The 72,089-nt window shown below is 37.8% G+C and overlaps 2 protein-coding genes across 3 annotated transcripts; one reads left to right on the top strand and one right to left on the bottom strand.

Moving 5' to 3' along the window:
- Positions 1–49,998: 49,998 nt before the first annotated feature.
- DNAJB9 (DnaJ heat shock protein family (Hsp40) member B9) lies at positions 49,999–62,191 on the bottom strand. The gene is made up of 3 exons (XM_015887603.3): positions 62,041–62,191; positions 57,181–57,407; positions 49,999–55,477 (listed from the first exon to the last, which is right to left on the bottom strand). Exons 2-3 carry the CDS (start codon positions 57,395–57,397, stop codon positions 55,047–55,049), a joined length of 648 nt encoding a protein of 215 aa, XP_015743089.1. The 5' UTR covers positions 57,398–57,407; positions 62,041–62,191; the 3' UTR covers positions 49,999–55,046.
- A 108-nt stretch (positions 62,192–62,299) lies between these two features.
- THAP5 (THAP domain containing 5) lies at positions 62,300–71,871 on the top strand. Of its 2 annotated transcripts, none has more exons than XM_007425421.4 (3): positions 62,300–62,488; positions 68,490–68,679; positions 70,824–71,868. In XM_007425421.4, exons 1-3 carry the CDS (start codon positions 62,310–62,312, stop codon positions 71,829–71,831), a joined length of 1,377 nt encoding a protein of 458 aa, XP_007425483.2. In that variant the 5' UTR covers positions 62,300–62,309; the 3' UTR covers positions 71,832–71,868. The 2 variants fall into 2 exon arrangements, with proteins under 2 accessions (XP_007425483.2, XP_015743088.2); XM_015887602.3 differs by lacking the exon at positions 62,300–62,488 and adding an exon at positions 62,495–62,792 and having other exon boundaries at positions 70,824–71,871.
- Positions 71,872–72,089: the final 218 nt, after the last annotated feature.

Raw genomic sequence — 72,089 nt, 5'->3', positions numbered from 1 at the left:
TGAAAAGTCCCAGCAGGCACATGTGAAGGGAATTGCTCTTCTTGCCTGCACAGAGGGCAAGAGCCAGCACTCTTGGCAATCGGGCTTCAATAATTACACAGAGAATCAAAGATTAAAAACCTTGTTACCAGGAACACTCACTCCCAACATTCCAGAAAAATCACATAGATCTCTTACCTTCCTAATGAGCCAAGCGCACAGATGAAATCCATCAGAAGTAAATATATTAACCAAAGAGCACAGTCTCCATGGTAGTAATGTAACCACCTTGATTCATTTCTCTTTTCCAGTAACCTTTCCATTTCTGTAAGCTTTTGAAGAATGGTTTTGGCTTATCAAAGGAGTTTACCATAGTTCAGAAAGTGGGCAGATAAGGAGAAAAGCCAAATTTGTCTCACTTAATACATTAATAGGACTACAGGTAGGTCGCAATTAGTGCGAGTTTAAATAGTGCGATATTCGATTTAGTGTGAATTATAAATCGATACCAGGTCACGTTTAATGCAAGCCAAAATTCAGTTAATGCAAGGCTAGCACTAGTGTGTAGTTGAGGCTAATGAGTGAACAGTTGCCATTGGGGTTTAGACGCTAATTGTCATGTGTGCCAAATGCAGAAAAGGAAGGTTCTGTTTGAGGAAAGCTCGAAACAGAAGACGTTCATTTTGAAGAACTACAGCAGATTACAGGAGATAGCAGATACATTTTGGATATGGGTTGATCCTCCACCTTGTCCTTTGTTCGCTTGATTTATTTATTTTAAATATTTATGAGATCTCTCTCTCTATCCAGAAGATAGATAGGAATGATATTTAGATTTTTAAAATTTTTATTTTGCTTTCTATAACTACTCTGTGAATTTGTTAAATTTCAGGTGTAGGCATATTCTTTTAATTTTTTACTGTTATATTTCATTAATAAATATATAATAATTTATGTTTGAAAAATTAATTGCCTATTTCCATCGAGCTGAAGCCAATTACCCTATTTTCCATAGAAATATCACTTCAAATAGTACAAATTCAAATAATGTGATCATTTTGTGGGATTCATAATCTGCACTAATCAAGACCTACCTGTACATGTATTTAATAATTTTGCATTATATCACATTCTAATTTCCAATTTGGCGGTAATTTGGGGAAGCGCTATGAAGGCCGTATTCAAGGATTTGGGGGTCTTTGCCATCAGGCAAAGTCATTATTTCTGCTGATCTTGAAGGACTACAGAATTATATGGACTCTGTACAATATAGTCTGAGCTTCTTGAAGAGAGGACCAAAATCCAAGATACCTTGGCAAAAAGGAAATGATACCTCTATAAAAATGTAAATTGGATTACATTTGATGCCTGGGACTGCGAGTTCTGTAATAGAGAGATTTGCTTTTCAGATGTTTTTTCCTTCCCACAAAATGGGAACAAAACAAAATGGGTCAACTGGCTGGCTTCCAGTAACACCACTGACTTCATGGACTTTGCCTAACTCTGTGCATGACTGAGGTGTTTGAATTATATTTAGTTCTTTAAAGCTTAGCTGACTAAATGAATTGATCCTTTAACCATGTTATGGGAACAGGGCCAACAGCTTTGGATCAGAGGGGGAAGGAAGAAATAATTACTGTACCCGTTTCCCTTCTCAGGAACAGAATTCCTCCTGAGGTCAGAATGGCTCTGACTGTGCTAGGATTTCAGAAGTCCACTGGGAATCTGGAGAAGGGTGTTTGAACTGATTGTAGCTAATTTGCCTTCAGTGCTATATTTTGTTATTTTTTTGGTTTGCTGGGCTGTGTTTTTCATCTGTTTAATGTAACTTGGAGCTGTAAGCTGCTCAGAGTTATTTTCAGTTGGAGCAGCTTATAAGGCTTAGTGAAGAAAATAAATAAATCAATAAGTCAATATTCCTGCCCAATATTGATCCATTTTATGCATGTCACCATATGAGGACTTGGCCCTAAATAGTAACTGTCAGCCCTACAAGATAGACCAGACCAAGAAAGAAACGCCATGTAGGCCTAAAACTCCTTTTATTAGAATGGCTATATTAACAGAATCTTGCAAGTCTGAATGTGCTTCCCCTCATCCCTCTTTTTTCTTCTTGTGATTAGCAGGGTGTCAGTTTGAGACGTTCTCATAAATCTCTCTCTTCATATGGGCTTAAGTCATGTTTACAGTATCTGTTCACTGCCTTAATAACAGATCTTCCCTTGCTCTGTCAAGGTCATCCTCTATACTCTCAACAGGAAGGAAGGAAGGAAGGAAGGAAGGAAGGAAGGAAGGAAGGAAGGAAGGAAGGAAGGAAGGAAGGAAGGAAGGAAGGAGAAAACTCTGTGCATATTGAAAACTAAAATGGAAAACAAAAGATTTGAACTCTTTAGCATTTTTTAAAAACTTTAAAGCACTGAAGATGTTACCTAGACAGGTAACGAAATGTCTGCAAGAAAACAACCAAGCTCAGAGAACCCCAAGGACTACACTTTTTAAACATTTAGTAACCTCATTTCACTGTTTCTATCCTATAATGGTTTAATCTCCAGAAACCTGTATCATCTGTTGTTGTTTTTCTAAATGTATATTATGCCTTCAATTCTTTGATTATTCTGCTTTGCCCATAAATGATCCATATCAAGAAAAGTATGGAAAGTCAAAACTGCCTTTTGCAATAAACCCAGTTTGGTAAAAACCAGCTTGCCATATTTGATTGAGTTTTATTACTCAGCATTTCACAAAGTGAAGATATATTTTATGAATGTCTTCAGGCATACTGACAGGGTTCTTGGATTGATAGCCCTGTAATGAAGACCAGCAGTTCAATTAATAATGTCTTTCAGAATTTACCAAAATGAAGACAATTTAAGTAATTACGTCAAGGTTTATATAATCCTTCTACACCCTCAGGACATGGATTGTAACCTTGGCTCATGCTACCTTTTGTTAGAAGCGGCATTCCTGTTTTATAGCTTCATAGCAGCTTTCTACTTGAGAAAAAAAAATTAACAAGAAAAAGAAAGTGGCTACCTTGAAACAATGCTAACTTAACCTAATGTCAGCTCTTTTAATATTACTTTGCAAGTTCCTACAGCCAAACCAACTCTGCAGGCCAGTCTCTGGAAAATTTATAGACAGCCTTTCTCTCGGTAGGTCAATAGGGGACCAGTTTGTTTCAAATGCTGTTAAGAAGTTAGCAATTGTATATTTCTGTGTTTGTAAAGAAGAACTCATTGATATGGTCCCAGACTTTCAAATTCAAGGTCTGGCCATTTGTTCAGAAAGCTGACACTGGAAATACATCATTTGCCAGAAGGTGTTTGTGGTGTTAAATATAAATTAGCACATTATCTTCACAACCCTACTTGATGTTAAGTTTTACTTGAAAAGTACTTTTCATTGGTTTTATAAAGCTTCTGTAAGTCTGCCCTTCATGCATGGAAATGTTGAGCCAGATTTTAGGTATGCCCTCCTTTTTGTCATTTAGAAAGGTACCGAAGGTGGAGCTTTTTTGCAGACTTTTAATTTGTACACGGTTACTGTTAATGGACTTGGAGAGTTTGAGTTTTTTTTTTTAATTGTATTGGCTTTATTGTTTTAAGAAAATATTGAAAAACACTGGAAGCCGTGCTGGAGAACAGAAGAATGGTTAAACAAATAGTAACTACCTAACAAAATGTGGGCTGAGCTTTTACAGCCCATTCTGTCTGCAATATTCTCCGTAGTTTGGAAAATATATTTATGGTGATTCCATTTAACTATGTTTTCTTTCTCATTAGTAGCATAAAGATTTTCTCTGCACCAGATGGCGTTCAGAAAGAGAAATGTCTCTCTGTCTCACGTGTTATTAGAATTCTGTGTTAATCTCAAGGCTGATGGGACAGTTTCAAAACCAAATGAGGGAATGTTTAAATCAGTACACAGCCATCATATGGAATTCATTCTCACAAGTTGGAACAATGGTCAATAGCTTGGGCTAGATGCCAAAAGCATATTGTGAAGGCACATGATGCAGCAACCTCGTTGAACATGGACAGGTCTAAATGCTGCCATATCATGTTCTCTTAGATCACATTCTTGGTGGCATGTACGTTCTTGGAATGAATGGGTCCCTTCCTGGGAACCCTGTGTATGCTCTCCTGAGATTCTCAGAAGAAAAGATAAGAAACAGATAAAATAAATGAAGCAATAATACAGGACTTCATGAGTCACTTATTTATGGCATAGTAGTAGGAATTAATGGGGGAAGCAGATGGATGGGATACATGCATCCTCTCTAATATTGTTGTCATATCTGGGCTGCATAAACTGGAAGACCATAATTTTGGCAGCAAAATTATATAGACATTTCTAGCTCTCTGCTGCCATCTACTGGGCATCTGTGTTTTGCAGTTTTGGTACGGAATACCTACCTTGTAACGTAACACGCTAAGAATGGGCAGCATTTGTGGGGGAAAAAGACATCACATAATTATGCCTCAAGCAATGGTTTCCTCCAATATTGTGGAAGCTGCGTTGATTGTATCCATATGGTGTAAGTTCAAACATATGAAGGGATACCTGACTATTTTAAAAAGTCCCCCCTTCAATTCTACATTGTTAGATATATTTTCACAAAGAAGGAAACATGAAAGAAAACCAGTACCAAGCTAGCTGCAGAAATGACTTTAAGTGAAGAAATGTACAGATAGTCCTTGACTTATGACCATTCGTTTAACAACCGTACAAAGTTATGACAGCGCTGAAAAAACTAACTTACAACTGATCCTTGCACTTACAACATGGTTGCAGTATCCCCATGGTCACGTGATCAAAATTCAGGTGCTTGGCAACCTTAATGTATTTACGATGGTTGTAGCAACCCGGGGTAATGTGATTGCCATTTGCGACTTTCCCAGGGGGCTTCTGACAAGCAAAGTCAATGGGGGAAGCCAGATTTGCTTAACGACCATGTGATTCACTTAACAACTGTGGCAAAAAAGGTCGTGAAATTGGGCATAACTCATTTAACAACTGCATTGCTTAGCAATGGAAGCTCTTACAATTGTGGTTGTAAGTCAAGGACTACCTATATTCCAAGGCAGTATATTTAGAGGCCCATAGTCTGGGTGGTAACTGTAAGCATTGTGTAATTCTTTACACCATTTTTCTTTTCCAGTGAGGGTGGAGGGTGGGATTCAAGCTGGGAGAGACAGAGGTTAGCAAGATAAGGTTAGTGGGAAATACAGTCAGAAAAGTTAAGGGTGCTTAATTTCTTTTCAGTGCTCCTTTATTCAATTATATAGTTTTACCTCTGTTCATATTTTCTGTTTTTGTCTTTTTTGTTGACTGTTTAATGATTGCCAGCCTATGGAGGCAAGAGCGAAGGAAGACAAATGAATTACAAATTATGTCATTTGTGCAATGACCTTGATGTGCATAGGACATCATCATGGCTTGTACTGGTTGCCTGTAGATAGCTCTTGTATGTAGATCTAACCTCGGATTATTTTGTCCAAGTGTCTTATTCCAAGTACTGATTCTGTTACTCTTCTTGAGATAAAAATCCTGCATGAGTTGTTACTCCAGCACTGGGTTTCTACTAGCACTACTTGATCCAAACTTATTGGACCTCATCCTTCTAGTTAAAATTAGTTGAAATAGTTAAAAAAAGAAAACAAGCCGTTTATTTAAATGCTGATTCCTGAGAAAGGAGAATCTTCTGCTCTGCCCCATCCAGATTTAAGGGGAATTAGAGCATCTCCATGTTTAACAACAAGCAGTAGCAACTTCACTTTCTCCCCCAGATGGAATTTTCAGGAACAGCTACACCCAGATACCCCATGTGGAACAAGAGGTTGGGGGTCCTGGGAAAGGATCTGGCAAGCCTGTGTCATCTGCTTGTGATAGATACCCTTTTATATCCAATTCAAAAGCTTTTTAAAATATGGAGATATAGGTACCCCTTAACACTTAATAATGGTATTTGGGACAGAATTTCCATTGCTAAGCAATGCAGTCATAAAATGTGATGTCACATGACTGTGACGCTTAGCGACAGCAGTTCCGGCAGTCCCCACTTACCATTGTTAAGTGAATCACCACAGGTTGCTAAGTGAGGACCTCATGTGTCTGTGATTTCTGACTTCCTGCCAGCTTCCCCATTGACTTTGCTTGTAGGAAGCCAGTAGGGAAGGTCGCACATCGTGATCACATGACTGCAGGTTGCTGCAATGGTCAGGAATCTGGGCTGGTTGTTGAACACCTGGATTGCGATCACGTGACTGTGGGGGCACTGCAATGGCTGGAACTCTGAGGAGCAGTTGTAACTATCACTCATTCAGTGCTGTTGTAAGTTTAAATGGTTGCTGAACTAGTGGTCATTAACCAAGGACCACCTGTATTAAAATGTTCTTTATTACTTAATCTCTCTTTTTCTCCTTCCCCTTCAATCCCTAGCAAACATAAGTGGCAAACGGCCCATGTTTGAATTTTCTGAAATTAAAATGGCTTATATGTGTCTACCTTTGGCTGATTTACATGTAGGCTTCTTAACCTAATATACCACAACAAGGATAAGTACATGCAGAATGTTTTAGTACAAAGATTTATTCAATGCAGTATGCCCAGAATGATTTACAATGTTGCTTATTCATGTGCCCAGAAGAAAGCAACTTACTTTAGTGCAGTCACTTCTTACTTAAGTAGCTGAATCTTTAGATTCTACTGTTAGGGAATAGCAAAAGTGCCCAGAAAATAAGTCAAGAAATGTTTTAAAAAGAAGAAAAAGGTTGCATTCAGAGATAAAAACAGAACCAAATGTGTCAAAGAGACAAAGGTTTAATAGATCCCCCCCAAAAGAGCCAGTGTGGCATAGCAGTTAAGATGTTGGACAAGGAGCGAGGAAACCCATGTTGGGAGATTCGTGGAAGTCACTGGGTGACTTTGGGTGACTTTGGGTCAGTCACTGTCTTTCAGACCAGCTGTAATGGCATGTGGGAAAGACCTTGGGAGACTGGGTGAAGAGATGCTGCCTAGGGAACGGTCAGATAAGAGACAGCATAGCCTGCAGCTGCACAGTGGGTGGGGAAAGAGGCTCAGAAGAGACCCTCCCTAAATTTTCAGGCTGTAAAGATGATGGGGAGAGAATTGTATTTTGAGACTTGCAAGATTCTGTCAATGTAGCATTACAATCAAGTAAAATTAGCTCATCTGGTTATGTTTCCTGTCTGGTCTACCTGCTAAGGCTGACACCAGCCTACTTCACAAGACTGTTGCTATGTGGAAAAGCTGGAGGATGGAGTGCTGTGTACACTGCCTTGACCTCTTGAAGGAAAGGAGGGATATAAATCTAGCAAATAAATAATAATAAAGATAGCAGTTTGCCATCATAATCCCACTTGGGGCTTCCAAGTTTTGTTTCTATGGTCTTTGAATTCTACTGTGGCAGCCACAGATCAGCAGCATGCTTTTTTGAGGAAGGCAACAGATAAAAACAGTAAAAAGCTTAACAACAACAAGATCCACCCCAACTCCTCTCCTTTTTAATGTGTCAATTAAAAAATTGACAATTCTAGCTCCTGTCAATCTGTGTGGTGCTTTCCATTCTACCCAGCAACCTCCTTCTACCTGCTAAGGCCCTCTTCCACCTCCCAAATTTTAACTGCAGCCCCTGGTAGGGTGTCCAAAAAGTCAAAGTGGGGACCACAACTGAGTGATCAAGATGCTGCCCCTTTTTTACATGTGTTGTTTGTATGGGTACACATTAAAAAAAAGAAAACAGGACTTTGCTTGTATGGTTGTGGATACATTTTTGACCTTCAGCCCTTGTCACCAAAAGATTGTCCAGTACTCAGTCCTACACAACTTTTCTCAGATGCTCCGTTGAGGTCAAAGGGACTTATTGCCAAAGAAGCGTGCATAAGTTTGTCATCTTTGAAGAAATCAAGGCAGTCCATTTCACAAGGCAAGATAGAATATTAAACACAATTATAACCTGACCTATTCCCTTGTGGTTTCCTGCTGTGGTATGAATTCATAATTCTTAATATAGAGTCTAAGAATATCTGACTTCCTTCTTGAGCATTAACATTCAAAATTGACCAAGATCTCTACAGCTTTGCCAGCACCGCTGCAGTATTGCCATGAAAAAATGTCAGGTATAGCATATGCTCTTAAGAAAAACCAGGCTACCTAATTATGTATCTAAAATTGCTTTCCCCATCTACACATCTCGTTGATTAAGCATACATGCTTCCCACAACACTCATACATATCTGCTTCTTAACAAAAATGTTTCTACTGGTCTTCTGTTATAATCCCTGCTTTCTGTTCCTTTTTATTCACACCACAGAAAATGCTATGAGCAATTGCTTTGTATTTTACAACCCAGAAAAACCAAGACAGTACATTGTAGCTCAGAGGGCAGGATGTGTTTTGGACTGAGGACTGCATCTCATCTGTGAGAGGGATCCCAAGGGCAATTCTGCAAAATGGAAGCAGAGTCAGGACAAAAAGTAAATCTGATTACATTTAAACTTATTTTAAATTAATTACATTCGTTCAATATGACCACTTCCCATAAATTTAATAATGACCCATTGCAAAGTATAATTTCATCAGCAACTTGAAGAGGACCTCTGAGTGCTCCCTCTACTGTTTTCAGAGACTACATTTATATATTTATTTTTTATATATCAAATTTGTCACTGGCCATCTTGTTAAAACAACTCTGGGTGGTTTACAAAGTGGTTAAAATCAATTAAAATTACAGTGTAAAATAATCCTAAATAAATAGAAAATAAATATAATCCAAGGGTAGATGTTAAAATTGGCAGTCACTCAGGGAGGGTCATCAAGGCACCAGCCACCCCAAGGATTGGGTAAGATTCTTGTCATCCCAGCCAAGCTGGCAGAGCCAGGTCTTTAATCCTTTCCGGAAAGCCCGGAGGGTAGGGGCCTGCCGCACCTCTGGGGGGAGAATATTCCAAAGGACGGAGGCAACGGGAGAGAAGGCTGTCCTCTTGGGCCCTGCCAGCTGACATTCTCTCACTGATGGGGTCTGCGACATGCCCTCTCTGCCTGACCAGGCAGGACGGGTTGATGCCACAGGGGTGAGATGGTCCCTCAGGGAACCATATAAGACAGGAGCCTCCGCTTATTAACACCCTGTTCCACCACTCATCACCCGCTGAAATTCTAGCATCTACTTGATATTTATTTATTAAATTTATCTGGCCGCCTGTCTCACACAAGGTGACTCTGGGTGGAGTACAAAAAAATCTTGATGCTAGATTTGTTTCTTGTTTGTTTCATTTATTAGCTTTGCACAAGCATCCAATGGAGACGAAGAAGGGGAAAGGCAGCAACAACAGCCAAAAACAACCTGCCTTGGCCAGGTCATCTAGTAAAAAGAGGGGGGGGGGAGAACCTTTTTCAGGTGCAAGCGTCTTATCTTAATGGCCACTTCCCCAGTGGAGAGAAATCTCCACAAATTCTTCTCCCTCTCCAGTTCACAATCTCCCTAGGCTACTTTGAGTTTTTTGTTTTTTGCTTTTTTGTTTTTTTCAACTGCCAAGAAAGGCAGTTCTGTCTAACATGGAAGTTAATACTCCTCCAATCATATCAACTGAATCCATTCTAACACAGGATAGGTCTACCTCCTTCCTCTGTGATATCTCTTTACTCTCAGTTACACATGGTGTAGTCTTCTTTCCTAGCTTGGGAGGTATTTAAAAATATGGCTTCAAGCATTTTTGAATTTTTCACTATCTTGTGTGTGTGTGTGTCTCTGTGTGTGTGTGTGAGAGAGAGAGAGAGAGAGAGAGAGAATTGCCCTTCTGCATCTCTCCTGAGTAACTTTCAAAAGCCTTTTCTACCTAATTGCTTAAAGTTGCTTGTCAAGGATCAGTAAGACATTAGGGATGGGAACTTTAAATTCTTTGACAAGAACACTAGCATCCTGTTTTCTCCACATTTTTTCCTTTCCAAAAGTCACTGTTTTCAGAGAAGAATAACATACCTGTGTGCAAGAACAAGTAGGAACTGGGACCCATGAAAAATGCTTCTGGAGGACACATGTTGTGATCCCAAGTTGGCTCAAAGGCAAACTTGCAGACAGCACCCCACCTTGCACCCTCCTGTGAAAGAGTGTGCCAGAGAAGCTCCTATCAGCTAGGCCTTCGAAGGAACTCACCCTTGATGTCCTGGGACATCTTAAATTTCTTCGTAATTTTTCTATAGTCTGGGAAAAAAGGAGAAAAAGACGGTTGATCTATCAACCTCTCCAAAATAACAAGCTGATTATTTTTCATCTGGAAATGATCAAAGAAGCCTTTCTTTCAGTATGAGTTTGAGTGTGTGTGTTTAGGTGTATGTGTGACATGGCAATAATAAAAAAAATGTTTTCTATTGTTTTAGAGTGTATATTTTAAGCCTGATTACAAAATTAACTAGTCTTCTTGGAGCCAAAGGTTCCACCCATGTGTGCAAACAAGGAAGAAGCTCCTGCCAAAATAGGCTTCCAGAAGCATTTCCTCCTTCCTCGCCAAGGCAGCTGCACTTCAGAGTAGCCATCCTCAGGGATGGAGGAATCTGTCAAGTTTTTATTTCTCTCAGGTTTTCAATTTCCTAGCCTGAAAATTGTTTAGTCCAATTTGTTTAAAAATTGTTTAGTCCAATTTGGGCATCTGTTTGTGAAAGCCCCTGCCCAATAAATAATTAAACAATGTATTTCTGATAATAGATAGGCTTTGTAATATGGGATTGACTGGTATGAGTAATTATGGCATCAGAATTTATCTAATGCAATATACTGAATCTTCATTTTCAAGAATACATACATTTTTGTCTGCATGTTCCACCATTTAAGCATTTCTGATTGGAGAACTACTTTGCAAAATTTGGAAAACTGCATACTTTGGAGGCTAATTATGTTTTAGTTTGCATATAGTTATAGGTGGATGGATAGATAGATATAGATATAGATATAGATATAGATATAGATATAGATATAGATATAGATATAGATATAGATATAGATATAGATATAGATATAGATATAGATATAGATATAGATATAGATAGATAACAGTTTGGTTCAGAAAGCACAAACCAAATAATTATGAATTTAAAAGCAGCATTTTTCTTCCATCCCTATTTCCCATAAGCAGTACAATTCTTATTCTCAGATGTCATATTGCAATAACAAATTTAATATCCATGAACAAATAAAACTGATGTCCCAAGTGACAAACTATAGAGTATGAAAACTGTTTATTAGTGTATATATACAAATAAATGGAACAGTTTATATACTGTTTAATAACACTCTCACTGTTTTACTGGTATGAATTAATGTCTTCTCTCCATGATAAAAGTGCTTTATTCTCTACCCTAACCAGGGTCCTAAGCATGTCAGAAGATGCTCTCCGCTGTCTTCTGCTGATTAAATAGAAAGGGACTGATTCAATGGCAAACATTCAACCCTCTGTAGGTCTCAGCCAGGACCCTTTCAAGGTGGTGGTCATCATCAGCGCCTGACATCCTTGAACAGCTAGCAGAGCGAAGCAAACATCTCAACTATTAGTTGTTGGGCGACAACAGTGGCAGCTTCCTCATTGTTCCTGCTGCACAACTCAGCTGATCCATATTTGGGAGCACAGAGTTGTATATGTCATAGCCCCTCAACTAGCCTGCTGCCTAAAATATAGCGGAGGATGCAAACCCCACACCAAAGCTGAAAGAAAATCTGATTCCTAGGCAGTTACTTTCTTTATACCGATTTGAAGAGATTTACACATCTTATCCTTTGCAGAGTCCATTAACGATGCTATCTCCACCTCCTATTATTGTTGTTGTTGTCATTAGGCAGCTGAAGCAAGCCATTATTTTAATTTCCCACATGGCTCCCAACTTTGCATCTTCCTGAATTATTTGTGGGAAAGAAACAAGGTAGTTTGAGACAGCTGCCTGATAGTATCGGAACACTGCCATGGCAGCCCTTTTAGCTAACCAGGACAAGCTGATAGATGAGAGGACCCAGCAGAGGAACCAGTCCTGTTCCTTAGGTCTCACACAGGAGACTCATTTTTAAGCTTTATTGTTCCTCACTTTGGAAGAACCATGTTTTCATTTCCTTCTTTTTCCTGCCTTTTTATTTTTCCTTCTGACTTTCTGAAAACCTAATGTGGAAGACAGTGATATTCTTGTAGCAAAAGGTAAAAGGCTGATAAGAGTCCAACTACCCATGGATACACCTAACTTGCTTTCTTGGCAACAATACCGAGGTCCAGGATGTTTTTCTTTTGTGATTGTGTATGTATCTCTGTGTATATTTTTTGGCTAGGCAACCACCTGGGAATTCCAGGGTTCTTGTCTAAGTTCAAATCTTGCTTAGCTTTTGGAGATCAACCAACAAGAAAGCCCATGGTTGATGTCAGCGGTGGATAGGTTATAAATTTCTGTGGCATTACTGCCAATACTTAAAACCCTACTATTTAAACAGCAGCAGCAGCACTAGCAGCATCTGCTATGGTCCCTGCAAGGGATTAACAAGGGTGTCTGCAATTAAGATATCAAGATGGTGGCCACAACCATGGTATCAAAGCCACACCTTTTTTACATGCATCATAAAGTGTCAGGGCTTTGATCACATGGTTGTGGCTGCCACCTTGATTTTATTGGCCCCTTTGTGGATACCCCTGGATGTATAGAATCAAAAAAATTATGATTACCTCCCCATTTAAGTCATGAGATGATTTAGGTCAGCCTGAGGTGGCCAGACGGTGTGTGGGCTAGATATTTTGGGCTCATTTTACTGAATACATTTTACTTCGATACAACAAACAAAGGGGACCTTTGCAGGATATGAGGGAAACAGACAAAAATAGTTTGCTTCTCCCTCTAAAACCGAGACCCTTCAGCAAACACTAAAGTGCTACTTCTGTGATGAAAAAATTAAAATGGACAAACAACCATTGATGTAGTGTGAGAATCTTGATTTAAGTAATCTGGGGAAGGTGCTTATTTCTTCAATAGGCAGGAATTTAACTAGCAAAGACTCATTGGTAAAATGGCTTGAGGAGACAGGCTTTTTGAATGGAGATTGTTTTATTTAAAAAAGATAGTGATTTTTGCTTTTGGAGATGGCTACAGAGGCGGCTTCCCCCTCCCCCCTTAAATGCCTCTGAAGTGTTTTGGTTTTGAAATTATTTTAAGACTTTAAATTATATAGAAACATCCCCTTATTATGAGTTTGTCAGACTGATCTGTTTATTCATAAGTTTGCCCAGTGGGTGGAAATTACCAGCCCATTTCTCCCACAGGTTGGGGGTACTTTGGGGAGTCAGTTACAATATTTTAGTTATTAAAATGAGCCATCTTGATTTGGTTAACTGTTTTATGGCTCAACATGGTGCTTTGCTCTTCAGCAAGAGTTAACTGTACTAAGCTCCTAATGGAAAAAATATATCTGAAAACATTATAGCTCCTTTCTAGGAGAAGAACATCTTAAGACCTTTGCTCTGTTCATCTTTTTCATATAATAGAGTTCATGCTTTATGTAGTGCAGTGAAGGATCCCAGAATTTAACAGCTTACTCCTCAACCCATTTATCTTTCTGATCAGTCCGTAAATAGATCTTACAAACACTCAACATTTATCATATCCGCCCATAAAACAGAGCAAACAGAGCTGATAACTGAACTCAGCTAATCTCCTTCTAACTCTGAAGATAAGGGTGCAATTTTTCCCTCCTTGCTTTTGCTTGACCGAGCAAAGGTTACAAGGAAGGAAAGGATCTGCCATAGACTATGTAACAGCTCTTAAACTATATCAGTCTCCTTTCAGACATTGTTTCCCTCAGAACATGGTACATATCAGGAATTGGCAACACACCCCCATGGGTGCCAGTGCATCTGTGACATCTCAAAAAATGTCTGTAGATCACCCGTATTAAGCATGCTAAATCACACATTAAATATAAGTTTTAAATCTTGTGAGATCTCCTATAAGATTGCTGAGATCTTGCGTGAGATTTTGAAGTGAATCCTGTGAGAATTGACATTCTTGAGTGATTGACAGTCTTTGACCATCCCTAAGGTTTTTTTTATAAAAAATGGAATGGGCAAGGGTATAATAATATCTCCTATCACTTCAAAAAGTCAGCTGCTAGTATATGTTTTTGCTCTCATGGCTGGAATGGATATTGTTGCCTTTTGGTGATGGACAAAGTACTGCTCCATCAGGTCTCTTCAGATTTGTTATTTTAGCCCTGCAGTACTGAACTTGGATTTAACCTCTACACTGGCTGTTTGGGTTTAGGGCCTGAGGGTGTTTTGCTGTATGTCACTATGTCGTATATTGAACCAAATTTATTAACATTATTGTTGGAATATCTATACTATTAACTTGATCATTTAAATTAATTTTGTACCAAACCTGAAGCAGCTGAACAGATTTATTTCTGACTCAATCAAGGTGTAGCCCAAATGACAGAACATCATCTTCTTCTTCTTCTTCTTCTTCTTCTTCTTCTTCTTCTTCTTCTTCTTCTTCTTCTTCTTCTTCTTCTTCTTCTTCTTCTTCTTCTTCTTCATCTTCATCATCATCATCATCATCATCATCATCATCATCATCCAGTTTGTAGTGCTAAAGCTTGCAGAATCTGTGGGTTATCTGTTTTTTCATGGCCTTACCTCACCTCCTGGCTTGAGCTGCATTAACATTTTGCTCACAAGTCTTGAAATTAATAAGATGGTTTGACAGATTTTTTGGTCCCCTTCACAGTAACTTCTCTGTTTGTTTGTTTTACGTGATCAGACAAATATCATGTTGAATCATAAAATGCATCTTTGATGGATCAGGGCTGCTCTAATTCTAAAATGCAACTTTTCTCGCCTGCACAGTGACCCATGCAAATAATGCTGGAGCAAAATCGACAAGAGTTCTGTCTGTTTTCTCTTTTTCTTCCACAGGGGACCATCTGATTGCACATTTTGCCCTACCAGTCTTGGTGGGTATTATTTGTTCTTAGATTGTTCTCCTTTATTTGGTGCTGGCTAATGGATGTGATGTAAGGGAGGATGTACTCAGAGCTGTTTGCCTCTTCCTTTGACCTTTGGTTGTTCTTTTTGAGTGGTTTATAAATGTGGTTTATTTCTATATGCCTGTGGATGGCTAATTTGTCAGAGTGCCAGTGCAGTTCTCTTGTACTCTTAGACCTGGCTTGATCTAAAATATGTAGTTTCCCAGGTGAAATTGTGTTTGAACTTATGTGTTGTGAAGGTAAAGAATGTTCAAGGTGTCTTTTAACTGCAGTTGATGTTCATGGATGCATTCTGCTAATCTTTCCCTAAGCAAACCCAAAGACCCACTAGTCAAAGAGGACCCCATGGGAGCCATTTGCAATATGTAATATAAGGATAAGAATGACAATATAAACCATTGTTTTCACAATCCTTATATTATATACTGCAAATGACTCCTCTTTGGTCATCTTTGACTACTGGGTCTTTGGGTTTGCTTAGGATCCTTTGGAGAGAATTTGTTGCTTAATGTTACCTAGTTGGGTAATGAAATGTCTGCAAGCAAACACCCAAGCTCAGAATGCACCAAGGACTCCACAGTTCAACCCTGAGCTGTATATATTCTCTTCTACTGTTGCTTAATGTGTTACAGAGATGCCAAGGGCTTGCAGTGACCTGTTGTGGTTTCAGAGCTGCTTTTGATGTATGGAAGAGTTATCCTTTTTGTGAGTGGTGATGCTCATGCTGTGATTGGCTGCGTGGGTAGAACTTTTTAATGAAGTTTGTGGGTATCTGTTGCATTGGGAAATGTTATATAGATACAGTGGTCTTTTTCTGCTTTCAGGAGGTCTGGATTATTGCAGACTGCCTTTTTGCTCGACTGAACAAGGTTTTTATACAGCTTCTTTTATGTGTTGTTGGACTGTTGTTATAGTAGTTGAGTACTTGGTTAGTGTGGATTGCTTTCTGATGCACTTGGATTTCCAGTTTGCCATTGTTTTCTCTGCTGATGAGGATGCCCAGGAAGGATAATCTTTTATTATTCTCTTCTTCTCTGGTCAGTTTGATTCCATTAAAGGCGTTGTTAAGCACTGCGTATTCTCCAGCAGTTTTTTTTTTTATTATTGAATGATGAAAATTACATCCACATAACAGATCCGTTTTTTGGGGTTGTCTATGCGGGAGCACCGCTGCTTCTGGTTGCTCGCACTTTACTTCAGATAAAATTATTGAGGTCATAGCAAAACACTGAGCAGGAATGTATGAGAAGATGTAATGTCATTTTTCATGGATTAAACAAAGATCAGGTCCTCTTATCACACTGTATAGGTTAATTAGCTATTAAAGACAAGAATGTCTACGCCATACCTAATTGCTTCTTTCCATTTTGTAACTTCTAAAGCAGTTCTGTCTCTCACATTTCCTTTCACTATTTTCCCTTTTTCCTTACACAATGATAGACGCATTAGTCTCCCAGGTGCCACCAGACTGTGCATTTTTCCTATAAGATCTAATGGATAGAGGATATAGTTAACATCAATGTTCCACATGTTTGTTTAGTCTGATTAAACACAACAGAGAGAAAATGGCAAAGCAAGATTTCAGATGTCAGTGCAAAAGGTTTGCTTTGCCTCATTGCTTTAGCAGCTAAAATACTTGTTCTGGAAATAATAGCATTTGTTTCTCCAAAGGACTTATTCATCTAGGTCTGTGTTTTTCAATCTGGGCAACCTTAAGACTTGTGGACTTCAACTCCCAGAATTCCCCAGCCAGCATGCTGGCTGGGGAATTCTGGGAGTTGAAGTCCACATGTCTTAAAGATGCCAAAGTTGAAAAACACTGATCTAGGTTATGTAAGCCACCAAGAGTAATTTTTGATTGCTGAGGGATAGAAATATGTTTATATATAAATCAAAGTGTTTTACCTCTCTTAGTTTTACCTCTCTTAGTTTTATGTACCTGTGAGACATTTATGTAACTTCTTTCTATAAAGCCTCTTAAGATTTCTGGCAAGTGATTAAAATATTTAAGAGACACCCAAAACACTTTTTAAACTGCTAAAGAAGCATCTGGAGGTGATTTGTTTCTCTTTTCATGGATTCTTGGAAGAGAATATACATTTACTTTCTTCCCCATCCTTATTAAGGTGGTAACAAAAGAAAGAAGATCATCCCTGTAAAAATGCTAAAATTGTAGAGCCCATATTTATTATTTAGATGTTAAAACATTCAGGAACAAATGGTGACATCCATAGGTATATTTGCATGTCCATTCTAGGTGTAATGGAAATTTCTAAGGGAAAACAAAGACATTGGAAAAGGGAAGTGATGGATGCAAAAAACTGCAGGAGAAACAGTGGATATTTAATGTCAGTGTTGATGAAGGATATTTCAGAGAGATATTCCTTTATTTTGCCATGGGAGTGTTTGATTCTGCCTTGCAGTTTAGAGTGGAATCAGACCAGGTCACTCCAATTTCATGCTCTCTAGATATTTGGGGTGTAGCCAAGAGAGGGGTCCTGTTTAGGGGTCCTAAGGACAGACAGAGTTATTTCTGTCAAAGACTCCTGCACAACAGAACAAGGCAGATCTAGTTACATCAGAAAATGAGATATTAAACCTTATTCTGAATATTCTTCGCAAAAATAATTTGCCTCATTTATAACTTCAGGAAGGAAGGGAAGGACAAGGGCAGGAAATGAAAACAGGGTTCATACACAGTGCTAAGCCAAATGAAACAAACCACATTATGGCTTTGTAAACCATGGTTTATGGCTTAACTGCTTGGAATAAGACAGATAGTTGTGCTTTTAACCAACCTTAATTAATAGGATCAGTATTACGTACCTTTCTTTTATCAAAAGTAGCAGGCTCTCTTGAACATTTCAAGAAGCTCCAGATACTTTTGAATGTGAAAAGTAGACTTCCTTTTAAGTACATTTTAGCAAGCCTTCAAGAGTTAACCATAAACATAATCCATAACATATCTCTGCACTACTAAAACTACATTGTATGAGTTGCAATCTTCCTAGACTGTGTTGGTGGCATTATCTGCAAATTTAGCACACATTATCATCCTTTCCACCAATGCCCAACCAGTCACTCATTATGGTCAAAGTTTTGGAAGAAATCAATAAAATCACCCAACAAACTTTGACAATAAATGCTGCTGTTGGTTTACTGTCTATTTTTCCTAAGACTTGTAAATCAATGCAATGTGAGAAATGGATTCAATTTGTTGTTGCAAAACACTGAAAAACTAAATACTATATATCATGGGTATTTAAAAGTGTAGGAAATTTCCAGCTGAAAAAAATCCAATCCACTTGTGATGCCTTTTTCACGGCAAACTAATCTCAGAAAGGATATGATGGCTGCTTGAATTCATTCCTTTTTCATTTAAGCTTTCCATCAATATCATCCAGGGAGGGAGGGAGGGAGGGAGGCAGGCAGGCAGGCAGGCAGGCAGGCAGGCAGGCAGGCAATTTCTAGATAGATAGATTTCTAGATAGATATAGATTTCTAAGGCCACCCAATTCATCTAAGACTTTGGGTGCAATGCAAGCTAGAAATAACTGTAGTGCCTGAAACTAAAAAGGAAATGAACATAATGGGGAGAACAAATATACACCATAGGAAGCCAACATAATACCACCAGATGGACACACCCCAGCCTATTCCAGGGCTTGGGTTTTCAGGGCCCATTTAAAGGATTGCAGGGTTGGGGCAGTTCCAATTTCAGGGAGATGCTATTCCAGAGGGCAGGTGCTGTGACAGAGAAGGCCAGATTCCTGGGACCCATCAGGTGGTACTGAGTAATAGTTAGAACCTATTATGAAGCAAACCTGCTCTATCAGAACTAACAGGACAGTTGGAAACAATACATGCCAGCCCTTTGACTTAGCCCAGGTCAAGACAGAATCAGGGAATGCTCCTTATTGTAGTAAGGGAGAGTAACAGAATCTTGAAAGCTTCTGCCCTGTTTTGTACTAAACCTAATGAGGTGGGGCTATTTTTGAGTTTCTTTGTCATGTTTTTCTCTTGCTCAGAACTGTGTAATCTTTTCTGCAAGAGTCCCCCTTCATGGCTTGCTCCTCAAGGATAGACCTATGTTCCTTCACAATTGGATAAAGGGAGTCCCTTAGTGTCTGTCCTGCAAGGTAGACCAGATCAGGAAAATGGCTCCACAAGATGTGTAAAACTATACTTTATTGAGATAGAGTATAACAACATACTCTTGCAAGCCTGATTGTGCTTTACCTCCCCTCCCTCTTATACCCCAATGAGTCAGGGAGGAACCAACTCTTCTTGTAATGGTCTGTGGGAATGACCTTGGGAGACAAGAGGAAGAGCCGCAGCCTAGCCAACAATTATGCAAAAGGTATCTCAGCCCACAGAAGGAAAAGGGGTGTGGGAACATCTCAGAAGGAACTCTCCCTAGTTTTTGGGAAAGTAAAGGTAAGGGAGGGGAGAAGTACTTCCAGACTTGCAAGATTCTGTTACTGTAACCTTACAATAAAGGTAGTGTTAGTACTCATGGTTTTGTTTTCCTGTCTGGGCTACCTCGAAGGGCTGACACTTCTCCTATCCCAGGACTTAAGAAATGTTTCTGTCCTTTTTATTTACATTACAGCTTCTGAATATTTGCTTCAACACCATCTCCCAGGCTTTCTATGCTTAGTTATTTTTTTCAGGAAGAATACATTATGATGATGATAATATATGCCTACATGTTGAACAGAAATAAACAAATAATAATACTTATGGGCAAAAGGCACTCTCGTTGGGAAAGGGATTTGTTTCTCCCCTTTCAAAAACCTCTCAAAAGTAAAGGGTGCCTCTTCCAAACAGCCTTCCTTAAAACTGGTGAAAAAAAAATCAGAGGAAATGCAAAAGGGTGTAGCAAAATACATTCATTATTTAGGATAGTATTGTACCTTCCCTAATCCCATTTTTGCTCATTTAGTCACAGAAAGTGTGCAATGTTTAGTACATTAAATAAATATATAGTATAAATAAATATATGTTTCTGAATTTGAGCATTTGTCAAGATACAACATTTAAATGAATGACTGGGGGGGGGGGCGGGTGGAAACTAGCAAGTTCAGATTTGGATTTCATGCACAGGATGAGTGGTTAGAGAGCCAGTTTGGTGTAGTGGTTAAGACACCAGGCTAGAAACCAGAAGACCATGAGTTCTAATCCCGCCTTAGGCACAAAGCCAGCTGGGTGACCTTGGGCCAGACACTCTCTCTCAGTCCTGGGAAGAAGGCCATGGCAATCCACATCCAAAATCTTGCCAAGAAAACTGCAGGGACTTGTCCAGGCAGTCACCAGAAATCAACAGTGACTTAAAGGCACACACACACACACACAAATGTGTGGCTAACTTACAGAACATTAGTGTTTTCTATTTAATAAATTTACGTTTAATGGCATGCTATGTTATTCTTTCTTTTCTTCATATCTAATTCACTAGGGACTGCTATATCAATATAATGAAAAGGCTTCAGCATTGCAGCCCTCAGGCTAATGAATTAGTCCTCACTCACACTTGTGACAATTTCAATTTGTGACCCCTGGTGTATAGCAACCAAGCTGCTAAAGTATCTTGATACATGAGCCAGAAAATCCTTCAAGTGTTTCTCCTCATCCAGGGCATTCATTCTGCCTAAGGCAGTTGTGTCTAGGCATGCTCAGTTTGAATGTGATATTTATTTTTTTAAATAATATTTTAATTGGTGCTAAAATGTCAGTTCAGTTGTATCTCTTTAAAATACTGATACTGAAATATGACTCAGTGACAGTGGTGATGCATGCCCCATCGGAAGACCTGAAGGACTATGTTAGGGACAGATCCTCCTGGAAAAAATCTATCTGTGTGGTTACTAAGCGTCAATACTGGCTTGATGCCATATAATTAATCTATCCGTTGAAATACGAATGCAATAAACAGAACTTTAAAAGAATTTTTCTCATATAGACTGATGAAAAACAATAATATGCTGCATTTCTCAAGTTTACAATTTTAGCACTCTGCCCTTCCTCCAAGTCCTAAAAATATTTGAAAAGATCTTTTAAATATTTTTGCAAAACACTTACTGCTTCTAATGCAAAAAATAAAAAAAGATCTAGTGAATGCCTATTCTCCATCCTGCCATGGTTACATAGTGACTGTCATGCAGATACAGGCTTGTAAATAAACAAGGATTACCCACTCCTTGCCAAAATGTAGAACTAAGTAGTTAGATGTGGCTTTCAGTAGAAGAGAAATGCTTAGGTAACATTTGAACTGCTAGTCTGCAGGCACCCCCATGCTTCTATGCCCTAACCTGACCTGCTCACCTCAGTATCCAGCAGCTTCAGAGAGGAATGAGCCTCTGATGTGACTTAGTTATATCACAGAGCTGTGAACTCCAGACCGCTTCCCATATCAATTTGCAGATCTAGAATTGCAAGTTCAGATTGAGTCAGATACTCTCCAGTCTTCACTTTTATTTAGTTGGGGGCTGATTCACAAGGGCCTATCATGCATCCTCTGATTCATATGTCTCTTGGTGGCTGTTGACCTCTGCTCCCCATCATGGTTAATTGAGGCTTTCATGTCAGGCTTTTAAATAGAAGGGAGAAAGATACAGACTAGGTTATCTACTTTACTCATATCAGTACAACACATGCAGCATTCCTGCTAGCCTTTTAAAATGAAAGATATTGGAATTATATTTGAATTTAATTAATTCCAGTGTCTGCCCTGGTCATACCTGCTTTTTGTAGAGCAGCTCTCTTCCACTATTAAAAAGACATACTGTATGTTGCCTTTGTCCTGAAAATAGTTGATTACAAAGCAGGCATGTTAGATACATATTTCTGTGGAATATGCTAGGTTCATACACCACAATAATTACCCACAAATTTCCCAGAAATTGATATTTCTTACTCAATTGATTTTTCTTACTCAAAAAAAAAAATATGGATGTTTCTTACTCAAGATGACATTCTCTGTTCCTAATCCCTTATTCATTCACACATTCACACATAGATCTGCCAGATGGGGTTGCAAAAATCAAGAGGACCACTAGGGAGAGAAAAGAGACACATTGCTGCCATCTAGTGGTTGGGATATGCAGTTCAGGTATGATAGCCCTGCTCATGCCCTGTTCTTCTACAGGGGATTGTACAGAGTTAGCAGGCTTCATGGAGTATTGAAAGGAAAAGAGATTGTGTATTTTTCCCCAGCTTAAAGGAGCCAGGAGAATAATAATGCTCTGTGGAAGAGCAGGCTGCTTAGAAAAATTGCAGGCATCTGTGTTGCCTTCTTCTTTTTCTCCTATTTGAGCCTTCTCCCCAGTGACAGCACGGCAGAGTTCCCAACAAAGCTGCAACCTTGAAATGGATGTGGGAGGATATGTGTGTTTTGGAAGCTCTGCAACCACCAGCAAACAGAGTAAAGCAGCCGAATAAAAAAGGGCATTTTTCTGTCAAAGGGAGCAGATGGTCCAGAGGAAAAAGAAGTGTAGAGCACAGCAAAGCAAAGCACAATGGGAAAAGGTGCAAGAACTCTAGATGCTGGCCATTAACAGAGAAGGAAAAAAGCAGAAGAAATCCCAGAGAGCGGAATTAAGGCAGAAGGCAGAACAGAATTTGTAAAAAGAAAACATTGCTATGTAATAGTAATTCTATAGAGTTTAGTATAGTAATAGTAAAAGGGAAATGTTGCAATAATAATAGACTAGCTATACTATAGAATAGAGGAAATATTGTAATAGTAATACAGTATAGTAATAATAATTAGCATAGTAATATAGAAATAGAAATCTAGAAATAATAGCAATAGAATAGAGGCAATAGAAAGCACTTATATATAGCTTTGTAAGTTTCACATTTCACTTTTATATCTTGTTTTTTTTTTCAAAATGAAACATCTCCCCAACCCTTATAGGGAGGGAGAGATAGAACCACCTGTCCAGAATCCAGTATTTTTGTGGCTCTTTTGAATCCGGGCCAATATAATTGGGTACAGTTTAAAAAAAGAACTCATGACATGCCCAAATAAAAATGTGATGGGAGCAGGAGACATAAACATTTCCAGTGGCACCCAGCACGGAAAGAATCCAGGCCCGCCAGGAAGCCAGAAGGGAAGGGAGGGGGGAGCCAGAAAATATTGTTGCTCTGTACCTCAAAAGCCCCAGCCAATACCTGAGTTATGAATTAACATTGATAAAATATAAATGTATACAAATTTACCAATTCTGACCATCAATCTGGTGATGGCATTTGAATGGCTTGGAATGTAAGAGCAGTAAACAGCAAGAATTAAGGAATGGATATAATGGGAGAAAAAGGTACATTGTGTGTCTGTGAAATTAAAGGAAGAGGATGCATTAGATCTGGGTGCTATTGAGAAACACACAGGGAATTGAAAATGTGGGTTTAGTTATGACTACAAGGACTAAATTGTCAGAAAGTATGAATTGGTGTCATCTAGGTTGTACAAATGAAAGCAGGAATCCACAGGTTGGTGATAATTGCATACCAAGCTCCAGTGAATGGTGACCATGAATTATATTAGGGGGAAAATATGCAACATTCTGAATGAATATTATCCAAAGAGCGAAAAATATTTTGCTAGATGTCATGAATAGATGGGTAGAAATTGGATGAGAGAGCATAGACATTTAAAGGACCATTCAGAGACATAAGAATGAATGAGAATTGTGACTGCTTGGTGAGCATCTGTTTACAAAAAGCGTTGTTTCTTTCAAATACATGTCTTTTATGTGTTCATTACACACATATATAGAGAAAAAGTAAATCCAAAAATGTGATTTATATGATAGTTGATAAATGAAGGAGACAAAGAGGTTGTATGTTCCTAGCATGGAAAAGACCACTATTTGATAATTGCAAAGAATGTAGTCAAAAGTTTAAAGGATGCAGAGAAATGTAGAACAATTCTGATGGAAAATAAACATTGTTTCTGAAACAAGTAAAGGGGGCTAAATAAGGAGCTTCTAGCAAAGCGAATGGAATCACACTAAAATAAAAGGGATGAAGTGATTTGGGATGAAAGTGAATTCAGAGAAATTCTGCTGGAAAGAGTATTGTAGAAACTAGTATGGGAATATGGCAATGACTGAAATGGAAACAAGTGCTGTAAATGTTAGCATTCAAGGGAAAATGATGGAAAATCATAAATGTTGTGAGATTGTTTAAAAACTGTAAGGCTGCAGGTGTAGATGGTATAACGAGACAAAATATGGCAGAGATCTACTTACGGAGTGGCTGTGTGACTTGTTAACATGGGTGTGAAAACTGGGTCTGTGACCAATGATTGGAAAAAGGTTATTATGGTTCCTTATATCAAGAGAAAGGTAATACAAAATCTACAGGGACATTAGTGCAGTTCTTTGTTTAAGAAGTTTAAGCAATCATTACTATTTCTCTGTTCTTCATTGAGAAAATGTACATGTTACATGTTAATGTTTCTCAGTGCAGTCCTGCCATGCCAAAATAGCTTGCTGGAGGCATAGACATCAACAAGCCAATGAAGTTTCTGTTGGTGGTAGTCCTCAAAATGGAATGTGCTCTAAGCATAACAGGGGAAGATCTTGGATCATTGGATCCAAAGCTACATGGTTCCCAAAGAGGCATTAGGATTGGCCCCATCAAATTTCTTAATTTAGTGAGTTAATCTCAGCCTGTTTGCCCACGCATTATTTTCACTGAGGGAATTCAAAACAAATACAATCTATTTTGCTGGATCCCACTGCCCATTTTCACCTCCTATTCCCTTTTTTTTCCCCCCTTAAAGGAGGAGGAAAAGGAGGAAGGTTTCTATCTTATCTAAGAGCCCTCAGGAGAATGGCATAAAAGGAACAGCTTGAGAAACAAAAATAGCAATAGGAATGTCCTTAGCTGCCCAAGGGATATCACATATTTGAATTCTGGGCCAATGCAAGTTCAGCAGGCCATAAAAGTCCTCCAGAAGGGAATATGGTGAATGAATCAAATCAGTGACTGTTTGCCTAATAAACTCTAAATGAAAGATCTCTCTGGAGGGCCCTGGGAAGTGTGCCTCTGTTATAACCTCAAATAAAATGGTCAAAATAAAGACCTTGATGCATGAATTGCTTTTTATCTTAAGCCTTCAAGTTTCCCAGCTGGTCATTAATTCTTAGGAAATACCCTTTGCCTTCATCTTTATTGCTGAAATAATCCACTCTGTTTTTAATTCTAATGACCGCTGACAGAGTGCATTGCCCTCTTAATACAACCAAAAGGAAAACCTTGAGAACAATAGTAAGTAGCAGGGCATATTTACTATTCAACATGGTGTCTCTTGTAGCTGCTGCAGTAATTTAAACCTTGACCGATCATTTTATGATCCTTAAACTTATTGTTTCACTTCCACTAAGAAGGTCTGTTTTTGTTTATCAAAATTTTCACTTTCAGATGTGGAACTGTCATTCCCAAAGCTATCACAATGAGAATATGGATATCTTGTTTCCTGGTTACTGTTTATGAAATAGTTCCACTCAGAATGACAGACTAATTGATTGATTGATTGATTGATTGAATTTATATAGCCACCCATCTCACTTGCATGTGACTCTGGGCAGCATACACAATTAAAACAAAAACTAATCAGAAAAATTTATCCATAAAACCTATTAAAACTAATTTAAAAACTCTAGTAACAAAAAGACAGGGAAGAATGCAATCTAAATTGATACCGGCCATTTAACGGGTATAATGACTATGATTTCTTCTCTGTCTGGCCAGCAAAAATATTGGGGGCCGGACCTGAGTCATAATAGTTTACCACCTATTCTCTCTTCTGTACAATACTGTAGGATGTCATCTCCAATATTTACCTTCATCCTGCCCTTCAGCCAACTATCTGTCCTAGGCATCTTAGCTTTTGGTTGTGTTCTTTTGGGTTCACACATGCACTAACTGACAAATAACCATATTTTTAGCTTAGCGTATTGGGCAAACTGAGACTATAATTAAAGGTTCCAGTGCTTCTGGGTGGGCTGTGGAAACCTAGAAAAACTGGACAACTTCATAAACTGTGATTAAATTACCTATGTTTTAGCATGCCATGCAACTTAAATTCCATCATTTTATTTTACTCATTTGTAATTCAGATGGCAAGATAAAGTATTGCAGAGGCAATGTAGTGTATGAGTAAAGAACAACAACAAATAATAATAATAATGAGAGGTACTACAGAGAATATACTCTATAAGCAGATTCTTAAAAAATACCAGATCAACAGAGTTTCTTAGAAAAACTTTGTGATAAAAAGATTTCAGCCACACAATAGAGCAACTTTTCACCGAATACTCACATATATGGAGAATATTTCCCACCAAATTCAAACTGCAGCAGACTTATTTCCCCTTGAATTATAATTTTAGTCTCACTCTTCCATACAGGCTTTGTTGATTGGTTAAATTATCATAGGCCCATCCGTCAGGCCATACCTCTTCTGAAGTCTCCCCAGTCAAGATGCTGTTTTCAAGTTTATGCTTCTGATTTAACTCTGAAGGTCATATGCCGTAACACAAGTGAGGAATTTGCTTTGTGAGAAAAACCTAAAGCTGTTGTTTATTTTTTTTACATTTTGGAAAAAGATGGTATGGAGTATTTAAAAAAATAAAAAGGGGCAAGAGGAAAAAAGAAAAAAAAAAGACCAGTGTAAGCTAAGCTTTCTAATTCTCTCTATTGTGACTTGAAAACAGCCTGAAGTTTGGGTTGCTTCATGGATTTGAGAAAAAGACAAGCAGCTTCAACATTTAAGACTGAGAAAACTTTACTTCAGTTCTAGAACCAATCATGCCTATGATTACCACACTACAATATTCAATTTTGCAAGGAACGTCTGATTCTACAAATGGAGAACCCAAGCATTGTTACTTGACAAAGGATTAAAATAGACTGGATATTAATCTTTGCATTTATCATGCTTATGTTTTAATAGTATCAAAAGGAACTAACAAGCTGTTGAAATCCTGAGGTTTATCTCTCTTCTAGCAATCATGCTGATTGAGGAACCAAGGATTCTGTAGAGAAAGCAACGTTACAGTCTTGGAACTAGGGCCTTCTTCATGTAAAATAGTGTGCAATTGTTATTACTGAGTTATAGCCCCTTCCCAGTTCATAGCTCTTGCATTAGAGATTATCCAGGTAGCCCCCAAATCCACAGCTATTTGGTCTTGCTAGGCCTAAGCCTGTTCTTCCCCATCCAGACCCCCCCCCCAAAATTCCGGACTGGCTCCTTCAGTCTAATAGTAGTAGTCTATCTGTTGTACTTTTGATTTTCAAACCCCTTTGCTGGAGATAAGAGAGTGACAACCCACCAGTCTCTCAGAGTTAAGGCCTCTGCAGTTCATGTTATTTTTTTCTGTGCAATAAATGTGTCATCTTAGGCTCTCATTGATCTGTTATACAACATCTACTTTGTGCATAAGAGACTGGACATATGTGATAATGAATATTGTCTCTTGACATTGTCCAATATGAATGAATTTAGAGCAAACCTGCATCTGAAGTTCAGGCATTCTGAAGAAAAGGGAATGACAGAAAGAATATGGAATCCAAGATAGTCAGTCAATCAGTCCTTTATTACAGTCAATGACCACTATTCCATTTAAAAGAACCCAAGATAGCAAGGGTAGATGTGGAGACAAAACTCTTTTAACACTTTAATATTAACCAACCTAATTTCCATTCTGCAGAATAATGCATGATCTGAAATGGATTCAAAATTTTCTGAATTTTGTGGCACACATTCTAATTTTTTTTTTAAAGGTACAAAACTATACACGTAAAGGCAGTACATAGAATGGAATGCAAAATTTTAAGGAAGATTTTTTTAAAAGATGTTCAGAGTGGGGACAGAATGCATTTTCTGAAAAAGATTTGTTCTTCTCTAGGAAAGAAATTTGGAAAAACAGATCTCTTGTACCCATGGTGTAAAAATTATCAAAGGGGAAATCAGGATGTTGCCATTGGCTTAGAGTTACATGGTTGCAAACATGATTTCAATCAAGAAGCCATTTATCTGGCTGATACTGGAAGGCAGAAATCATCTATCATAGATTAATAAGACATTCTTTTTCCCTATTCTATATTCAGCTGCCAGCATAATCTGAAAGGCTTTGCAAGACATATCTTTGTAAAACTTAACAAGACAGATGATGGTAATCTAAGTTCATTTTTGACAGGGTAGTTATTCCAGCAATAGAAGATCCTGCATAAAACACATAAACCTGGGGTGGTTGCTGCAAGCAGCAGTGTGCCATTTTAAGAGCAGGAACAGAAACACCTTCCGATTTCACTGCAGGACTGCGAAATGAGAACTCGAGTGCTGGAATCCCTAGGAAAGTCAGTGTGTCAGTAAGAAAATCCACACCGCAGTTCACAAAAATTACATACAAGAGAACGGTGAAGTCCATACTGTGAAGGGTAGTGTATTCCTTGAAATGCACTCATGAAAAATCCAATTCCTGTTGATTTATGAGTTTATAATAGTATCTAAGAGCATTCTGTAATTGTCAGCCCTTTGAGGTAGACTAGCTCAGGAAACAGATTCCGTAAGAATTACTGTAACTCTACTTTAGGGTATAATAACAGAATCTTGAAACCCTGACATTTTCTCTCTCCCTCTTATACAATCAAGGCAGGGGAATCTTGAGTTTCTTCTTCATCCTCTTTGTCTTTCTGGGTTAAGCTGGGTTTTTTTTGAAGAAGAAGAAGATACAGTACCTTCTTCAAGGCTATCTCCATACTCCTGTATAGTAATGTTACCTTAAACATCAATGATATCAATATGTAAGTCAGAAAAATGTGATAAAATTTCTTACAAGATTATTTTTGAGAAGAAATTTTCTCAGTTCTTTCTCACACAGCCCTAAAAACTAAAGGCCACAATTTCTTCTTCTTCTTGATGATGATCTCTCTCTCCCTCTCTCTCTCTCTCTCACACACACACACACACACAATGCACCAGAACACCTATAAGTATGGGGTACTGTGAGTGATGCAACAAATAGTTTGAGACATATTGGTGGGCAAAAATTATCTGGAGGAGTATGGGTGGCCCATCCTCCTTGAGGGGGATGTGGTGGCGCAGCAGCTTAATGACGCTGAAAGTTGCCGGCCAGAAATGGTCGACGCTTCAGCGGTTCGAGTCCAGCCTTCGCGTTAAACAGGGTGAGCTCCTGTTTCCTCCCCAGTTCCTGTGAACCCAACAGTTCGAAAACTTACGTGAGTAGATAAATGGGTACTCTCACTCTGGTGGGAGGAAAAATGCTGGTGGCGCCTTGCAAAAAGGAGTTGGGAGCAGTTGCCGGTAAGCACGGAAAACCGCACACGCCCAAAAAAGGGTGCGAAGCAACGGAAACCCCGCCTCCTGCGCTCGCCAGCTGGGCTCTGCCCTAGGAAGGAGGCTCTGGCAAACCACTTCCGAAAAACAATTGCCTTGAAAACTGCAAGGACTCGTCCAAGCAGTCACTGCAGGGTCAGCAATGACTGAGCGCAGACCAAAAAAAAAAAAAAAATCCTCCTTGAATGTAAGCAAGGCAGGGAGGAATTAAAATCTCCAGGATAAAATAAGTACACATTTTTCTTAAACCTCGATAGCTTTATTCATTAATTTATGTCCTTATTTTCTTCCCCAACTGCACACCCTATCCAATCTAAAAACTTGCAAATTTAAATTTATATCAATAGTTAGTAGGTGACTTGGGACTACACGAAAAGATTTGATATGTTGGATGCCACTACAGAGGCACACATTGCACCATTGTGGATACACGTGTCATGCTTTCCTGCTTCACTCGATGTGAGAACACAGCAGCTTTTTTGACAAAGGAAAACTTTGCTAGATTACAGCTCTGTTCTTTGAAAAGTTAGGAAAACTGGAAGGACATGTGACCCTCCCTATGGACATCAGATATGATATTCCTAGAGTACTCTTGAGCACTGAGATGAATCCAGGATAGCAGCTGGGTATAATTCCTTCGTATCTGCTCTCTATCCTATATACTACAGTAGTTAGTATTAAACTGAAAATGGCATGTCCTCACTTGCTTATGAAGCTCACTGAATGGCTTTGGATCACTCCTTCTCAGCTGCTCCTACAGCCTTGTTCTTCTCAGAATAAAATGAGGGAAGATCCATTCTCCACATGTACACCTCCTTGAGGTCTCAGAGAAGGAGACACATAAATGCAATGCATTAAATATGCTTTTTGCTTTACAATCTAAATTACAGTAATAGAGCAAATGCTCAAAGTGAAACTGAGGAGAAATTGTTCTACAGAAAATCAGCTTGTTGTTTTTCTACTTTCACAATTAGGAAATGATTTTCAAATGTATGGTATGAAGAATATTTAAAACAATTCAGTGCGTGCTTTCATAGGTGACTCTCCCCTCCCTTTTAAAAAGAAGTTCTGTCTTTGGAGCTGAAATTGCCTTGAAGATGTTAGGATTTCTACTAAAAATCTCATGCCTAATTTAATCTAATTACTTAAATAGCTTGCCCATTGTATCAGCTGATGGACCTTGGAGAAGAGGGGAAGCAAAGATCAAAGTATAATTTATCTTTATGAGGAAGGAAGCGTATGTCAAGACAAGCTCCCATCAGAAATAGTACAAAGAATTCATGTACGGCATAATCATTCAAAGCAGTTCAGATATAAAAAGAAAGCATAATTAGATGAACTTCATTGCACAGTCTAAACTAGTTAATTTAAAAATAATAACTAATTAGCATTGTGGCTTATGGTAGTAGTAGAATTTCCAAGCATTCATTGTTAAGATATGTGACAGTAAATATAGAATTTATAGATGAGGATTTATTGTGTAAATGTTCTTACCTTATTCATAGTATTTTATGATAGGATATGGTCATTGTCTTCCATGTGTAATCCATTAAGTGAGAAAAGATGGAGCAACTGGACCTCTAACTTTTCTCTTTCAACTGGTAAAATTAGGAGCTCCCTTTCTAGAATCAGTTTGAAGGTGTCAAGAAAAGCCTCTGGACTTAGTAAATGAAATCTGGCAATTGCTTCCAGTTAACTTCTTTACATGCTTCTGATTTCACATTAAGTATATAGCAAAGTTGAAGGTTCTACTGATATGCTGTACTTCTTCATGGGGTGGGGGTGGGGGTGGGAGTGTGGGTGGGGGTAGTGGTGAGGGAAAGTCTAGCCACTAATTAGGTTAAGTGAATGGATACTGTACATACAAGGCTGTTCAACACTGAACCTATTTGTGTGTGTACACATAGACAGACACACTTTGGACTTATCATGCAAAGACCTAGCTCTCTTGAGAAGTCTCTAATGCTGGAAAAGTGGAACGAAACAGAAGATGTGAATGGTGAGGAGCAAGATGGATGCTTTGAATTATAGCAACAATCAGTATACCGTTTGAAGACTTGAAGAGCCAGGTTGTAGACCTATCTATGTGGTCACTAAAAGTGGACACCAATTTGATGATACATAATCAATCAGTAATCAGTCAAAACACATCTCTAGCTCTGTGAAGTAAAACTTTGTTTAAAGATGAAACTTTTTGTAGATACAGTATATCCAGTAGCTACTATAAATTGGATCTTTCTCTGAAAACCTCCATAGCCAAGTACTGTATCTGATTTTGCTCTGCCTTCAACTTCAGGTAAGAACGTCACTAAACTCAGTGACAAAGTTTTACTATGAACTGGTGAAATTGTGGTGCATTGGGTAAAATGTGGGTACTCTTCCTAATTTGAAAGGGTTTCTTATTACCAAAGAACTGCAGTTGGATATAATTCAGTGTATTTTCTGTTACCTGCTGTGGTAAAATAATATGTAGCGTTATCAGAACTACTATTTGGCAAATCTGTCTCTTATAAGTTATACACCCAAGATGTCTTAGATCAGATAGAATAATAATGAACAGGTCACTGTTAGCATCATCTTAAGTGACAAGTTCTCTGATCTCAAGCTATCTAGATGTTCAGAGTGCAACTTATGAGAGTTTACCAGAATTCCCCTCAGATATATGGATCAACAGAATTTCATTCTCTTGGAACCAATACGTAAGCTATTTTAGCTATAGTTCCATGGATGAAACCTCTTATTTAAGAAAATGTGGCTGCCGCTGACTTGAAGTATGCAGAAAAATGAAAGCAAGCAATTAAATTATATTTGGAGCTCCTTTTAAGCAGCTCTTGATCAGTCATTAAGAACATTTCAAATGTCACCAGATCCAAAACAGTTACCTGAAGTGGTTGTTTCTTTCATCTCAATGGTTTTGGTAGGAGACATTTAATGTATAGGTAAATGGATAGAAAAGTGTCTCTTAAGGGGTGCTCAAGTCACAAAATAGCAGGGAAGAAGATGTATACAAATGGCTAATCCACCAGAAGTCTCAAAGAAATGTGATCTGCTGTTGCCCTCTGCTGGAAACCTCACTATTGTTTCAAATAATCCAAAAGCAGATCTTTGTGTGGCTTCTATAAATGCATTACAATAAAGCAGCTTATTCCTAGCGGCTTGGTGATTAATCACAAGTGGGCATTCTACATGAAACAAACTGTAGCCATAGTATTAAAGCCAAAATTATGGAACTGCATTTGCCATCCCCCTACTCACTGAACTATTAGCTTTGCTGATTCAATCCAGTGTCAAAATCATATAAATCAAAATATAATTCCTTCATATCTAATGGAATGATGGAGCTGGCAGCAATGAGTGGATCAATAAACCTCATACTTTAACCCTAAGGCTTCCTTGAATAAGATTGGCCAATATTGTTTGAATTTTTTATTTTTATTTACTGTGTGGACAATGTTTGTTAGGCATCCTCTCTAGCAACATTTGTGTAGTTTATTGTCCCAAGCCACTCTGAGAACCAGTTTGGCTGAAAAGCTGTACTCTCAATAAATAATATGGCTATGAAGCCCCTCAGATTCAGAATCCAAATGGTGCTTTGGAGCAAGCAGGTGCAAATGTAGCATCTCTTTGCAACTTATTAAAGCAATTGCATCTTTTCCTGGGATCACACAACTCATCACTTACTAGATTCAAGCAGTAATGAGCTTCTGGGTTAAAGGGCCACCATCTAGTTTTCTGGTGTCCTGACATTTCACTAGCAGCTGTGGCTGGCATCTTCAGAGGTAAAGTGATCTGCTTTGTAGGTAACTGAGCAAGGATTAACTGGGCTCTTGTATTTGTAACTGAGTAATCTGGATTCTGAATAAACTTTCCAATTTAGCTAATCTCTGATTGGTCCATTACACACATGTCTGAGAAAGCTGATTCCTGATTGGTTCTTTGTCTAGGTAAACTTCCAATCGGTCTATTTTGAAGAAATTTCAAGAGAGCTAGTTTTTGATTGGCCTATGTTTGAGACAGGCTACAGCTTGATGTTCTGCAGGTGAAGCTGCTATAGATTCTTTTTACTGTTGGTTAATTAAGGGATGTTTAATCTTGGTATAATGTGAAGCTGGGATCCAAACTTTGTTAACCTTCAGTCTTCCACCTTATTAAAGTTATTAGAACTTTTATAGATCTCAATAGCTTCTCTGCAATCACATATAATAGTGGGCATAGCTGCCAGTATTTGTGTGTCTTCAGACTGGACCTTGTTTCTATTATGAAGCAATATGTTCCACTACTGCTGATTTTTCAGATGGTCCTAGCTGCCAACAGCTTTCATGTTCCTTTAATCAAGTATTAATACTGCATTTTGTGATTCCAGTATATACCTGTCCACTGGACACTGCATCCTGAAAGCCATCTACTTGATTTCAGCATGTGGATGATATGATCTGGAATCATGGTGAAAAAGAACTCAATAAATTTCTAGAACATTTGAATAATATCCACCCAAATATGAAATTTATGATGGAAGAGGAAAAAGATAGCAAACTTGCATTTTGTAATAGCTTTATTAGATTTTTAAACAAGAAAGATGAAAACAGAAACTAATATTTAAGATAAAGGAAGGAAAGAAAGGAAGGCAGGCAGGCAGGCAGGCAGGCAGGAAGGAGCCAAAAGTGTGGGAAAAAAAGAAAGAAAAAAGAAATATAAAGAAATGACTTCCAATTTTCTTTTACAACAATTATAGGCAAGAAATGTACATACAGTGGCTTATTCCAGATCTTACATTCTGTGAAGTGAAAACCAATTGTCATTCAAAGAAAGCTTTTGATCCAGCAAAATGTTTCTGCTAGCTGAAATTATGGTGAAACCAGGTTTATTCAACCAGGAGTGGTATAATTTCTTCTAAGTTTATATTGGGGATAAATAATTATGTTTGAAGATCTCTGCCATCATCCCCAAATAATAAACTTAAGAATTCTTCTATTGAGCTTATCTCTAAGGCTGTGTACTCTAAGAAATGAAAACTACTCTGGACCTCATACTACCATCTGCTGTTAATTAAAGCAGCTTGACTTTTTTTCTGGCTTCCACACAGACCTGCAAAAATGCCCCTGCTTTAAGAGCCACTTAAGAATTAGCTTATTAAAGCAACAGTGTCTTTTTTTTCAGGCTGCTTCAAGCGGAAAGGTGTTGTAAGTTTGCACAACTAAAGCACTTCTGATGAATCGTTTTTGAAGTGGGCACAGCAGTAATTATTTCTATCCTTTCTTTTCCAGGTACCAAGTATGCATGGGGGAGACACCATAGTCCATCACTCATTTATTCAGAAGGCCTGCTGGTAATGAACAATTCAAACTTTATTAGACAACACCACCATATGAATAGACAGCATATAAGCTATTTATCTTCAAAAGAGGGATCTCAACAAAACTCCATACTAACGTACATAAGAATAGTTCACTTTGTGACAATGTCCACTAGTATCTCTTTCTCCTTCCTTTATTCTGTCTGCCTGTTAATCGCTTTTCCCTTCAAATGCTTTCTATTTTCTGGTTACCTCCCTTATAAGAAAGTGCCCAGTTAATCCTTTCCTTGCGTTCCACTAAAGTAAAGATCTACTCTCACATCACAAGAGGACAAGGGATTCTGTTTGTTGTTCATCTTTGCCTCTTCCTTCAGGGCTCAGACTTCCCCTCCCCAAATACATTGCACGAGATTGTGGAAACACTGGCAGAAGTCAAACTCTGCTGAAAGAATGCCCCTACAGATGGGAGCAAACGCTAGATTTAGCCTATGGGAAGTTGGTTTCTAATGGACTGTTCAAAATAATCATCAGGAATTAGGGAACAATTTGAGCAGACACCTGGTGCAGTTCTAATGCTCTGCCACCAGGTGGAGAGTGGATTTCTGTTAGTTCGGAATGAAAAGGTGTCCAGACCACTTACCTAAACTACGGATTGAAGGATTTCAATGGGAATGACTGTTCTTTATTGTAAACCACCCAAATGAGTGGGATTTGGATTAATTTGTTCCTTGATTACACCTCTGTATATATGAGAAACAAGCATATTCTTTTCTACTATTGTACAGTTTGGGAGAATGATACCATAGTATTCCTTACTCTAAAAGTAAGAACAGCTCAAAGATAATATTCATTAAACTTTCCACAAAAATATAATGTAAGTAACAAGGTACAGAATCTTTTTGCTGCAAGAATACAGTTGGTTTTATACAGAGTATGGTTCATACCATATGCTATCAGTCTGCAGCTTTTAAAGGTGTTTCATCACTCTTGTCAATCTAAATGAAAAAGAAATTCCAAATACAGTGGTACCTCGGGATATGAACTTAATCCGTTCCGTGACTCTGGTTGCAACTCGAGTTGGTCTCAAGTCGAGGTAAAGTTTCCCATAGGATTCAATGTAAATCCGGTTAATCCGTTCCGCCCTCCGCCCGAATTTGGTCGCAACCCGAGGCAATTTCCTCTTCAGAGCCTGACTCCCGCCAAGCCTGCTCTGCATTTTCTTTGGAGCCATGCTAACACGCACACCAAAAACCTTCACAAAACACCGCAAAACACACCACGAGCCTCACCAAACATCTCCTTGCTACCGCGACCTCACCCACAGAAGCCGCGACTGCGTGACAGCAGGGAAAATGGCCGCGGATCCGGTTCGTAAGTAGAGGCAAGTTCATAACCCGAGGTAAAATTTTCCTGCCGAAGCTGGTCGTAACCCGAAATGTTCGTTAGTAGAGGCGTTCGTATCCCAAGGTACCACTGTAAAGTTACAACAAAAGTTTGAAGTTCTTCAGAAATCATTTTTTCAGGGTTCAGAGCTATTGGAAAGGAAAAGGGCTTCTAATCAAGAGCCATGTCTACATGGAATTACTGAATATCTGGCACAACAGCATGAAATAAAGAGGAAAGAGCTCATTGTCCTTGACTGACCAAAGGTCAGATGGTGTACAATGTCATCAGACCACCTGTTTGAAGGCAATATAAATTTTTATTTTATTTATTTATTTGTTTGTTTGTTTATATTTCAAATTTAGATACCGCCCATCTCACAAAAAGTGACTCTGGGCGGTTCACAATAAAACAGCAATCAATATTAAAATACAATAAAACAATATAAAATACAGTAAAAATAGAATAAAACCAAACACATGCACAAGTAATATATTCGAAGATGTTGATGGTCAGTAAGACATTAATATATGGGAGCATCTTCAAGGTGCTAGCCACCCCCAGGGTTGGTTGCCCCTTTTTTCACCCCATGCCAGTTGGCAGAGCCAGGTCTTGACTGGTTTCCGGAAGGACAAGAGAGTTGGGGACTGCCTCACCTCTGGGGGGAGGGTATTTCACAGGCAGAGAAGGTTCTCTTTCTGGACCCTGTCAGTTGACATTCTTTCATCGATGGGGTCCGCAGCATACCCTCTCTGCCTGACCAGGTGGGATGGGTAGATATAATGGGGGTGAGACGGTCCCTCAGGTAAATCCATAAAGCTATCCTGTATGTCAATATATTTGGGCAAGCTACATCTTTCACTCAAAGGATCTGATGAAGTGATCTGCAGCTCACAAAAAGTCATGTTTTTTAATAAAATGTGTTAGTCAGACAAGGTGCTACCAGATCCCTTCTGATTTTTTGCCACCATAAGCTAACACAGCTCTCCTCCTACAAGGCAGGGTATGGAATCTATTGAAAGCTAGAATTCCCCAAGTCAGGAATGTTGGGTCTATCAACAATTACCCGCTATTTGGTGCTGAGCCTGGGAAGCTCAAAGCAAGACTTCTGATAAGCTATAAGAAAGACCAAGAAAAGAAATACAGGTTTATATACATGTATAAGAAGAAATTGGCAGAGGGGACTCAACTACTTAAATGTCATCTTAGTGTGCAATAAAAATTCTTATCTCACCATCTTGTGTTGGCACTGCTCTTTCTTTTTTCTTTTTTAATCCAACTTTATAGAATCTATGGATCCACGCACTGGTCATTTCCCATTCCGATGCAAGCACTGACTCTGTTTCAAGACACAGCCAGGGTGGTCATTTATGTATCGCCTTTCCCCTAAAAAGAAATACATCAATAAAAGCATTTTCTAATTTGTATGGATGGATGCTTGTTAAGAGATAAGGACTATAATTTCCATTAAAGCACTAAATACGTTCCAATAAGCAATGTTAGTACTGTAGCCATTTTTCCTTTTTCCTTTTTATTGTTAAGTAGCCTATCTAGACAGAAGCCACTGAAGAACTTTCTGCTGAGAGAAGCACCGACATTAGCCATGGAAGCTGAGAACCAAAGAACTGATTATACCCGTTTGAAGAAAGCTGCGGTAGATAGATACTGTTACCAATTATTTTTAAATTACAAGGCTACTGTATGACATTACAATTGTTAACTGATAACGTACTTGTAATCTGATAAGGTATGTGTGTAACCTATATCTGCATAACCACCTATCTTCCCCCCTCCACCTCGCCCTAATTTAAATCCTAGGTTAGTCTAGCCACTCCAGGCATCTGATGAAGTGAACTGCAGCTTACTGTATGAAAGCTTCTACCTTTTAAGAAAATCTGTTAGTCGGAAAAGGTAGTACCAGACTTCTCCTAATTTTTTTGCTACCATAGACATGGCACTCCTCCTACAATGTCTACATAGACACCATTATTGATTACTTTTAAATTTCAAAGCTATTAGAGACTATAGCATCTGGGTGCATTTAGTTTTTATTCTATATACCTTGGAAATAAGATCTCATTAAAAGCACCCAAAAATCACATTAGGGATTTCTGCTGTCAAAATTCAGTGTAGCAGAAATAGATCTGGAAGTTGCTCACAACACTGGCTGGGAACCAGACTGTACAGAACAGAAAAGATATTTATAACATGGAAACATTTGGAGGATGGCTTGGATCAGATCAGAGTTGTCCATGGTAGCAGAATAATCGTGTGCAGTTTGTAGAATTGTTCCAGGGAATATCTTCTGTTTTAAACCGGCAAACGAGAAAAACCCCAAAAATAATTGCCCTTATTTTTGGCTCTAGAGACCTGGTTTATAGCATCTCCTTCTCTAACTGCTTTAGTGGTATAAAAGATGGAAATATTTATTTACGTACATTCACATCTCATCATTCTTTCAGTAATTCACGATACTCACTGGTGGGGATGTTTTCTTCTCTTTACAATAACCATTCTGTGAGGTGGGCTAACCAGAGAAATGGCAACTGGAAGCACATGAAACTATGGTTTAACCACAGCATATCGAATAAACCAAAACTGAATGTGGCACTGAAAGTTATAAATCAGAAATTGGCAACATTTTTAGTCTAGAGGCTGTAAATAAGTGTCCTGAGCACGGGTCACAGGATGGCTTATGGGGGTATTATTGAAAGGCTGAATCAAAGACCACCACCCCTCTTATTTTTCAGTGGATTTAGGGAATTAGGGGAGATGTTAACAGTGAAATTGGAAGGATTTCATTTTTAAAAAAAGGTGTTTTGAGTGACATGTTTGAATACACTGCAACAGTAGGACAAAGAGACATAAATGGAAGATTTTTAATGATTTGTCACTAAAAAAACCTGGTTCCCCCTGTTCTCATATGTATGTATAAACAACTTCTGAGTCATTATGGGTTATTTCGTATCTTAAATAATAAAATATCAAGAGGTTTTAAAGTTGGTAGATTATTGACATTCTGAGCAGGAGCCATCTTAATCTCTTAAGAGGAGTCCACCTGAATCTTAAAAATCATAATATTTAGAACTGACCACATCTGAACTATGCCAAAATATTGCAATAAAGTTCTGAACTTTCACAGTTCTTCAGCAATCTGATTTTCACCAGATTCAGTAGACTTTCCATCAGCTCTGCTCTACAGTTGTCATACCAGTGACAGCTTTGTGATATCAATTGCATTTGTAAGGTAGTCTCTCCCAGAATAAAATTACTGCTGGGCACTGGTTGTCCAAGAATGACTGAGTATGGTTTTAAGAAACTACTGTGTGTTCACAGGACTATTTGTCTTCAGAAATATAATGGAAAAATACAAGACACGTTTTGCTCAATTCCAAATAAACAGTATTGAAGGAGAATCCAAGCCGCATTTCCCTTAGCTGTCTTTTTGGTCTTGGCCTGAACTGTTAAATCAGAACAAATGAGCTGAACCAGTATATCATCTCAGCATTCGGTCTATTTTCATCTGATTCTGACATATTGTGTTTTCGAACATTCCCGCTGGTCTTATGCCAGAAACGAAGTCAGAAAAGCATCTTTTTTTCCCCCCAAGTGTAAAATAATGGGATTCTTTACATATCAGGGGGAAAATCTCTTTTTCCTCATAGTTTTTTATCTAGAGGTTAGGAATCAATTCGAGAAGTGATGTTTGCCATGGCACAGAAGAATTTTTTTTTTTTTTAAAGTGGGGTCACCAAGGCTTTGTAAAAGTTGCTAAACTCAGCTGTCAGCAACACCCATTCTGTCTAAATGCATTGTCTCCAAATAGATTTCCAAGCCAAATTCAGGGAACTTATTATTCCATAATAAATCCCTAAGCAGTTTGTGTCCCAATTACATGAAGGAATAACTTCTTCCATATGTAGTAGCTTGGGAGTTACTCTTAGCCCTTTGAGGTAAACCAGGTCAGGAAACAGATACTGTAAAAACTACCAGAATTCTTACTTTAGTTTTATAGGATATAATAATAGAATCTTGAAAACCTGACAGTGTCTCTCTCTCCTGCTCATTATATATCAAAGAGAGTAAAGGCAGGACAATCTTGAGTTTCTTCCTCACTGCCTCCTGACTCTCTCAACTAAGCTCATGTTTTTGTAACAAGTGTTGCATTCCTCTTCAAGGTTGTCTCCGTACTCCATACTACTACAGTTACCTTCTTTGCATGAAGGACTGTTATGAATACTGCCTCTGGAAAGAGACCTGCCTGGAATCTTCTAGAACTAAAACTTTCTCTATTGCATCTCCAGAGCTGTGGAATTCCCTCCCATGGCTGTTGGGTGAATTTCTTTTCTGATGCGTATGAAGAAAAAGTGAAAAGCTTACTTTTCCCTTGTTTAGAGGCGGTGTTTTAATGTACAGATTTCTTAATGCTTGCATCATGTTTCTGTTTTTTGCATTTTAAAAACTTTATGTGCTTATTGTTTTAGGAGGCTACAATGTCTTATCTTTTGGATTTGAGTGCAATTTATTGGATTTGGTGGGAAATTGCTACAGGCTGAGATATGTTAAACTGCTAATAATTTTTTCTCAAAAGAGAAAAAAAATCATTATTTGAAAAAATTAAAACAAGATATAATTTGTCTACAAGAGACACATATTAGAAAAAAAGACATAAAATATTTGATTTATAAAAATTTGGGTGAAGAATTTATTTCAGCAGGAACTAAAAAAAGAAATGGAGTTGCTTTGTATATAAGCCCTCAGTTAAAACTAGAACTTGTATTGACTGATGACCATGGTAGATTTGTTGGGGTGAAGTTAATTTGTATGAGACTGTTATGAGCCATGATTCAGAGTCTGACTCTGAATCTGATTCTGACAATGTTCTCCAGCTGAGCCTGTGGAATGTCAGCCTCAGGAATCATTAAGCCATGATGCATCTGAGGCTGATCAGCCACAGGCATCTCCTGATCAGCTGGAGCAGTCAGATGATGAGGCACGACCCTCAAGCCCCAGATCCAGATGCACGCTGAGGCAAGTAGAGCAGCGTCAATGAAGGAGATTCCTTGCAAGGCAAAGGGTGAGGCCTGAATAATTGCAGGCCAGCAGAGAGATTTATGTAGCTTGCTTTGCCTTCACTCTCTGTTGGAAAACAACCATTTGAAAACGTAGCTCATGTCTTGTGTGTGTCCTGTTCTGGGATTCCTGACTTCTAGACTGGCTGACTACCTGATTTGGCTTTGTGACTTTTGGAACTGTAACTAGACTACTCTTTTGCTTCTCGGACTACAAACGGTACTTTACTTTGCTAAGTCTTTGTTTTGCAGCTTGTCTGCTGTTATCTGCTTCTGCTCCTTGGCAATTGTGCCTGCTGCCTTGAAACAGAACAGAGACTAAGACTCTGATATTGGGAATTTATGCCCCAAATGAGGAAAAAGTACTGCTCTATAAAGGACTTATGGAAAAACTAATAGGTTTCTCTTATGACAGTTGGTGTTTGATGGGGGATTGGAACAAAGTGCTTTCCCCACAACTGGATAGAGCTTCTGAGAAAAATATTAAAATTTCTCAAGGCAAATTACCAAAGGTTTTCTTTGATTTGATGTACAGTTTAGGGCTTGTGGACATACAGAGACAGAAAAGTGGCAATTCAAGAGAGTACACCTACATTTCTAAAAGACGTAGATCCTTTCAAGAACAGATATGGATTCTGAAAAATTAGGCTATTAAGGTTCCTAAAGTAGAACTATTACCAAATACATTTTTGAATCATAATCCTGTGAGTTTGGTTTATAAAGGGAAGTCCAGTTCTTTTAGATGGGGACTAAATGAAATGTTGTTACAGAAAGAAGCAACAGTGGAGGATTATAAAAAGACACTAAAAGAATTTTTTGAAAATATTTTAAACAAAGGTACTGATTTAAGAATGGCTTAGGACACAGGTAAAGCTTTTATCAGAGGTTGTTTCATACAACATAATAGTGAACTCAAAAAGAAGAGGCAAGAGAAAACACAAGCTTTTTTGGAGGAGATAAAGAGAAAAGAAAAATTAAAGAAATTTCCAGAGAAGGTAAGCATTTCTCAACAAATTAAGCTTTTACAATGATAGTTATCTATGTTAATAGTAAGAGAAATGGAAATAAAAATGAACTATGTAAAGCAAAAAAACCCCAAAACCGTTGAGTTTGCAAACAAACCAGGGAAATGGTTGGTATATAAATTACAAAAAGAAAAGAAAATGATATTGAAACTACAAGAGGGAGATACGGTATTAACGTATATCTTGCCCATGCAAAAAGCATTTCATCAATATTATTCTAACTTGTATAAAGCAAGTGACATCTCTCTGGAGAAAATAGATGAATACCCAAAGAAACAAAATTTACTGAAGATTACAGAGGAAAAGAAACAGATTATGAATGGACCTATAACAATAAGGGAAGTTTCTGAAGCTATAAAAAAGATTAAACCAGGAAAGGTGCCTGGACCAGATGGATTATCAGGTTCTTATTATAAGAGTTTTGAGGATGAACTTTTACAACTTTACAAAATATGATGAATTCTATCTTACAGGGAGGAAAGATGCCAGAGAGCTAGAAAGAGGCCAGTATAGCACTAATACCTAAAGAGGGACAAGATTTGACTTTAACAAGAAGCTATAGGCCAATATCATTATTGAATAATAACTACAAGTTGTTTACAACAATTTTGGCTGATAGCTTGAAAATAATTTTGTAAGAATTTATTCATGAGGATCAATGTGGATTTTAACCTAAAAGGCACTTAAAGGGCAATGTTAGAAATATGTTGGACATTCTAGAATATTTGGAGCACCATAATGAAAAACAAGCCACACTGATCTTAGATGCAGAGATGGCCTTTGACCATTTGAACTGGGCTTTCTTCAAGGTTTTGGAAGATATGAATTTTGGAGAGAACTTTTTTAAAAGGGTAAGATTGATTTTCATTTCACAGAAAGCACAAATAATTGTTAATGGAGATCTAACAAAACCTGGTGAGATGTGGAAAGGAACAAGACAGGGATGCCCACTGTCTCCTCTCTTGTTTTATTTTGGTTCTTGAAATACTGAATAGAGATATAAGACAGGATGAGAGAATTGTGGGAGTAAAGATTTAAGAAGAAATTTATAAGTTAAGGGCTTTTGGAGATGACTTGGTGATGGTTTTGGAAGATCCTTTAAAGAGAATTGAAAACTAATGGGAAAACTAAAAGAATTTGATGCATTAGCGGGCTTTAAGATGAACAAACAGAAGACAAAGATGTTAACAAAAAACATGAAAATGGAAGATCAAACAGAATTGATGAACGAAACAGGTTTTAAGATTGAGAAGAAAGGAAAATATCTAGGTATCACTATGACAAATATGAATTGTATGCTATTTCAAAATAACTATGTTAAGACATGGAATGAAGTTAAAAAAAGATATGTTAAGATGGGAGAAACTACAATTGTCATTGTTAGGGAGAATTTTTGTGGTAAAAATGAATCTCCTGCCTAGAATGATGTTTTTGTTTCAGACAATACCTGTTTTGACAACTGATGCACCATTTAAACAGTGGCAAAAGGATATATCTAAATTTGTGTGGCAGGGGGAAAAAAGACAAGTTAAATATAAGGTGTTACAGGATGCAAAGGAAAGAGGAGGATTGGATTTACCTGATTTGAAATTGTATTTTGCAGCTTGCTGTTTGGTTTGGATGAAAGAGTGGGTGCTGCTGCGAAACAGAAGCTTTTTGAGTTAGAAGGTACTGATAGAGGCGAATATGTTAGAAGGACATGACCTGAGATTTGGATGGCATGGGTATCTGTGGTACGACAAAGTCAAGGTTAATGTGGATTTTAAAAATCAATATGTTAGACGTGCCATACTGAGAATAAGGAATAGATACAAATCCAGGTTGTGCCCAAAAACACCTTTGTTGCTTTCAGCACAAGAAGCATTTTATAGATGAAAAATAACAGGCAAACACAAATGGCTAACTTATCGTGAGATACTAGAATCTTGTCAAGGGGAATATAAAAGAAAATCAAGAGAAGAACTGATGGCAGAGGGACATAGTTGCCAATGGCTTTCTTATTTACAGCTATTGGTAAGATTTAATGTAGACAAAGGAGTTTATGGTTTTGAACATTGTATGAGTTTGAAATTAAATTATGTAGAAATGATTAACAAGTAATTGCTAAAATGTATAAACTTCTATTGAAATTTGAAACAGAAGAGCAAGTGAAAGAATGTATGATAATGTGGGCTAAAACTATACAGATTGAACAATAAGAAAATGTGATTGAAAGGATTGAAATTTATACTATGTTACAATCTTAAAGAGAATTTTTATAAAATGATGTACTGTTGGTACATGACACCAATGAAGCTGTCTAGTATGTATAAAGGGACTTCAGATACATGCTGGAAATATGAACAGAAAGGGACATTTTCTCATGCTGGGTGGACATGTAAAAAAACTAGAAAATTTTGGATTGACATACATACACTGATTCAGAGAATTTTAAAGATTAATATATAGTTGAGACCAGAAGTCTTTCTTTTGGGACTGATGGACAAATAGTTGGAAAAAAGTTGTGGAACTTTGTTTTTGTATATGATAACTGCAGCCAGGTTATTTGTTTGCACAAAGATGGAAAAATTCAGCAATACCTACAATGGAGGAACAGTTAGTGATGATGGAACTTTCTAAGATCAAGACACCAAATTGACTTCTTTGGTTAGAGAAAAGACAGTATCTACATTTATTGCTGACTGGAAACCTCTTATGGACTTTTTGTGGAAAACAGAAAAAAATGAACTTATGATTTATGGTTTTGATGATTATAGAAAAAGACATGTAACTTTAGAGAAAGAGGTAATTTATAATTGTACTTATAACTACTGTAAAGAAGATCAGAAGCCACTTCTTTGTAACTTTTTTTCTATTTTTCTCTTACTTTTTTTCCCTTTCTTGCACTTTTAGCTTTCTCTAATTTCTTTCTTTTTCATCTTTCTTCCTTACTTTATATTACTTTGTATTAGTTTTTATCTTCTTTTTAAAAACTGGTCATGTGTATGTATGTGTGTATATATATATACAGAAGAAATATATACAGTATGTGTGTGTGTGTGTGTGTGTGTGTGTGTATATATATACATACACACGCACACTGTATATATTTCTTTGCATAGTGAGTAGATTGGAAAAAATATGCCTGTGAATTTAATATAGGCAAAGATTTGCATGATCATCAATACCAGTATTTGGGGATGGGTGTATTTAGCAGAGACACCTAGACAGAATGAAACTGCTGTCCCAACAGATCAAGATGGAAGGCTTTTAATTGCACTTAATATTAAACTAATCAGTCTCTTAATTTTGTAAAAAGGCAAAGAATAGGCATGTATACCTGCAGAACTAACCAGGTAGTCTTCGTTTAGTGACTTTCACAGTTATGATAGTGATTAAAAAGAAATGTTATGACCAACCCTTGCATTTATGACCTTTGCAGGACTGTAAAGTAAAGGAAATCTGAGGTAAGATCATAAGCACAGTAATGTTTTCACTTTGCTTAACAATTGAGTTGCTGGTCCCAATTGTGATTGCTAAATAAGGGCTACCTGTAGCTGCCCTGGAGAAGCTTTTAGAGTTATCTAACAAGCTAAACATACTTGTGATTGGGTTCTGATGCCTGGTTGCTAGGGGACATTTTGCAAAGAACAGTTTAAGTCTTAGACTCCAGGTTTGTGTATTGTAGTTCCAACCTGATGCACTGTACTTTCATCCTGAGGCCTCAGAAGGTAGAAGAGAATTACATACTCCCAAATGTTTTAGTTGGAAAAGACAACAGTCCAGGAAATACGATGTGCCTGAATACAGTTTTCAAAGTGGCATTTAAATGGAGAATTGGGTATATGTCTAAACATTTCCCGGTATAACTATGTTCCATTTGTGCTTACAAGTGCAATGTTGTTTTCTTTCTATTTGACTAAGAGTTGAATCTCAAGACTTTTTTTTTTTTTAAGCAGAGAATACCGAATGCCCTTCTTGAATTCAAGAGCCAGCGTCTGGGAAACCACAGAATGCTCAAGATAGAAGCTGGAGATGCTCTGCAATTAAACTAGTTACCTAAGGGACTGCCTTTTCCCAATAGTTTCTACCCATCCAATTCAGTCTAGTAGACTGGGGATGCTACAGGTCCCATCAGCCAATTCTTCCTTTGGACCTCAGGATGGCCCCAACCCTGCCAGCCTTTTGGAAGGCTTTAAAAACCTGGGTATGTGCCCAAGCTTGGGGCCCTGAAAGTGTAAAAGAGCCCCATTACCTGGTTGCCCTGTTGATTTTTATGTATCTTTTATGATAATTCTGGGGTGCCTATATGTATAATTTGTAATTGTTTTAATGGTTTTGATTGTTGAAATTGTTCGCCACCCAGAGTCACTTGGATTGAGATGGGCGGCTATAGAAATTGCATAAATAAGTAAAAATAACTAACTGATAGTGCTGCAAAGACTAACAGGCTTAAGCACCCTCTTAAGGAAACAAATCATCATACAAAATAAACAGGGAAGGCTTGCCTCTGGAAATAAAACTCTGCACATTTGCACCTGTATAATGCCATTAATACTCCTGAAATGTGACTTCAAACTGGCCACTTTCAACCATAAATGGGACAACAGAAAGCAAGAAAGAAGGAACTGACAATTTTGTAATGATTACTAGCACCCTGTTGAGAAACGGGAATATGAGGAAGGGAACATACAGTACCCAGATTTATTCTCCACCTCCCTCTCTATTGCCACTATAGCTGCTGAACTCATCAGAGCCAATGACAATCGCCAGTGTGAATATTTCACATAACAAACATTAATCTGCAAAAGATTTTAATTACGATTGTGGACATATACTCTGGGAGCATTATTTTTGTGGAAGACAAGAGAGAAAAGGTTTAGATTTGGAGGCATCTGCCTGAAAGTAACCTAACATGCAAAGTGGCTTCAAGATGTTGTTACAGCAGATTGGAATACAACAGAGATCACGTCAGGAAGAAAGATCAGCCAAAAAGCAACCGAGATGTTACTATTAGTGACACTGCACCTCCGTTACAGAGCTTTTCCCCACATCTGAAGCTACCAGCCCATCCTGGAACCTGCAGAAAACTGCATTGGCATGGAATTTGCTGCCTCCTTCCTTTCTCTGTTATATCTGTTCTGACTCGCTACTAGAAGGGGATTTCCTGTTTTTCCATGGGCACTACAGGAGAAGCAAAGCAATTGATTCATCCAGTTTGGTTGTCCTTCCCCTTGTGCATGTTGCCAACTGTCAAGGAAGACAGGGCATTCTCCCAGGAATACGGCTGCCCTGAAAGCGAGGCTATGTCCTCTCAAGACTCCTTCCTGAGCCCCTCCTACATCCCACTGTGTTTTAACAAGCTGAAAAAGTTTAGTTTAGTTTAGTTTTTTTAATAGATTGCTATTCAACCTTGTGTTAAATCCTGCACAATGGCCAAAGAATGACAGAACACCAGGAAGAACAGTTTAGCACTATTATGCCATTCTGTGAGACCATAGGCATATCGCTTTTTAGGGAGACAACAGCAGAATAGTGGCCGCTGAGGCCAATCAGGGACCAAAGAGGCGTCAGCTGCCTGCATCAGCTTGAAATGGTCAATGAGGCACTCTGATCCCACCCTCTACTGGTCACCTGACCTTACCTCTGCCAATAATAGGAATCAAAGCTTAATGGGTTTTACAGATCCTGCTACTGCCATTCCATGAGGCCTGGAGACAGGGGAACACTGCTTTGATACAGCTAAGGATGTCTAAAATGTGTCTCCCTTATAGGCTGGAAACAAGATGAAGGCCATATTATGGGGTTATTGCAGAAAAAGGAGTTGCCAGGTCATGTTTGCACAGTTGATTGGGTGCAAAGGGAGAAAAACCCATAAAGAGTTTTAAAAACAAAGCAAAATGTGTAAAGAAACAAGGACAACGTTTAAAAGGTAGGAGGCATTCTTGAAGCAGAAGGGGGGTCTGTATGGATAGCAACTAAATAGAAAAACCGAAATTCATACGCCTTATTTTGGGATGCCACAAGGCAGCTTCTATTGCTCCTCCTGTTGTTTCTTCAGCATGTAAGGACCAATAGATGAAGTTACAAAGTGCAGCACCAGCTGTAGCTCCACCCACCCATTGTATCTGCCTAGCCTTTTTTGGGTTGTGAAGAAATGTATACCCCCCCCCCCAATACAATTCCAGAGATAATTATGTGAAAGAACTTTCCAGTATGCTCAGATACAGTCCCGTAGATTTGAACAAAGTTACTTGCACTTATAAATCACTGAAATTGATCTGAAAAATTAGGCATAACTATCTTAATTCCTATTGATTTCATTATAAATGAAGCTGGTCCTGATTAAATATTCATGTATTTCAAATAGGATTAAGTTAACTGGATTCTTCCTATGTATTTCTCAATATTTTATACCACCCCAAACTGATTCTGGCAGCGCACAAAGGAGGAAACCAAAAATCTCTGAGAATTGGCCATGAGAAAATGTAATTCATGGTGACTATCACCAATTTAAGATGATATCGACACATATAAGAGGTATGATAAGAGTTGAAATAATGTCGCTGAACAATGAATATACTGTGTAAAGCCTTCCAGTAACCGAAGAGTTTGCAAGACAGCCCTGTGGCCAGAATTTCCTTTGCTTTAGTAAATGCAGGCGAAACATAGCATGCAGTATATATTGAAAAAGTGAGGAATGTTTTCCCCTTTCCTAATGTTGGAATTCCACGTCATCCCACAAGGCAGATCTGAAAAATTTATTTAGGGCCTTCAAGGCCATAGAGCGTGCTGACTTTCACTGCTTAGGAAGAGACTATACCATGTCATGGATGTGAAAGATGGAGCGCAAATCTGAGGAAGATCATACTTTATTTAAACAATGCGCCATCTGATGGGACCCAGCAGGAGAACCTTTTCTGCCACAGCAGCTGCCCTTTGGAACATCAACCTCCCCCCCCCCACCCCCACCAGCTTAGACTGGTCCTGACCCTGCTGGCCTTCTGAAAGGCTCTAAAGACAGGGCTCTCTCAACGTGCCTGGAGATCTGGCTATAGTTCAGAGCCTGCTAGAAGGCTGCATTGATTGACGCATGACTTGCACTTGCTTGCTTATTAGGTTTCCTGGTTTAAAATTTTGGTTTTCCTTGGGTTTTTATTTTGGTTCTAAAAGGGCTATTTTTTTAATTGACTGTTGCATTTGGTTGATTGGTTCTGTTGCTGGTTGTTTAATTATATGAGCCGCCCAGAGTCACAAATGCGAGACGAGCTGTTGGCCAAATTGAATGAATGAATGAATGAATGAATGAATGAATGAATATTCTAAAATGATTCTTGGGTTCCAGCTTACAAAGGAAGTTAAACAGAGAACAATAGAAGATATTTTATAAGGATTTTGTATTGTGGGGTGGGAAATTCTAAGGCTCTGATTTGCTGTCAGGATTTTGGGATTATATAGGGAAAACTGGGCAAGTTTGATTGTGTAAGGAGATCTGTTTTATAGTTCAGAAACACTGTTTAGAGGTGGCAGGTGCACTGGAAATAGCCATACTATAGTTCCTTGTTAGAGAAGGAGGAACTTTGATCAGATTAGGCAGTATTGCCCAGTTACTTTGTTGCAATTTCCTTACTAGATCTGCCTTAAGCAATTATGCCAGTTGGATTTCCGCTGCCTCTAGTTAATTTCATTCTGCCATTGGTAATTGTGAGCAATACTTCTTTCTTTTCAGCAAGGAAAGGACTGCTGTGGTGGGGCGGGTGTGTGTGTTTGTTTAGGGGCAGGAATAGTTCTTTTGGGTCTGATGTAAAGTAGGGAACTGTCAGGTTCAGCCCAAAGAACTCCACGAGACAGTACAGATACAGTTCTGTTGCATTTATTAGCTTCAACCTCTCAGACAGAAAATCTCTCCAGACTGAATCTACACTTCCCAAGCCAGCCAGCCAAAACACCGTGAATTCCTTAGGGTGGTGCCAGTCTCATCTTCTTAACCTTCCCACGCTCCTGCTGGGGGCTAAGGGAATGCTTATCTCCCTGAGCACGGCCTTCATCAAACCATTCCATCACAGTATAACCCCATTATACTTGCAAGGTCAGAAGGAAGTATCCTGGAAATAAGATATTTCAGCCATAACAACCATGATAGGTGCATGAAATTTGAATGGAATCAGAGGCTTTGGGGTTGTTGTTGCTTCGCTATAGCTTATTGGGATTTACTCATAATTAAAGTTTATTCTTTTTTATGAAACTTTTTAAAAACCCATTTGAATTTGAAACAAATGTTTAAGATGCAAAGGGCTGAGCAGTTCTTGAAAATGAGTTACTGCATAAAAGCTCAACTGTGCTGATTCACTGTACAGTTGAGGCTTGCTTGGTATTGCCCACAAACCTTAGCCCAAAGGTTCCATCTCATTTTTGTATTGTTCTAGATGACCGTAGGAGAGCCTGGCAAGCTGGCAGGAAGAACTTCAATGCTACTTGAGTCATAGGTTGCTTAAATAAGGGTCACTAAGGAGATCAAGTGCCACCATTTTTTCCCACTGGTCAGGACATGGCTAATATGTTGCTAAGTCTTTTGGAATCTGAAACTTCTCAACTTTACCCTTGACTCCAGCCACTCATTCTACTGTTGCCTACTTGGCTCAAAGCCACAGCTCAGTGAACCAACCTAAGTTCCATTGTTAACTGCCCACCTAACCTGGTACCATCTCCAGCCCAGCATTTAGTTTCTTTCTTTGGCTTACTTTGTTGTCTGGCTCCATAAGAAGATCCCTTTGCCTCATGAATTCTTCTTTTCCTGAAGAAGCCCAAAGCCTGTCTCTGTGCTAAACAATGCAGTTGGTCAAACCAAGTTAGTGTTTGACAAAAAGCATGCCCTCCAGTGGAGTTTGGCTTGGAGACCAATGGTTTTAGTGGTGAGACTGCAACTGACTTTTCAATAATATTTTGATAGATTGGGGTTTCTGACAGTGGTTTTAATTTCATTGGGGTCTCAAAATAACAGTGTAGCTCTTTTTAGACAATAGAATTCTTGTGCTTCTCAAAACTAGGCTTCAGGCATTTGGCCTCAAATAAATGTTGCTTTTAGGGGTCTGAACAATTCTTTCCAGAGGTAACTGGGCAATCTGAAATAGCACTTATGTTCCACATTATCTGGAAAAGGTAATTATAAGCAATTTTTCCTCAGCCTTTTTTATATTTTTCCACTTAAAATCTAGCAAATTTATCTCAGAATCCCCATTTTCACATCAGTGGAGTTTCATTTGGTCCATGGATCTAGTTCAACTCAATATTTCCCAAGCATCACATTTCAAGCATAATTGCAATCTTCCTCTTCTGTCTTTTCGATTCTGTGCTTAGGATTACTGTACAAGGCTGCATATTAGGGAGCAGGCATGTTAATCAAATCATTTTCTTTTCAGTGAAAGTGGAAGAATCCTTCCAACACTGACTGACATGTTGGGCTCATATCACTTTTGTAATACTGTATACTAACTGTTCTTTATCCTGTAGTGTTCCAGTAGCTTTAAGAAACAGCCACCATTTCTCCTCCATTCCAAGAAAAACAGTACATAAAATTGTCATTACCAATAAACTATTAAAAAGTAAATTACAACAGAAGGAATTTTCCCCATTTGCCTCAGAACATCTGATAGCACTTCTTAAGCACATATTTAAGAAGTACAGCAAGGTGTCAAACTCTTCTCCAGTGGAACTCTGTATATAAAATCTAAACATCTATTGCAGTTTACTAGATACGGTAAGCAGCAATGTTGATATTTTCATCTTTACAAAATACATTGAGGATGTCACTGAAAAAGATCAGACCAGAACTAAAGTTAGTAGCAAACATCGCACAAATAACTATCTGATGCCCGTAACTATAAAAACTCTTCCTATTTAACTAAAAGATTTCCAATGATGGCCAATGTTTTTTCCCCCTCTCCTTCAGTCAAAGCAGCATGTGGTAAGCAAGCTACTGACATTCTGGTAATTCAAAAGTAGAGTTCTGCATTCCCACTGTGGTCTGAATGACAACCTAATGCTGTTATTAAAGAAAGTGCTTATCCTCAAGTTTCTCACTCTTTATACTTCCTGACAACTTGCATCTCTCCCAAGAAGTTATTGGCATTTCAATAATCTTGAATTTCCAAAGCAGCACTCAGTGAGTACATGTCAAATACAAGCAGCAAACAATGATACTATTGTAAGCTAAATAAAAGGGAGGGTTTCTAGTACTGGTGAACATAAAGCTTTAATTAGCAAACCTATGGCTTGAAAATAGAAAATAAACAGTATTGGTAAAAAATTTAGATGAGGTTAATTAGTAGGGTCATCAATAACACTTTCTCTTTTTTGCTTAAATTTATTTTGTTATACCAGCAGTGATGGCAGAATTCCAACAGATTATAGTAATGGGGGAAAAATCTACAAAATGGTGGGATTTCTGTTCTGAATGAACAGAAACAGGAGAAAGAGCCTAACAAACATATTTAAGCAGCTATTTCTCTAGCCATATTCTCTGAAATGGAATTACTGATATGTTCAGAGATCCAATCATGACTGCCAGATAAGAACACAGTCTTGAAACACTTATGTGAGCCAGACTTAAGGAAGTCTGGGCTTCTACACTCAAGGGATTTCTGCAGGTTATATTGTTTATCAATGCAGGATGAGCAGATTCATCTATGAACATCACCCACTTGACACATAATTATCAGATCTCCTTTAATTCTCACCACCTCCTTCCTTTCCAAAGCATCTTCTAAACAGCAGTTTACTTCCATTAAGCCTCTTGGTATAGAGCAAGGCATTAAATAAATAAATAAATAAATGAAAATTAAATGTCCTTAATATTGAACACATGCTAAAATCCATTTATTCAAACTGAACTTTTCTACAGATCTAGTAGTTTCTGTTGTACCGAATACTTGGAACACAATTACAATGCCAATTCTCCTTCTGTAATTGAATGTTTTGAAAAGAAAGATCACTACAATTAGTTCCAAAGCCAACAACATGGCAGTACAAAACTTCATTAAAAAATGTATTAACTGCAATTAAAGTGCTTGCTTTGTCATTGGCTGGACCTTAGATGTCAAGCATTCTAATTTCCTATCACAAATAGAATATCTATAATTCTATAATTAGCTGTAGAATCTTACTGAGATTTTAAAACTAGAATTAAGCAGTTGCAACAGAAAGAATGTTGAAACTGTACCGAATAAGGAAACCTGAAAATTAATATTCAGTGTCTCTTTTTTCCCCAATAATATTATGAAAAAACTGACTTAAAACAATGAAAAATAACCTTTTACATCAAAGGTGCTTTACTACTTATAACAGCATCCTCATCATTTACCAGTGTGGAGAAGGAAACTGGAGTTATCCATTATTCTCAAGGAACAAAATATTTTTACATATATAGTACAGCTGAAACAAACGTGATTTTTTGAAGTCTTGTTAGATTTTTACAGCATATTGCAGGAAACCCAACTACCAACTAAGAATGAAGTACTAATCCATGAAGGCTTTTCCTAGCATCTACATTAATACAGTAGAGTTCTCTTTCATACTGAAAAGAATCAATGAATGATAACATGTAAGTAGGAGGACCACTTTCTCAGCAATTCTAAAAATTTAGCTTATGACCAAGTAACTTATTTTTCTTTAGATTTCACACTTCTACAATATGCAGTCATGCAGGAGGCTTGAAATTTGGAGTAGCAACAGATTACCAAGTGGTATGATTTTTTTTTTTTAAAAAAAGAAATCAACTGTCACTTGCTCAATATAATCACTTTAGCTGGGTAGCAATATTGCAACAGTATATAAAACATTATGAATTCGAAGTTTTTCAAACTTGAAACATCTCATTTCAAGTTTAAAACAGGTACTTCAAATTTGAAATGAGCTGTTTCAACATTATAGGAAGCATTTCTGATGGTGTTGTGATTACTCCAAAAGTGTTCCAAACTTAAAACCATCATTTGGGTCTCAGTTTGAAATGGTACTGTGTCAAGCTTGGAATATTTCCAGTACTGTATGATTGCAACAGTACCAGAACACCTTTTGGGAAGTCACAGGCTATTTTGAATTTGAAACATTTTGTACAAATCTGTAGTACTGCCTCTAATTCAGCATAGGATAGTTTCATGCCCCTATATTATAGTGTTTTAGGCAGCTGAATAAATAAAACAGTAACTTACCTTACTCCCAGGGCACAGTTACTTACTACCAAAAATTCAACCTCCCACTCACCCCAATTTCTGTATTTTCAGACAATTAGTTTTCTAAAGGTTACAGATGTTTCAGCAGTATTTATATATAGATTTTAAATACATGTTTGTGTACAAACCTATACAATCAAAGCTCTTTTGCACCTGAAATGTCAGTTTTGCTAAATCAAATCATGCAATTCAAAATACACCATATTTAAATATATTACTGTATTTGTAAGTCATTACTGTCAACTTGAATAACTCAGAATTACAATAGTAAATTCTGTGTTAATTAAAAACAGAGAACCACACAAGCACTCACCAGTTAACACTTCTAGAAACAGGAGCCTGACAATATCATCTAGTATACCATTAAATCAACAGTTTGCCGAGTGTAAAATATAAACTGAACAGTGAGGTAATTCGGTTACCTTGCTTCTGTTATTAAAAATAGAATCTAACACTGTCATATGGAGATTTTCTCCACATGCACATATGCAGCCAAAGGAATAAGTTAGTCATTCCATCTTGTTTTGTTGCACTTCTTGTAATATTTCAGTTTAGCTACAACTTACTTTCAGCACTTAAAGTGATTAAACTACAAATTCATGGTTTGCAGAACCTCTGTGCTTCAGCAGCAAAGAATAGAGCCAAAAGGTAATTAAGGGCAGCATAGAGCAAAAGGAACTGCAAAGTAATTATTGTCCAGAACAATCTGTGAATGTAGTCACCATGTTTCCTCGCCGCTGTGTCACAGTTCTGCAATGCTTACTAGATCCATGGAATTTGTTTTCAGTCTGCATTGTTTGCCGGTGTGTGCTATCAAACCCATCAAATGAAAACATCTTTTCCATATCCTCAAACATGTCATCAAACAGTCCCCCTCCAAAAGTAAATTCTGGAAAAGCATGTCTTTGTCTGCTTTCAGCCTCCTGATGACTTTGAAAATGATTTTCAAAAGGTTTCTTTGCATTATGATTTTCACCAAAGATGTTAAAGTCTTTAAGGAAGCGATCAAAGTCAAAGTGAAATGAATGCTGAAAGGGGTTTCCATTGGTCCGTCGTCCTTCTGCGTGACCAAATTGATCATATTCTCTACGTTTATTTTCATCAGACAAGACTTCATATGCTGTAAAAATAAAGCAGGAAGCTGTTTTAGAATTTTCTGTAAAGATATACATGACAAGTCTTTGCATATATAACGTGTTGGTTCCTTGGTCAACTCAACTTTAAAAATTCTCAGGTAAGAGAGCAAGACCTAAGAATCTGAAAGACTAGATCAACTGTTCTCAACTGGGATTATGCAAGAGATCATGATCGAAAAAAATATTTAACTTCCTGCACTGAGGAATGCTAGTCCTCGCAGTGGTGGGAATTTTTATGTGCTGCAACCCAGCTGCCAGCTTTTTGTGGGCTGTAGATGTAATAACCTTTATGCAGGGGTTTTCTGAGACCTGAGGCATTATTTCAAGGTTCCTCCAGGGTAAAAAGATGGAGAAAGGGTGGACTGGATAGTTATTATAAGCTCACTGATATTAGAATTATCAATAAAAAGCCAGAATCAGATCATTGGTCCACCTTTTCAGTACGGTCTATTGGCTAGCAGGGGCTCTCAAGTTTGCAGAAAATACTTTTTCCATACTACTTTCAGAATCAGAGACTAACCACTATCAATTGCTATCAGTTCCTATTTTTTTAGATTTAAAATGTGCAACTTCAGAAATTAATCAGATATAAACTTACACACATTTACAGTGAATTAGAACCACTACATTCACTATAACTTGCTTCCAAACTGAATTTTGTAAGATTACATTGGTGGAAAATATCCACTGGACATTCCTTAAAAGCTTTACAATTGAGACAGGTGACTTTTAGTGGGTAAAAGCAGCAATTTGGACTTTTTTTCCCTCAGCCTTGGAAAGTTATAGGGGACGTGGCAGTAATATCATCATTAAATCAGATGCACTGAGCCTCACAAAGACATATCACATTTTATTCAAAGCTGTGAAAAATCATGTTGCAGAAAAAAGTTTCATCTAAGGGTTGCAAAAAAGGTAAAAGTAAACCTAAAGGCTGACCATTCTATTACGTAATATTTATTAGAAGGTGTACTAGGAAACTTACTTTGGAAAAGCTTGTGTACAGAACAAAAAGTACCCTATATTTTTCTAATGAAATGGAACTGGAGTGGCTAAACTCTTCTTGTAACCTTAGTGGTTAAGGTCCTGGATTAGGAGTGGGGAGAGCCAGGTTCGAGTACAACTTCAGCTACACAGTCATATTCTCCCAACCCAACCTACTTCACAGGATTGTTGCTATGGGGAAAAATAGGCCTTATACTGCATTTGTATCTAAGCGTGTACTAAACAAAATAGTGCTAGTACTACTCTTGAGTTTTCAAAATGTTCAACCTTCTCTGAATTTTTATGTTTAACTCTCCCTACTACCATTCTCATTTTGTACACATATTTTTATTGCATTTTATCTATGACTATAACCATTTTGTGGAAACATAGTTCCAAAGAGCAGAATATTCACATTTAAAATAAACAGTAAAAACATATATGCAAAGTATATTCAAAAATAATTACAATGATAGCAGTGGTGTAAATTAGAAGTATCTGTATGCCTAAAAAAGGAAATTGAGGTTTATGTTCATCTATTACTACTACCCTTGAACAGGTACAAGGACACAGACCCTGTATAAGTAGCACTGCTATCTAAAACAGGCAACTTTTTAAATAAAATAAATACATCTAATGCTATCCTTCTCCTCACTAGAGGAAGATAATGATACAGCTAATTAATATTTAATAGAATTCTACTTACCTTCTGCAATTTCCCGGAATTTTGCTTCTGCTCCAGGACTCTTATTTTTGTCTGGATGATACTTCATTGCTAGTTTATGAAATGCTTTTTTAATTTGGCGATCAGATGCATTTTTTGGAACTCCTAGAATGTCATAGTAACTCTCTGCAGCCAGTATTAATTCTGTTATCATTAAAACGCAGAGTGCAAATATAAAGATAGATTGTGTAGTAGCCATTGTAGGACTCCTAAGGAAAAAAAAAATCAGAATGATTCTTCTGCTATTAAGTTAACTCGTTATCCAGCTATTTCTCGAATGTGTTGGAAGGAAATCGTTCCTAAGCCTTACTTTTTACTTTTCTGCTAACATCTCAGACATGACAGAGTTCAAATGATTTGAATTCCTCCAGTGAACAATATTTGTTTTTACAAATATGGAGAGGCTTTTTCATCACCGTACTTACTTCTAGTTCTCAAAAGCTCAAATTCATAAAGCACCCCTTTTCAAAATGATTTAAAAACCTGTAGTTTAATAATTAAAAATATATTATTTCCCAAACATTCCCATTAAAATAAATGAAATTAAGTTTCACTTTGATAACGATTATAGCTAGATTTCTATGACCTGTTTTATTTATAGTCTAAACAAATTGGAATCAATGTATTTTAGCTCTTCTTAATTTCTATAAAGATTTCTCAATCACTAAAGATTTCACATTTCCTATAATTTTTCCCTTCCTACTGAAAGTAACTGTCTTTATAAAAGTATTTTCACAACAGTAAGAAGCAGAGGCAAGGAAATATCACATGACTTCAGCACATTAATTTGCAATATTACTTTGATTATACACACAAAGCAAGAGACAGAAAGCTGGCAAAAGTTATTGTCAAGCTATTGCTTTGTTATAAAAAGCCACTCCAATACAAAATGAGATAACTGCCATTACAAATACCTATACCTCTATCTCTTCCTATTCTATATGCTACTCCAGCAGCACCCTTTTTCATTATATTCACTACTAACAGAACTAATTATACTTGTAAAAACAAGTGTAGAAGGGATCCTAGAATTTTGCTTTTTAGTCATTTATTTCTAGTCTATAAACTAGTAGTTGTCAAATATTGCTATGTGGAGCTTAATTTTAAGAAAAATAACCTTTTTTTCTCACAGTGTTGTTAGTTTTTGGTATGCTTTCTTATCCAAATAGAGCAGCTATTTTGATTCCCTTATGGAAAGAACTGAATTGCTGTAAACTGATCTGCGTTTATGGAATAGAGCAGAGCAATGATATAAATCACTGACACAAAAACTGTATGCTGCTCTTAACTGCTTTTTTTTGTTGTTCTTTAGAGTTGTCAACACTTATGCAGATAATGTTTTGAGGTAGAAACTGTTAATTACAACTTTAATCTGCACACTGGCACATATCTCCATTAATACCTTGCTTATTTATTATACGTGCAAATTACTACACATGCCTACACATGTCTGTTTTTTCCTATCTTGTTGCCAGTAAGGAGACCTCAGTTGGCAAGACTGAAAAAAACAAGTTGCTTCTTTATCAATGTCCCCTCCTCCTTTCCACCAGGGTCCTCTAGAGACAAAGTACTCAGTGCACAAACTAGGAAAGGACTCTGGTTAGAAGGATACCATGGTCTACTGAAAACCTGTTCACACTGTGTAACTGTTTAAAATGTGTCACCATTTAATGGTGAAGATGCCAACCTAATAGTAGACTGAACTACTGAACATCTTATTCATATAAAATATGAATTAAGACTGTGACTTCTCTGAATGTCAGTGTGATTACTTCAGGCTGAGTAACTGAAACAGATTCATCTGCTTTTACTATTAAATATAATATAGAATCTGTATGAATGTACAAAGGTACATTTTGGAGAAGGCAGGGGGGTTTTTTTTGGTCATCATGTCCTTAAGAATGAGTGATAACAGCTAAGTTTTAGGTTGTCTTAATATTCCAATCAGGTTCAAGACAAATGTTGAGGCTGCAATGGTTCTGAGTAATGTTTATCATCACAACCAAGACAGAGTTGGGTAATGTTTTTGTGATGCAGATTATAACTTTTTTTTGTCTCGTATGCCTACACCAACACAACGGTAGTGACATTATGTCAAAAGAAGGCTGAAATTTTCTGCATTTGCTTTGAGAGGTTTAAATCAAAATATGTGTGTTGAACTAACCAAAAACTTAAAATACCCACTGTAGCCCTTTAAAAAGCAAGCAAACATAAGAAAAAAACCAAACTTTTTTTTTTTTTTGATGATACAGTTTTGAGGAGATCCAGAAGCTGCATACAGCCTGAGTCCATCCACTCCTGAATTCCATAGTGGGAGCCTATCACAGCTTTGCTATATCTCTAAGCAATTTTTAATGCTCTCAGCCAGTTACTGTTTACGTTACATGCTTGGTAAAGTATTTATCATTGTTCTATTCCCACTTAGTTGGACAGTTCTAGAAAGTGTACCATTTGACTCTTGCTACTTGAATGTAACATCCCCCACAAGTTTCTTCTGTTTTTTTCCTGGGGTGTAAGCCAACTTTACTTTTATTCCATCAGGTTTTAGTATATTTTAGTCTTGCTGGTTACAGATTCTGCTTTATCCACTTTTCAATACATTCTGCTTTAAGCATTTTGAGATTTTACAATTATAAATGCTCTTAATGGTATTCAATAGAGCTAAAAGATGCTATAAAATTGTTTTCACATACAACAGTGTCATGTTGGCAGCAAGCCACAGTGAACAAGAGAGCATTTTCAAAGCAAGAATACTAAAGGTCTGATTTTAAAACATTAGTTACTTAGTAAAGCCCAGCATGTATTCTTGTTTCAGAAGATCAAGCATTCTAATTTTATATACTTATGGGGCAGCTTCTATACTTCTGCTACGAAGCTCTGGTTTTTCTACTGGTTGTTGCAACTGAATTCTCACAGAAACACTGCTCTGTACGTAATGGAATAGTAAACTCAATATTGACACACTATTATACTGCATCTTTCTATCAAAGGACTCAAGGTAGCATATATATGCATTTTTAACTGCAATCGGAGGTGATGTGGCATTCTTTGTCACTTATGAAGCTCTTAAAATGTTCTAAATACAAGCTAAAGCCTTGTTTCCAGATCAAAAAGGGGGGAAAAGGAATCAAAAACAAGAACATTCAGGCAATAAGTCTTAAAGTTCCATAAACTCAGGATTGTTAACCAATCTGGAATAGCGTATGTACACATATACAAAGTGGCATCTGCAAAGAGAACCAAAGAGGGGAGGGGTGTTGAATGATGCAAGCAGCGTTGTGACACAAGTCCCACCTCTTTTTCACATCATCACAACACTGAATGCATGCCCCAAAGGGGCAGGCCTGTGGCACAAAGCTGTTGCACATCACAGTTCAGTATCTATGTGATGACTGGCTAATGGCAAAATCCACAGCATGTTTTCCTTCACTGTACAGTCTTATAACAACCACCAATGGAAGACTAGAATAGTAATCCTCAACAGATCAATGTGACTAATCTGGAAATAGTTTAAACAGAGAAAGCATAATGGGTCTAATTATCTATGAGGGACTGACAGAGCAAGGAAGAATCAGAACATGGAGTTACTATGCAAAATTCACAAGATAATCATAAACTGAATCAATATTCTCTGATTGCCCCATCTATAAAACACAAACTATCAAGATCTTAAAACCTTCATTTAACGAAATAAAGGTCATACACCACTATGAAAAATGTGTTTCATAGTTCAAACCTAAAACATATACAGTATTCTATGAAACAAAGAAACAGAATATTGGAGCAACTGAAGTTTCAGGAAAGCTTTCGCAGTCTATTATTTGTAATAGAAACAAGGGCCTACTGGACAGTTGGGTGTAAACATATCTATGAACTTCCAATATTCATATATAACATGAAGCAAGCAGGCAAATGAGTATACAAGTAGTGCTATTACTCCAGTGTTCCTAGGTCATAAAGGTTCTGAAAAGCCAAAAACTCCAGTTGACAATGTATACCTCATGTAACTGAAACTACTTGCAGCATATTATACAAGTAGAAGACATTCTAAATTCCAAATTACTGATCTCATTTTTTTTACAACTGGCTCAACATCTTCAATGAGGTTTAAACGAACTACTAATACATTTATCTGATGTGATGCATTACCTATGAACTTTTAAAGTAACACTTTAAAATAAGACACTTTTCCCTTACCTTTAAGTAACTACCACCTGTCCCCACAGGTACAATCTGGGAAAAAGCTTGACTCGACTTGAGGGACGAAAACACTACTACCTCCCCCCAGGAAAAACAAAGCCTCCTCCTTTCTTACAAACATTCTATAACTCTGAAACACAAGTCATTTTCTGCCAGAGAAAGCTAGTTTCGATATCTTCTCTCGTCAGATATGGTGTTTCAGCCTAGCTCTCTTGATAACACCATTTTTCCCTTAACCTTCGTGCCTCGCCCCAATTTAATACATACGTGGACCGACGGCTGGATTGGATGACTAGCAATACAGGCAGCAGCCTCTGAGCACACGCAGAGTTCCTTTTTCTAAGCACTGGCGGCCTCCCCCCTCATCACATAATTAGAGAGAAAAACATTTTAAGGCAAGGGACACACAGGGAAGAGGTACTGTGACGTGAAGGCTACTGAGATGAGCCTAGAGCTGGGCAAACTCGGGTTCAAATCCCATTTAGTAAACAGCTCTCCGCTGTTTGGGCCGCTGCGAGGAGCGAAGGATGAAGAAGCCCTGAAACCCACCGCTCGCCCCTTCCGTGCCCCCAATCCCAGGGCCAGGCAGGAACCCCAGCGGCCTAGCCTGTCCCCGGCTGCCCCGTCATCCCTTCCACTCACCAGCCGCTCCCACCGCGCAGTCCTCGGTCGACCCGTCTCCCCGACTTATAAACGTCGGCGCGCCAAGGCAGAGCGACGGTCCTACACGAAGCGCTTCCCGATTGGCCGTCGGCCGTCACGCGGCCTGCCCGCTTTGGTGCACGTGGAAGGCTGTTGTGGCCTCGCGCAAGTGACGGATTGACACCGCCAAACGCTCGCCCTTTCCGGCTGGAAGAGAAAGGGGCGAAAATGGAGGGAGGAGGGACATAAAATCCCGGAAGCGGAAGTGCATGAGATTTGTTCTACGGGCGGGTGTGCAGTCGGGAGGCATCGTCAGTCGGGGACCGACTGGGACGGGAGTTGCTGGCCGCCGCGGAGTCTTTGCCATGCCTCGGTACTGTGCAGCCACTTGTTGCAGGAACCGAGCGGGACAGAGTGCCCGGGACCAGCGCAAGCTCAGCTTTTACCCGTGAGTGCAGTGGCCAGGGAGGCTGAAGGGATGCCTTCACAGCCCCGTCATAAATACGCTCACGTTGGCATGGAAATAGGTTCCACGAATTCAGTGGAGGGGCTTTCTTTTCATGGTGTTTCCTTGGAAGTGAACCCTACTGGTTTCAGGGAGCGTGCGTGGGATCGTAGCTTGCGTTGGGGGGAGACTCAGCAGAGGCACCCACACTAGCTCGATCTGGTAGCCAAATTCTTCTGCATTCGCCCGGGTTGCGCTCTATTCTTATTTGCTCACTAATAATGAGACTTCAGGATAGTACTACCGGGTAGGTATAGTGTGTGCTACTTCACAGAAATGTGCAATAAGGAGATTCCTTTAATCATACCAAATGACACCAGTGAGAATGCCAGTAAGAAGATAGATTTGTTTTTGATTTCCTATCCCAATCTGATGGCTTCCAAATGCATTATAATTTCTGTAGCTAAATCTAGCATACACATTCAGAATACATACTGAGTTAGCAAACTTCTGTTCTTTGAGATGTGGGGCAAGAATGTTAAATTCAGGCATCAGCCAACTTACGGAGGGCAGGAGATCTCTAATTCACCCTGTTTCTGATTCAAAATCCCTACAAATTTCCACCTCTGATATTTAGTTTGGGAGCTTGATTATGTACCATCAGGTTGGTGTCAACTCTTAGTGACCATATAGATTTTCTCCTGGATGATCTGTTCACAACCTGGTCCCTCAGGTCTTCCAGCAGTGTACCTGTTGCCTCTGAGTCCATCCATCTTGTTGCTGGTCATCCTCGTCTCTTTCTTTCCACCGTTCCCAGCATTGGAACCTTCTCCAGAGATCTAAGTCTTTATGCAATATGTCCAGAGTCATTTATGCCTTGAGGGAGAACTCTGGGATGATGTATTTGATGATCCATTTGTTTGTTTTCTTAACTACCCATGATAGTCTCAGGAGTCTTATCCAGCACCAACACTCAAAAATGTTATTACTCTTTCTAGCTTCCTCAATGTCCAACTTACATTTCACAGGGAAAACCATTCCCTGTATGATTCTTTGTAGGTATAGTCATATCATGACATATGAATATCTTTTCCAAGGTCTTCATTGCTACTCTACCAAATGATAGTGTCCAATTCCAGCCCTTTTCAATTCAGTATTGCCTTAGATATCAATGTGTAGTTTTCATTTCATCCTTCATTGTGCTGAGATTTCCCATGTTTGTTTGTTTATTAAATTTATCTCCACCCATATCTCCCTGATGCATGGCAGCATCCTCATTTATTTAACTGACTTTCAATTCTTCTTTCCTGTCCCTTCCTTTCACAAAATTTTTCAGTTTATGTAACAACCATTTCTCAGTTGGATTAGTTTTATTTAGTCTTCCTCCCTTGTTTATTTATCCCTGCTACAAATCATTCATTTGTTTGGTTTATTACATCAGATAATTGTAAATTATGTAGTTGTGTGTGTCTTTCTTTTATCTTTGCAAGCCTTATTTGTCTCCCCATTTTCCAAGATATATTTTGATATATTTTGTTACTATTTGGCAATGTCACTGGACAGACTGAAGATGAACAAGGAGGATCCCAGCCAAGTTGTGCTTGTGAAGGATTCCTATGACCTTTCTGAAGGCATTAGAAGTGTCTAAACAAGCAGTTGCTATAGTCAGAGGACCATGAGACTTGAAAACTACCTTATGACATTTGGCATACTTCATTCCCCTGTTCATGCTCTAGTAGTCTGTAAAAGTTATCCTTTCTAGTGAAAAGCAAAAAAAATGTTTTGAACTCTTTAATAAACTATGGTTTAAAATAGTATAACATAACCTTCTGTATGCCAGTATCTATAAAAACTGGTGCATTTTATCTTATATATAGTCTAATTTGGGTGCAAATTTCATCCCATTATGATGAAAAGGTAAGAAGCTACACGCACTGTTAGGTTACATAGTGAGAAGATAGAGCTATTTCCTCAATTCACACTTGAATTAGGAATGAATTAGGATGGATCAAAGTGGGATGTTTTCAGAAGCAGTTCACTGTCTGATGTTGCAGAATTTTCACATAAATGATTGGTAGGATCATAGATACAAGTTTATTCATTGTGCATAGAACAGGGGAAAAAAAGCTGTTCTTTTTGGTAATGCAGATATAAGCTGAAAAAACACTCCTCTAAGTATTCTTACTCGAAGCAGCTTATATAGTTTACTAAAATATGTATCACAACACTAGAAATACCAAAGGGCCATCACTTGTTCCTTGAACCAGATTCATCCATTGGAGGGTGGGGGAGGGGAATACAAAAGCAAATTTGTAGCCTCACAGAACACAGTCCACTTATTTCATGCATGCTTCTTGACACTGTACGCCATTCAAGAAGGGGTAAAGCTTATGGAACAATGTTTCCATTTTGACAACAACATTGGATCATATAGATGCCTCTGCCTTGAGTGCTTGCTTCCAGACCAATTTATACTTGTTCTGCTTACAGTAAGAATGCAGAATAAACTCTAGTAATGCATTTCTTGTTGTGCAAGAACCCCTCTATTAGTGAAAACAGCTTCTTAACTCTGCATACTATGACAGATATGTCTGCCTGCGTAACTTGTTGAACAAGTACTCGAGCAAGTGAGGGAAGGTTGTTGCAAGGGTCGGCAATTTGTAAGCCTCCTTCCCACCACAGTAATTCAGTGCAATAAACAGCCAGTCATTAGATAACATTAAGTATATCTCTCTATATCAGCAGACATAAGCTTGTATGGTATTCTCACTATTTTTGTCTGTATATAAATCAAGTAATAACTGTATGCTAATTGAGAACTCTGCAGATATATTTAATATTTATTTTGTTTGGTAAGCCAGTGAGGCACATTAATTCATAGCTGTGCCACTGAGATTTGTTCCTGTTGGAAAAGATGAACCAGCTAAGGCAGATTAAAGTTAGCTAAGAAAGCAAACAGACCAATAATCCTTAAAATATGATATATTATTGGGGGGAAAAAAGTATTGAACTGTATCATACTTCAGAATGATTGTCAAGTAATTTGAAATTTTGGTTGGTTGGCTTGCTTTAATACTTGATTATATATGTGTGTGTGTGTGTGTGTGTGTATATTATATATATAATATATATATATTATATATATAATATATAAATATATATTATATATATATTATATGATGTATATGTATATATATATATAATTTATTTATTAATAATAAATAATGTATATGTGTGTGTATATATATATATATATATATATATAATTTATTTATTAAACAAATTTACATGGCTGGCCAATTCACACATGGTGGCTCTGAGCAGCTTACAGAATTAAAACCCAAATACAAAACGCCAATAAACCCCCCACCTCCCCTGCATCAACAAGAAAATTCAAACACATGTATAGTTTCATAGCAAACAAAGAAAAGGCATATATATTTGATTGTACAAGAGATTTTGTAAAGCACGTTAATGCGAATGAAGCAGCTGTCTCCAAAGTGTCAAAATAGGCACATCTTTTGCTGCTTTGAAAGTGATTCCCAGCTGGCACCATCTGCATATGCATCTACAGATAACATTTCTTGTGGGCATTCCAGCAAAGTGAAGTGATCCAGGGTCAGTTTTCAGAGAAGCTGCGTGAGTCTTGCAAAAATCATGGCTGCTTTAATATTAATATTAAAATAATTTTAATATTTTGAATAGAGGGGATTTATTCTCATTTAGATGCTTTGTGAAGCATCTCTTTGAAATACGTTGCTGCAGTATATATTATTTAAAACATTCTTTTACAATTGTTTTGGCCATCTCCCATGTTGAAAGTCTGGATAGATTCCAGTTACTAGGGATATAGCTAAGAAAAAATATATCAACACCCAGGAGGCAGTCGAACATCATATTAATAATCCTGTAAATTTTAGCCAAATTTTACCAAAAATGTGACAATAGTAAGACAAGACCAAACCCTGTTAGTGAATATTGCAGCTCCTAAATTGCATCTACAGCAGCATGGCAAGTTCAACCAATTTTTAAATACTAGAGACGTGAAGGGAAACTTTCTATTGTATTGATTTCATTTTAAGTTCAAAGGAAACTAATTTCACTTTTTTTCTAAAAACAAACAAAAACCCAAACATCCCCCTCATTAATATGAATGAGACATTAAAGTTTGTTGCTAAGATCCCATTAATAATAGTAGTCTCATCTAGGGCCTTCAACTTCTTATAAAAATGGGTTAACAGTTTAGATGTCACATTTGATACTTCCAAAATTCTAACAAATATGGAATTTCAAACACTCTAGTACCATCAAAGACTAAATAATATGCTGACTAAATTGCCAATAAATTTCCCCATTGCCCGGGTAAATTCATTTTGAAGTCTACAAAGATTTAATTAATTTAATCTACAAAGAATTAATTTAATCTAAATCTAATTTAATACTTTTAAAGACCCAGTTTAACAAAAAAATAAATAAATAAATTTTGGATTATTCCATCATGTAAGTTTTACATGGGAAAATGGTTGAACAATTATACCTGTGACCCAGTCTTTAGTATTAAGTGCAGGCATTAGCAAGCTTTCAGTGGGTTTAGTTAGTAACTCTCAAGCTGAGCCAAGTAGGAACTGAATTCCGAAATTCTTTGTTCCAGTCAGTAATCAGAATTAAATGACATATATATGACTTAAAAATAGCAAGATCTCCTAAAATATAAATCAGCCTTGAAGTTAAATGCAGATTAATCACATTTATCTCACTGAAATATTGAAAGAAGTTCTACACCATCTGTTAAAGTCTTTTTCAATATGTGTCAAAATATGGATGTTTAAACTTACTGCTTGAGAAAGCCTTCTAGAAAACTTAAACCGCAATAAACAAAGAAATGAAAACACAACATAAACCCGCAGTCCCTAAACATGTCAAAAATATTGCTGAGGTCCATTGGCCTCTAACTCATTCCAATTTATGAGCAACCAGACAGGATGCTACTCTGTCATGTAGTGAAATGAAGTAAGGAAGTTTCTGACTTATCTATAAAACATATTATCTGCATACAGTAGAATCTTATATTTGCAGAATTCTTACAGGTGTAGCTTCTCAAACCAATTTTTTTTAAAAAAGGGAAAAAGAGCATCCTTCATGTATACCATAAATTTAAAAAAGCATATTTTTTCAGCCTAAAGTTCCAACATTCAACACAAGTTAAAATTCATAACACTTTATTAAATAGTATCAACACAATTACATTCAGATTTTATGGATGTAAAACCAACTGCTGAAATATAGGGGATTCATTCCTGGTATAGATTGGGATGATACCACAAAAGAGTGAGTTGTTTCCATGAGTATATTTATGTGAGTGAAAATAGTCTTTGAAATATCCAGATTGTATCTAAAGAACTTAGAGCTTCATATGTTTTGACTGATTCCCCACTATGAGCATATAGCCTATAAAAAGATATAAAGGCTTGAGAGGCAGCAATAATTTTTAGCTAGACTGGCTGTCCTGTGAATTTCAGAGCAGAGCCTTCTTTTATCTTGAATGTAGAAGTTTGTTTTCTCTAATCTTCGCTAAATTGGGATAATCAGATTTGATGCCTTTGAGTTCTAGTAATAATCAGTGTATGTAAGACTGAAATTTTAAGCAATCCTTAGATTCTTTTGTTCATCAAAGCAAAACTATTACTAGGAACCATTGTTTGTTGGTACTGCCAGCAAAGCAGCTGTGTGTGCACACATATAGACAGTGGGGGAAAGCCTACAAACCAACTGCTTGAAGCCTTCCAGAGGATATGGCTATTTTAAGGGTTACTTTGTTGTGACCCACATATCTTGCCATGCCCTCTTTCCCAGTGCTTTGTACTGCTGTAGTTTTGTAGTGCTAAGAATAAGATGTTTTTTAAGAGCCTTGTGCTTATTACAAAGAATCACTTAACCAAAGCATTTTCTCTCTCTCTCTCTCTCTCTCTCTCTCTCTCTCTCTTTTACATATTTTTTGAAGCAGATTTCCTCTCCATGATAAAGAAAGATTAGAGAAATGGTTACGGAATATGAAACGTGACACTTGGACTCCTAGTAAACATCAGGTCCTCTGCAGTGACCATTTTACACCAGATTCTCTAGATGTGCGATGGGGCATTCGATATTTGAAAACAACTGCAGTGCCAACTATTTTTTCATCCTCTGAAAATCAGGTAAAACATTAAGTTGCATGTCAGAAATAAGTCAAAGGATGAGAAAATGCAATTAGCTTGAGCTGAAAGTAAAATAAACATTGCCAAAAAAAAAAAAATTAGGGGATAAAGATACTTGTCTCAGCAGCAGTGAGTATGTATCTCCTTATTTTAATAGTGTCCAAATTCTTAATTCACTTACACTTTTTCTGTTTACTGTTGAGAAGGTGGATTTGTGGCATACCAAGATGATTGTTTGATTGTTTGAAGCCTCTGCAGCCTAATCATGCAATTAAACTGAGATTTATTTGTACTAACCAACAATGTGGGTTTCTTAGAAAAAGAAACCCTCCGCTGTAAATTTATGGAACGTAAACCAATATGCTTCATTTCCATTAGATAAACAAATTGTATATATGTTGTACAAAAACCCAGAGTTTTTCCATTAGCTAATCTGAATAGGAGAAAAACCAATAAAAAACACCTAGCCTGGTTTAAATTTTTGCTATTTTTGCATTCAAAATTTAATTTAAACATTGTTTTCTTTAGAATATATCTAAACATTAAGACTTGACTACTAAATACTATAAATACTAAATACTAGCATATTGTTCCCTGAAATGAAAGCTATTTATGTGCTAATTTTAGCACATCTGTAGAGGTGGCTAAACACATAGGCCCTTCTTGGATTGGCATCTGGAAAAAAATAATTGCAATTGCAATTTCAGATTTGACTGGTACAGTATATGTTACCAATGTGCTGAGTTGCTCACTTGATGCTTCATTTCCCATGGTGGAGAAGTAACTGATTGATCTAGGCACAACTGCCCAGCACTGTGCTGCTTCAAAGGGATGTTTCATTGAAGCAAAGCACCTCTTTAAAACTCCACAACACTTTTTGTCCATATCCATTCCAGCCAGATCTATATTGCATGATGTTCAGTTGTATGAAAAAAATGCAGTAAAACTGGGAGATTTTCTGTGAATAACAAAAAAAAAAGTATTTTGGAAACTTTTCTATCCTGTAGCATTGGTGTTTGCAAAAACTATCTGGATCTTACACTCAGTTGACTGAATCCCACTATCATGGTACAAAGTTTAAAGTATGACACATTCACATAACTCATAGCAACTGTGCCTCTGCCATTCAAAATATCATTTTCAAACATGCTTATATTTAGCATGTTATCTGTAGCCACCACCTGGGAAAGGCACATGTTAACATAACTGATAACGATTATTGTGTTACTGCCCTTCTCCCATGAGCGTTTGTGTAGGAAACAGCAACCATGCTTCTTGTGACGTCTATCCTGATAGTGTGTGTTACTGAAGAAGCTCCTTCCCAAGCTAGGGCTGCAATTCTACACACACTTACCTGGATGTGTGAGACCTATTTTTTTAAGGACTTGGCTCATGTTTTCTTAAAAATAAGTTAGCATTGAAATATCCTCAATTACTGCTTCAGGCCGATGATACCTTTCCTGCAGTGTGGTTTCCAAGGAAAGTTTCTCAAAGAGCAGGAAATGTCACCTGGATACAATCACTTTCTATGGTAGGCAGACTCTGGGTGAGTCTGCCTTCCATAGAAGTGACTGTATCCAGGTGACGTTTCCTGTTCTTTGAGAAACTTTGCTTGGATACCACACTCCAGGAAAAGGATCATTAGCCTGAAGCAGTAATTTGATCTGTTGTGCCAGGACTGTCCCTCAGTCTTTGTGAAGCGCTTTTCCTTATATGACCTCACTAGGGTTGTAAAAGTTGTTAAATCTAAAGTGAGCTTTTAAAAATGTTAAAGCTACATTAATCCAGGCTACATCTGAGCTAATCTCTTCTCAGTTTATTGAAATACTTATGTATTACAATTTTAATCTTAATAAAATAATTCAAGTTTGGTATCTAATTTCTTTAACAAACCATGACAGAGAAGAGGCTATTTGTTGGCATTGCTTGCATTCCTTTTGAAGAGCAGAATTAAAAGAGCAAATAAAAGGCTGAAATCATGTGTTCATTTGTTAGGGAATAAGGCCACTGATCATGGTAGGACTTACTTTTCAATGAATAGGCACAGGATTACACTATAAAAGATCATAAGAGAAGGAATCATTGTGCGGTATTTCATAATCAGTAACAATTGAATCAAGGGGAATGGTTTTTTTCTTCTTAAGGAAAAAGGGAAATCCCAGAAGAAACTGCAAGAAGAAACAATAGAAGGCATCAAAGAAATGAGCACATGCATAACAACATCATCTCTTAAATCTTGTTCACCAAAGAGAAATATTTTATGTGAAGGAGGCCTATATCAAAAAACTCTCGATACAAATTCAGACAGCTCAGCAAGAAAGGAGGGAGTGTCACAGAATATTGTGAAAGATGGCATTGCATATTCAGGTAATTCTGTTAAACAGAATAAGCAGCAAACAAGCTCCATGATAATAACATCTCATATGCCAAACCCAGGAGCCATCAGTTCCAACTTTCCAGGAAATAATAGTGTTGTCAAAAACATTTTTAGTGCTGCTGCTACAGATTTGCAAGCTTCAGTTCATGACCTCCAGTCGTGTCTTGAGCATGGCTCAGATTCTAAAGCCACAGTTTTGCAGGCCACACATCTTGAACATGGAGATTCATCTCTGGAATTCAATAAGGTCCCCATTTCCATGACCGAACTTCCATCTGATCAGTTTGATCCTCGCATTGCAAGTTGCTCAGTAGAAGTACAAACTCATGAAAGCTCAGTGTTGCTTCAGACCATGTCACGAGCTTTGGAACAGCTTGGTGGAAATAAGGAGTCTGTCATCACCATTATTGTTCCTTCAGAGGACTCAAGACCTCCCTTGCTATTAGAGGGCTCCTTTGTATCAGCAGAAGAGGTATTAACCCATCTGGAAACGGAAAACTCTGTTGTAATCAGCAGCTGCAGCAGCCTTGAAGTGCTACAAACTGAGCATTCGTACTGTAGGCAAGACACAGACAGGGAAAAACTCTGGCAAAAAATTACAAAGCTGCACTCAAAAATAGCCCTTTTAGAAGTTCAGGAGAGAAAAACCCTAAGCAGACTTAAAGCTCTAGAAGCACTTATTGCAAAACTGAAGCAAGAAAATCTCCTTTCAGAGGAGAAACTTAGAATCGTAGAAAACTGTTTTACAACATTTGAAGTTACAATGATACAATAAAAGCTTTACAATAATGGATTGCAACTTGTTCTGCAAATGATTCTCAGGGGGTGTTTTTTGTTTGCTTGTGAGAGAGGGTGTTTATTTATTTATAAGTAGAAGTTGAATAGAATCTACCACTTTCCTCCCCCTCCCCTCCCCTCCCCTCCCCTCCCCTCCCCTGCTCTCAGTACCTTCCCAAAGTCTCTTATGGAATATTGGGAATGAGGATATCCTGTGGGGCTGCATGGCAGCTGGCACTGGGGGTTATAGCAGGGA

The sequence above is a fragment of the Python bivittatus genome, unplaced genomic scaffold, assembly GCF_059951505.1.
Source record: "Python bivittatus isolate LINGU-HERP-01145 unplaced genomic scaffold, Pbiv_v1 ctg000020_np1212, whole genome shotgun sequence".
NCBI classification, from domain to species: Eukaryota; Metazoa; Chordata; class Lepidosauria; order Squamata; family Pythonidae; genus Python; species Python bivittatus.
This window is presented reverse-complemented; position numbering and strand designations above follow the sequence as displayed.

Coding starts and splice junctions, on each gene's coding strand:
- DNAJB9 (XM_015887603.3), bottom strand. CDS start 57,397: ATGGCTACTACACAATCTATCTTTATATTTGCACTCTGCGTTTTAATG. Junction 55,478..57,180: donor ATTCCGGGAAATTGCAGAAG/GTAAGTAGAATT, acceptor TTATTTTTACAG/CATATGAAGTCTTGTCTGAT.
- THAP5 (XM_007425421.4), top strand. CDS start 62,310: ATGAGATTTGTTCTACGGGCGGGTGTGCAGTCGGGAGGCATCGTCAGT. Junction 62,489..68,489: donor CGCAAGCTCAGCTTTTACCC/GTGAGTGCAGTG, acceptor TTTTTGAAGCAG/ATTTCCTCTCCATGATAAAG. Junction 68,680..70,823: donor TTTCATCCTCTGAAAATCAG/GTAAAACATTAA, acceptor TTTCTTCTTAAG/GAAAAAGGGAAATCCCAGAA.